Source organism: Miscanthus floridulus, chromosome 18 (genome assembly GCF_019320115.1).
Source record: "Miscanthus floridulus cultivar M001 chromosome 18, ASM1932011v1, whole genome shotgun sequence".
NCBI classification, from domain to species: domain Eukaryota; kingdom Viridiplantae; phylum Streptophyta; class Magnoliopsida; order Poales; family Poaceae; genus Miscanthus; species Miscanthus floridulus.
In genome coordinates this window covers 131,980,776-132,050,880 of record NC_089597.1, presented here as the reverse complement: position 1 = coordinate 132,050,880, position 70,105 = coordinate 131,980,776, and the positions used below count along the sequence as shown (strand labels likewise).

General features: G+C 46.3%; 5 protein-coding genes across 7 annotated transcripts; 4 read left to right on the top strand and 1 right to left on the bottom strand.

Annotated features, from left to right (window-relative positions):
• The first annotated feature begins 14,423 nt into the window (after positions 1–14,423).
• LOC136524704 (uncharacterized) lies at positions 14,424–16,726 on the top strand. The gene is made up of 4 exons (XM_066517968.1): positions 14,424–14,813; positions 14,934–15,266; positions 16,395–16,604; positions 16,718–16,726. The coding sequence occupies exons 1-4, from the start codon at positions 14,424–14,426 to the stop codon at positions 16,724–16,726; spliced, it is 942 nt and encodes a 313-aa protein (XP_066374065.1).
• A 10,366-nt stretch (positions 16,727–27,092) lies between these two features.
• On the top strand, positions 27,093–28,314 carry LOC136521040 (auxin-responsive protein SAUR32-like). The gene has a single exon (XM_066514756.1). The coding sequence runs from the start codon at positions 27,457–27,459 to the stop codon at positions 27,886–27,888; it is 432 nt and encodes a 143-aa protein (XP_066370853.1). The 5' UTR covers positions 27,093–27,456; the 3' UTR covers positions 27,889–28,314.
• Positions 28,315–39,204: 10,890 nt separating this feature from the next.
• Positions 39,205–45,197, bottom strand: LOC136520629 (CDPK-related kinase 3-like). 2 transcript variants are annotated; one of them, XM_066514203.1, is made up of 11 exons: positions 44,268–45,197; positions 43,168–43,298; positions 42,837–42,878; positions 42,634–42,742; positions 42,362–42,440; positions 41,304–41,600; positions 41,026–41,135; positions 40,441–40,545; positions 40,252–40,314; positions 39,810–39,977; positions 39,205–39,672 (listed from the first exon to the last, which is right to left on the bottom strand). In XM_066514203.1, exons 1-11 carry the CDS (start codon positions 44,877–44,879, stop codon positions 39,535–39,537), a joined length of 1,854 nt encoding a protein of 617 aa, XP_066370300.1. In that variant the 5' UTR covers positions 44,880–45,197; the 3' UTR covers positions 39,205–39,534. The 2 variants fall into 2 exon arrangements, with proteins under 2 accessions (XP_066370300.1, XP_066370301.1); XM_066514204.1 differs by lacking the exon at positions 40,252–40,314.
• Positions 45,198–62,345: 17,148 nt separating this feature from the next.
• LOC136522083 (NADH dehydrogenase [ubiquinone] 1 beta subcomplex subunit 9-like) lies at positions 62,346–64,733 on the top strand. Its single transcript, XM_066515870.1, has 5 exons — positions 62,346–62,552; positions 62,663–62,704; positions 62,836–62,917; positions 63,598–63,653; positions 64,488–64,733. Exons 1-5 carry the CDS (start codon positions 62,427–62,429, stop codon positions 64,524–64,526), a joined length of 345 nt encoding a protein of 114 aa, XP_066371967.1. The 5' UTR covers positions 62,346–62,426; the 3' UTR covers positions 64,527–64,733.
• A 520-nt stretch (positions 64,734–65,253) lies between these two features.
• On the top strand, positions 65,254–69,634 carry LOC136520930 (PHAF1 protein At3g51130-like). 2 transcript variants are annotated; one of them, XM_066514617.1, is made up of 14 exons: positions 65,254–65,693; positions 65,875–65,957; positions 66,047–66,121; positions 66,514–66,581; positions 66,742–66,847; positions 66,952–67,012; positions 67,106–67,275; positions 67,702–67,764; positions 67,844–67,891; positions 68,215–68,328; positions 68,432–68,531; positions 68,616–68,689; positions 69,192–69,293; positions 69,376–69,634. In XM_066514617.1, the coding sequence occupies exons 1-14, from the start codon at positions 65,507–65,509 to the stop codon at positions 69,421–69,423; spliced, it is 1,299 nt and encodes a 432-aa protein (XP_066370714.1). In that variant the 5' UTR covers positions 65,254–65,506; the 3' UTR covers positions 69,424–69,634. The 2 variants fall into 2 exon arrangements, with proteins under 2 accessions (XP_066370714.1, XP_066370713.1); XM_066514616.1 differs by having other exon boundaries at positions 65,255–65,693; positions 69,189–69,293.
• Positions 69,635–70,105: the final 471 nt, after the last annotated feature.

Genomic DNA, 70,105 nt, shown 5'->3' with positions numbered 1-70,105 from the left:
CTCAACCGCTTCATCACTGCGTCCCTCCTCTGCAACGGTGGCAGTGGCACGGCCCCCATGTCTATCGGTGCCAGCCGGCCCTCGCCGGACTCCGACGCCCCCTCGACCCTCTACGGAGGCACTTGCGTCGCCCTCGCAGCCGCCTGCTCCAACTCTGCCGTCGAGCCCAGCGGGCCGACGGCGCGTTTCCCCAATGCCCGCGCCTTGGGCGTGTCCGCCTCGGCCCCGGGGCAGGCACTCACCTGCCCCAAGGCGCTCCCTCCTCCTCTTCCCAGAGATGCCGGGCTGCCCACCGATGCCCCAGGCGCCATCTCCCCGACGTTAGGAAGGTGGTGCAGGGGACCCCGCCCTGCCTCACCGACATCGTCGTCACTCGAACCCTCCATCGACGATGATGACGGAGACGCCTCCACCGGGAGACCCTCATGCCTCTGCTTCTGGTGATGCTTTTCCAGCTCGTCGCGCTTGAGGTTCTTCCTCTTGCGCTTTGCCCCCTCGGCATCCTTTTTCTTCTTCTGCGCCTCAACGTGCGCCCGGTTCACCACCCGCCACTGTGCATCCTCGGGGACGGGCGGTGGGGAGGCTCGTACATCCCTCATCCCCTGTAAAAAACGGCGAACACGAATAAGAAAGTAGGCAACGGTGAGGAACGAGGAGGCCTCGGGGGCTGCAGCCGCACGCGACTTACTAGAGAAAGATACCCCGGTGATGGATGCATCAGGAATGGGGACAGGCCGCTGATCTTCAGCCGCCCCTCAACCGCCTCTCTCACCCGGCATAGGACCTCCTCATCGGAGAGGGCTGCGGCGGACATCCGAACGCCGTCGATCGGCTCGTCAGGTGACATCTCGAATAGATGTCGCCGCCGTGCCATCAGCGGCAGCACCCTCCGGCGATGGAAGGCCACCATCACCACAGCCACCGTAAGGCCACGGCCGCGTAGCCTCTCCAGCGCCTCCAGAAGCGGCTGCAGCCTGGGCTGCTCTTCTCTCGCGACGCCATACCGCCACTGCTCCGGCTGGCTCTCCACGACCCTCCCAGTGTAGGGGGAAAGTCCGCCGTTGTCGTTGCAGAGGTAGAACCAGCTAGAGAACCAGCGGCGATTGGATGACGCGAGCTGGGCTGGGATGTAAAGGTGCAGCTGATCTTGACGCACTTGTAGAGTGCAGCCGCCGGCCCTCGTCGCCTTCCTCGTGCTCGTCGTGCCCGTCGACTTGGTAGTGTGCGCCGCCCGAAAGAGGTGAAGCCACAGCTCCCAATGGGGAGCGATTCCTAGGTACCCCTCATAGACGGCGACGAAGATGGCCACCTGCGTGACGGAGTTGGGGTTGAAGTTGTGAAGCTCCACGCCGTAGTAGTGCGGGAGCGCCCGCATGAACTGGTCCGCCGGTAGGCCAAAACTGCGCTCATGAAAGGACACGAAGCTCACGACATAGCTGTCGCGTGGCCTCGGCTCCGGCTCGCCTCCCGGAGCAATCCACTCCGGCCTGCTGGGGTCAGTAATCGAGCGAAGGAGACCCCCGTCGATGAGCGACTGCAGCGTCTCCATGGTCACGTCGGACCGATCCCAAGGATCCGCTGGGAGGAGAACTACGCTAGCCATGAGTGCGGCGGAGGATGCGACTGCGGCGGTAAGGCTCACTCTCTGCCTCTCTCACTCCTCCTTCTCCCTTCTCCCCGACGCTCTCTGTTCTTAGCAACGGCTCGATGGCAGTGAAGGTGGATGCAAGCAAGATAAGGGGAGGAGGGGTGAGGCTCGCTACGTATTTATACAGGGAGGGGAGGAAATGGTGGGCGACGAAATCAGGGAAGTTTCCCTTAAAATCTGATATCCAGATCCGATCTTACCACCCACGCGCCCACCTCTTCCTCATTAATCACATGCACAGTTATGTCCCATCCGCTGACACCATGTCACGTCCGACCACTGCAGCAGCAGGCGCCGTTCCGCCTCCCCGAAAAAATCGCCTCAAAAGGTGCGCCTGCCGTTGTCAGTCGTCGGGAGGGAAATATCCCCCATCCGATTCCTTGTAGACAAAGGAACTAGACACCGAGCCCACTATGGTCCAGGCGTTCGAAGGCTGGGCCCCTAAGGGTTTCGACAGCCGCCCCAGGGCAACAGAGTTAGGGATGACTATGGGCAAGCCCGTACATGGCCGAGGCCCAAGCAAGCGAAACGCTTGGGGCGCCCTAAGTCGTGTCCGAGACCGGCCGGGAGGTCTCCGAATGGGATCCCACCGTAGGGAGGCACCAAGCCACCGGGGCCTAGCGAACGGCCCCGGCACCCACTAGAGAAACCCTCTGGTACTCTTGGAGTGCGTCTCTAGACCGCTAGCTGACCCCTAGCGAATGGGGCATGGGCCTCCACTCGGACTTACCCGATAACAGCTCACCGGAAGTGTCACCACTCGCGCCCACCGAGGGTAGCCTGGCATATTCCACCCCTCCTTCTGAGCGAAAAGGAAGCGCGAGGGTCATACAAAAAGCCAGGAGAACCCCTGATGGCCCTCTTGCTCCGTGCAGAGGCTAAGGGGCTCTTCCTGCAACCTTGCCGAGACTCAGCGACCTAGGCTCGCACTCAAGGGGGCTCGGAAAAACAACCCCTCCTTCCGAGCAAAAAGGATGCGCGAGGGTCGTACAAAAAGCTAGAGGAACTCTTGATGGCCCTCTTGCTCCATGCAAAGGCTAGGGGGCTCTTCCTGCAGATATGCCGAGACCCCGCGACCTAGGCTCGCACCCGAGGGGGGCTCGGCAAACAAACCCTCACGCGCGAGGGGCGTACAAAAAGCCAGGCCAACTCCTGATCGCTCTCTCGCTCCATGCAGAGACTCGGGGGCTCTTCCTACAACTTTGCCAAGACCCAGCGACCCAGGCTTGCACACGAGTGGGCTCGGTAAACAACCCCTCCGTCTGAATGAAAAGGATGTGCGAGGGTCGAACAAAAAAGTCAGGGGGGACCCCCGACCGCCCTCTCACTCTGTGCGGAGGCTCGAGGGCTCCCCCTGCACCCAAAACAAAGACAAGCGACCCAAGCCCGCACTTGAAGACTCAAAAAAACATGATAAAGGGCATCGAGCCCGTTACGGTCCAGGGGTTCGAAGGCTGGGCCCCTAAGGGTTTCGACAGCCGCCCCAGGATAGTAGAGTCAGGGAAGACTATGGGTGAGCCCACACAGGGCCGAGCCCCAAGCAAGCAAAATGCTTGGGACGCCCTAAGTCATGTCCAGGACCGGCAGGGAGGTCTCCAAATGGGATCCCACCGTAGGGAGGCACCGAGCCATCGGGGCCCAGCGAACGGCCCCGGCACCCACTAGAGAAACCCTCTGGTACTCTTGGAGTGCATCTCTGGACTGCTAGCCAACCCCTAGCGAATGGGGAACGGGCCTCCACTCGGACTTACCTGATAACAGCTCACCGGAGATGTCACTGCTTGCGCCCACCGAGGGTAGCATGGCGTACTCCACCCCTCCTTTCAAACGAAAAGGATGCGCGAGGGCCACACAAAAAAGCCAGGGGAACCCCTGACCGCCGTCTAGCTCCGTGCAGAGGCTTGGGGACTCCTCCTGCAACCAAGCCAAGACCCAGCGATCCGAACTCACACTTAGGGGCTCGGCGAACGCAACAAAAACCCCTCACTCAAAGGGGGAAAAATGCCCCTGAAGGAATGAAACCACTCCTTTAGGGCCTCGGGGGCTACACTCGGCGGGTGCACTCGCGCGCACTCACCGAAGCCTCGAGTACCATAAGAACTACCGCCAGCCAAGTCTCATCAAAAACCTCAGGGAGAGTGCTCACACTCCCCCCGAGGCTCGGGGGCTACTGTCGGATACCACAAAAAGGGGTACCCTAAGCACAAACTGAAAAAACTGCTTAGACCTTATAAATATCGAAGCCAAGTAACAACCGCGGGCCTCGGCCGATTCTCCGATTCGCTCAAGGCCCCCTCGCCGCAAGGCCTCGGATGAGGTTTCACCTCCCCCACCTCAGCTGAGGCCCCCTCAGCCGAGGCCCCAAAAACGCAAGGCCTCGGATGAGATGTTGACTCTCCGCCTCACGCGAGGCCAGCTCGGCAGCAACCTTGTCGCCCCCATCCTGACCGACATCTCTGACAAAACGTCACGTCAAATTAATGCGACCAACCACTACCACAAAATATCAGCCGCACGCCATCACAGTACCACGGAGCGGCCGGCGGGAAGCAAGACGTGACTAAATAGGGGTTACCAGCCACTGTGCTCTGCACCCTACCCACAACTGACGCCCATACCACACTATGCCACCAACTCCTGCTCCAAGAACCACGCAGCGTGGGAAGTCAGGTCTGGGTCGCTGTAACCTCAAAATCAGTGTGCGGGAACAACTGCTCCCTCCAAGCCTCGGTAATCCACTTCAGGGTCTCAGCAGCCTCGGGACTCACGCCCACCGAGCCCCCATGATGGCTTGGCCTCGGCACCAACTGAGTCTCGGCAGCCTCAGGATTCGCGCCCGCCAAGCCCCCCACGATGGCTCGGCCTCAGCACCAGCTGAGCCTCGGCTCTTCACATCATCAACGCACAGCGACCGGCACATCACCCACCATGCCCTGCGTCAATCTGTCACTGGAGCTCCCACACCACATAGGATCGGACGTGACCGGCACGTCGCTCCAGCACATCAAGGACAGGGCCACTCCATCGACCATACCGCCACAGCAGCAAGCTACAGGGCTCGGATGCGCCATCTTCGCCTACAGGACGTAGCGTAGGAAACACATGTATCACCACGGTCCCCCTTCGACCATAAAAGGGAGTGATCGGGGCCGTTTCTAGGGGAGAGGCAGACAGAGACAGACGAACTCACTCATAGGCTCACATAGATTTAGACACACGTTCCTCCGCTGCCTGAGAGCAACGTCTCAAGCAGCCCACACCGTTCCACGCAGAGACTTGGGACCAACTCCCTCTCTCGCCCAGCTTGTAAACCCCTACTACAAGCACCTCGGTGCAAGGAATACAAGAGCGATCTCTCTGACTGGATGTAGGGTGCCCATTGCCCGAACCAGTATAAACCTTGTGTCTCTTTGCATCACCATCCGGAATTAGGGGCACGCGGTACAAATTCACTCGTTGGTTGAGGACCCCCCGGTCCAAAACACCGACAGTTGGCGCGCCAGGTAGGGGACACACTGCGTTTGTTATTTGGTTTGGGGTCTACTTCGGTAATGATGGATGATGTTGAGGATGAGGATGCGATAGATTTTATTTTTGGGCGTGGTTGTTTAACTTTGGATGAGAGTGGTACACTAAAAGTGCCAAAGCCTGAGCCGCTAGAACTTGAAGAGCGTGACCAGCATTGCATGTACCGTGCGAGGGTCTTGGAGGGTGACTTATCATTGGTCCATGCGGGGCCTGTTCTTTGGTGGGCGATAGTTGAGAGTGTGGATTCGGAGGAGGGCGGGGGTTTGCAGGTGGTTGTGGATGGTGTGGAGGAGTTTGTGGAGGGTGTGGCAGGTGAACTAGTGGATAGCGTGCTTGGAGACATGGTTATGGATATGGGGAAGGAAATTGCTTGTGAGGTGTGCTTTGAGGAGGATGCTCCTGATGTTTGGGAGCTCCGACGCCGAAGGTCGGCCTAATGTTGTTTTTGCGGAGGAAGAGTTGGTGTTGTTGAGTGCCCCTTTGAGGGTTCTTATTGTTGTAATTGTTACTTTGTTGTTGATACTAGTTATGATAAAAGGAGAATGATTTATGCTTCGGTTTGCGGTGCTTTTTATTCTTTAGCGTGCGGGTGGCCGTGACGCCCACTTTTCCTTTTTGACGATGCCCCATTTTCCGTTTGGGCAAGGCTCGCTTATTTGGCATTGAGGTTTAACGCGCATTGAACCCCCCCTTTTCTTTTAGGCGAGGCTAGCTTGTTTGGCGGTTTGAAACTTGACGCGTAGCGACGCCATTTTTTCTTTTAGGCGAGGCTTGATTGTTTGGCACTTTGACACTTGACGCGTAGCGACGCCCCTTTTTCTTTTAGGTGAGGCTCGCTTGTTTGGCGCTTTGAAACTTGACGCGCAGCGACGCCCCCTTTTTATTTTAAGTAAGGTATTGTTTATATTGATAGAGGTTACAGAGCTCCATTGGCGGAGGTTACATGTATATGCTATCTCTAACTACGTCGAGTTATCGCTGCTGAAGCTTGACCTTCGTAGGTGTCAGTAGAATATGATGTGCGCTGCTTGGCTCCGTTTGTCGATCGATGATGAACCTTGGTGCGCTCTGGGGAGTTTCTTTCTAGGCTGGCAAAGGAGGTCCCCATTGAAGCTATCTTGGTAGGTCGCTGAGGTCACAAGTTTCCTTCTTGTGGAGCTTGGGCCTGGTGAGGATTCACCCTTACTTGAGCTTGATCTCCTCCTAGAGCACCTTCATGCTATGGTTCCTATCGAAGATTCGTTGGTGTGTAGCTGATTGACCACTTGTAGTAGCTGGGGATTGAAACCCCTCCTCATGATCTCTGCATGGCTGGCGTCGAAGCTCTTGTCAACGTTTCCTTCGACTGACCCTCGCCAGGATGTTGTTAGAAATGTGTGAGCACCGAGGCTCGGACCGCTCGACGAAGATATCGACTGGCGCTGACCAGCTTCTAGTAGGAGGTGTTGATGCTCCCTTTGCATTAGGGCTCGAGATCAGCGGCGAGGGAGCACTCGGGGGGATGTTACATTTTTTCTTGTAGTATCCCCCGAGTGCTCTTGGTTTTGGGACTGCTTTGAGAAGATCTGTGGATGAGATTGGTTCAGTTGTCCCTATCTTTACGTTTGTTCTTGGGGTACCCTAGTTGACTTGGTCAGGGGTTGGGTCTAGTGGGATTTTTGGCGAGGCTTTTCTTTTGCGGGGGTTTGTTGTTTTGAGGCATTTGGCCAGTACGTGGGTTGATGGTGTTGGCTGTTGCTAATGGTTCCTGATTGTCGTTTGGGGTGGGTTGGGGTTGTTATTTATTAGGTGGTTCGGTGGTGGTAGGGGGTGCCTTAAATGCTTGGCTGAGTGGCTGGTTTGTTGGTGGGGTTTTTAAATATTGGCGATTCGTTTTGCGCTTTGTTAAATGGTGGCATCTGAGTGTTAAAGGGACATTGCTTCTATGGTTTTTGGTTTGGTGTGCACATTGATTATGATTCTTAAATGGGAGGACTTGTAGGACCCTATTGTTTTCGCGGAGGTGGTGTTTTGTTTGAGCTTGTAGTAGCTGGGGATTGAAACCCCTCCTCATGATCTCTGCATGGCAGGCGTCGAAGCTCTTGTCAACGTTTCCTTCGACTGACCCTCGCCAGGATGTTGTTAGAAATGTGTGAGCACCGAGGCTCGGACCGCTCGACGAAGATATCGGCTGGCGCTGACCAGCTTCCAGTAGGAGGTGTTGATGCTCCCTTTGCATTAGGGCTCAAGATCAGTGGTGAGGGAGCACTTGGGGGGATGCTACATTTTTTCTTGTAGTATCCCCCGAGTGCTCTTGGTTTTGGGACTGCTTTGAGAAGATCTGTGGATGAGATTGGTTCAGTTGTCCCTATCTTTACGTTTGTTCTTGGGGTACCCTAGTTGACTTGGTCGGCGGTTGGGTCTGGTGGGATTTTTGGCGAGGCTTTTCTTTTGCGGGGGTTTGTTGTTTTGAGGCATTTGTCCAGTACGTGGGTTGATGGTGTTGGCTGTTGCTAATGGTTCCTGATTGTCGTTTGGGGTGGGTTGGGGTTGTTATTTATTAGGTGGTTCGGTGGTGGTAGGGGGTGCCTTAAATGCTTGGCTGAGTGGCTGCTTTGTTGGTGGGGTTTTTAAATATTGGCGATTCGTTTTGTGCTTTGTTAAATGGTGGCATCTGAGTGTTAAAGGGACATTGCTTCTATGGTTTTTGGTTTGGTGTGCACATTGATTATGATTCTTAAATGGGAGGACTTGTAGGACCCTGTTGTTTTCGTGGAGGTGGTGTTTTGTTTGAGCTTCGTTGTTTGCTTGTTGTATTGGGGATTTGGCTGTTTTGCGCATCGAGACCCTGATATCGTCGCAAGTTCCTGTTTCTTTGTTTTCTTTGTAGCGGGTGGGGTTTGTTTTTGAGAGCCTTTGGCATATTTGTGAGGTTACTTATATTTTTGGCCTTCGCTCCCGTTTTTTGTCTTAAGGACGGGTTGAGTTTGTGTTGTGAGCCCCTGGCTTATTTGTGAGGGTGCTTATGTTTTTGACCTCCTCTCCCATCCTTTGCCTTAAGGACGGGTGGGGTTTACGCTATGAGCCCCTAGAGTATTTGCGAGGGTGCTTATATTTTTGACCTCCTCTCCTGTCCTTTGTCTTAAGGATGGGTTGGGTTTGCGTTGTGAGCCCCTGGTGTATTTGCAAGGGTGCTCATGTTTTTGGCCTCCACTCCCATCCTTTGCCTTAAGGACGGGTGGGGTTTACGCTGTGAGCCCCTGGCGTATTTGCGAGAGTGCTCATGGTTTTGGCCTCCGCTCCCATCCTTTGCCTTAAGGACGGGTGGGGTTTGCATTGTGAGCCCCTGGCGTATTTGTGAGGGTGCTCATGTTTTTGACCTCCGCTCCCATCCTTTGCCTTAAGGACAGGTGGGGTTTGCATTGTGGGTCGCTTGGAGAATGTTTTGTTCCAAGCGAGGGTCTACCCAAGGAACCCTACTTGGATCAAATCTTTGCCCGGTTGTTGCGGCAATGAGGGTGGGTTAGTCTTGGGCCACCCGTTTCAGCGAGTTTGGGGTTTTGGGGAAAAGATGCTATATTATAGGGAAAAGCTACTAGCTTGTTGAAAAACCTTGCGCCCCTTCGCAAGGAAAAAGAGTGTAGTGCCAAGTCTTTACATCATTGAAAGAAACAAGGCAAATCAAAGGAAAATTACAAGGTGCGAGCGCTTGCTAAGGCACCGCTAAGGGTAGTATTTGCGGAGGTCGTCGATATTCTAGGTGTGCGGAAGTTTGTTGCCCTCACTGTCTTGAAGGGTGAATGATGCTGGCCTAGTTGTTTGGGTGGCGAGGTATGGCCCAAGCCATTTTGATTGAAGCTTGCCTGCCATTTTGGTGTTTTGCTTTCTGATGAGGACCAAGTCGCCTGAGTTGATTTGACTAGGGTTCACCTTTTTGTTTCTCCATCGAGCGTTCTCGTCTTGGTATATGTGAAGGTTTTTGACTGCTTGGCATCTAAGCTCTTTCGTGAGGTTTTTTGTTTGTTGTTCTTCATCTTGAGAGTGTGCCCTATCTTCTGCGAGGGTAACTCTTGGTGATTTGTAGGTTATTTCTTCTGGCAAGACTGCTTCTTCGCCAAAGAGGAGTTTGAATGGAGTGAATTTTGTTGCCCTTGATTCGGAGGTATTATGTGACCAAATGACTGAGGTGAGCTCCTCAGCCCATTTGCCCTTGGGTCTGCCATGTAGCCTTTTAGAGATGCCTTGGAGGATTATGCCATTTGCTCTTTCGACGAGGCCATTGGATTGAGGGTGTCTTTCTGAGGCAAAGCACACCTTCGTTCCTATCTGCATACAGAATTCCTTGAACACCTCACTGTCAAATTGGGTTCCATTGTCCACTATGAGCTCTCTTAGCACTCCGAAGCAGCATATGATTTGTTGCTAGAAGAATTTTTTGACAGCTGGCGAGGTTATTGTGGCGAGTGGCTTGGCTTCTATCCATTTGGTGAAGTACTCGATGGCAACCACTGTGTAGCGGAAGTTGCCTAGAGCGGTTGGCAGTGGTCCGACTAGATCCATTGCCCATCGCTAGAGGGGCTAGGATGGGCAAATTAGGGTTGTCGGGGCTCCTGGTCTGTTTGAGTGTGATGCTGAGAGCTAGCAACCTTCGTAGTGTAGGACTAGCGAGGTTGCGTCACTTACTGCTATTGGCCAGTAGAACCCTTATCTGAATGCTTTTCCCACTAGGGCCCTAGGTCCATTGTGAGAACCACTAAAGCCCTCGTGGATCTCCTTTAATAGCTGTTTAACCTCATTGATACTGATACACTTGAGGAGTGGTGCTATTACGCTGGCTTTGTACAGCTCGCCGTTGATGATTCTGTACCCTCACGCCCTCTATTGCATTCTCTTTTCTTCTTCTTTGGTCTCTGGTTTGTGGTAACCTTTAAGGTAAGCCATGATTGGTGCTCTCCAATCTTCACTGTGTATTGCCTTGATCAACTTGGGTGCTTTGAAGTTTACTTCTACCGAGGGTTGGTTTATGATCTCATAGAAGACATCCAAGGGTAGGGTGGTGCCCTGTGCTGCTACCTTAGCTAGGTCATCTGCTGTAACACCCTCGGTGTTACGCTCTAAATAAATTACTAAACCATATCATGAGCATCATGTTTATGTGATAATGCATGTGATGGAATGCATGGATAAAAGTTTTGCAATCTAAAATGACCACTAAAAATGATAAACTAGAAATCATTCAATAACTCATGTATATCAAGTAGGGCTAAACACCAATTTTTATTGAACAAAAATACTATAGAATACATATGTGGCACTTAAATAGAGTTTAGAATATGAACTTTCTAGATGACAATGAAATCCTTGCTGTAGAAAAATAACATTGCTAGCTAATAGCAATGTGGCACTTAAATCCTCGCCACCGCCTGCCCTATCGCACTGCTGACCCACCTCATGCTGTGACGTAGCCGCTGTCGCTACCGTCGCCTCGCCTTCTCATTCGCGCGCTATCCGTGGTACCCTTACCCCGCCGCTAGCCTGGTTAGATGCCACACGCACGTGGTCGAGCTCCCGTCGCCTTGCCATTTATTGAGCTGCGCCGCGCGGGCCATGTCAGTCGTGGATGCGCGCGCTTGTCCATAGTGTTTGCACGCGTGCCTCCATGATCACGCCGACCGCATCTCGCCAAGGCGAGCCTGAGCTAAGCCCACCTGTCCTACCCCGTCTCTCTCTCTCTGCTGCCGTCGTCGAGCCGCGCCATCAAATTAAGCATCGAGCGATCACCACCAATCAATTCAGTGCATCCGTGGCTTCATCATCAAGTCCTCTCATGGCCTGACCCCACCCAGCCTTGAACCATGCACATCCAAGCTCCAATTTGGAACTTTCCCCATCGCCATGCCGATAAGGCCGTGCTTGGCCATGGCCGAGGGCAGCCCTCCATTATTTCACCCTGAGCCAATTCCTATGCACCACTAGATTTGCCTTCATCCCCTCTTCACCCTACGTGATAGCCAAACCTCTACCATCTTCGCGTCGTCGCTGACGCGACCGTACCACCATAGTGTGCCGTCGTACGGCTTGGCCGCATGTGGCCAGCCCTTCGCCATCATCCTCCACTCCAACCGTCACCTCAGCTCAGTTCACGGTAGTTTACTGATGCTCTCTCGCTGGCCAGTTAGGTTCTTAGGTGCTCTAGTTCACCGGGGAAGCCATGCCACCATCGTGGATGGCCGCGCACCACCGCAGCTGCCTCCAGCGAGTCTCGCCACGCCATGTTGCCGCTTAGCATAGCCGCTCGGGTTGGAGATCGTGACCGACCCGTTAGGAGGGTCGGCACAGGTCCTAGGTGGTCAGCACGGCCACGCTGTGTCAGCACCCGTTGTGCCGCCATGCGCTGAGTCACCGAGGGTGCGCGCAGGGGAATTCCTAGAAAGCCAGGGGGTTAAGTGAGAGGGTTGAGAGAGGGGGAAATAACATTTGGACTTAGTTGTAATTTGGAAGAAGTGCGATGTCTATTTTGCAAAAGCGCCAGCGCGCGCGGGATTCCCCCGCCATGGGCCGTCTCGTGTGCGGGCCGCTGTCGCATGGGCCGCTACGCACACGCTGCGTCGCGTGGGCCGCGCGTAGGTGGGTCGCGCAGTTGAATCCGCTTTTTCTTTTTCTTAGGAATTAGTAATAGTTTTTCCATTTCAATTTCTGAGCTAGATTTGTATAATTGATATAAATTCATGTAGGTGTCTAAAAATTGCGAAACAAATTTTGTTATGTTCCTAAAACTGTGATCTATTTGGTAGTATAGATAGATCATGCATAAATGTGTTGATACTAAGGGCTATTAAATCGTTTGAAAGTGCTTAATATTATTAGGGTAATTATTGTATGAATTTTTGTGGTAAATTGGTGATAGCTTAGATCCTAAATTTTTTACAGTAGCTTCATTGTATTATTATGTGCTTAGTGTAATTTTTGTAGCCCTAATATAGCTTGTTTATTAGGGTAGCTACATATCCATTAAACATTTAATATGAATAAGAGCATAACATTGATTTAGGAAATTAAGCACTTGTTACGGTGAGCTTGACACTTGATTCGATAGAGCTGATAGTTAGCTTAGTATCTTAGCCATTAGAGCTGGCTTAGTTGCTTAACATGTGTATTCTTATTTTAAGAGTTGCTATTGCCTAAATACTGAATTGTTGCATCATCATCATCGCATGCATATAGAGAACGAGATGGCGGAGATCATGACCACCGTCGATCATGAGTTCGAGGAGATCGTTGAGGAGTACGAGGAGGAGATTCTCATGTAGGAGATCCTAGAGCCACCACCGACTGACTCAGCTGACACCACACCTGCCCAAGGCAAGCCCCGGTGCATAAACCTTATTTTTGATAATCACTGAATATATATATATATATATGTGATGTGCATTTACGTTACAGGAATTTTATGGAAACCACATGCATAGATATATATGTCCTATGAGTCCTACTAGTACAGGTTCAAGTAGCTACTATGCTTAGGTTTTCGGTAGCGTGAGTAACCTATCGTTACTCACAATAGGTGATTATTATAATTACTCATGAAAAATGATGAAAGAAAAAATAGAGACCGAGAAGGGATATGGTATGGGTTATGGTGGGTGTGACAAGTTGTGCCCTGTGGCCAACGGGGCTTAACTTGGTTACACTATTTTCCCTGTTTGTGTCGATTGAGGACCGTCCGTTGCTGTGGATGGTAGTCAGGTCACAGACTTATTATCCTGAGCACATACTTGCTTATGGGAGCGGGAAGGCTCATTACGCTCTTGTCGTGGGTTCTGGCTCTTTCTGGACCAACTAATTGGAGGTGAGGAAAGGTGAAGGTCTAAGCACCATATTGAGACCGGGTCTCAAATGTGGGGGCTTGGAGTCCAAGTTTGGACGGAGACCTAGACCCCATGACAGGAGTGGAATGGGTTGGTCTTGTTTGTGCCTGGGGTACAAATGGGGCGTGTGTTTTGGGGACCCAGCTAGGATATATTGGTTCATGAATCATCATTTCTATGAGATGGTACAACTTTGCTATTGTCTAGCACCGCAGTAAAAACTGGAATATGAAAGATGGTAAATTGGTTCTGATTGCTCAACCCTTGCTTGAAAGTAGAACAAGTGCTTACCTTGAATGGTTAGCTAATGAAGTAATCATGACTGCTAATTAAACTTGATCTTAAGGATGTACATCTAGTAATGCTTTTCGCAAACAAAAAGAAAATTGCAAACCCATATTGCCTATCATACCCTTGGAGTCGGGAAACTATTCCCACTAATCGCGTAAGTCTTGCGAGTACATTGTGTCCTCAGGGTTTATTTTATCCTATTGCAGGTGTAGCTTAAGGAGTGGCTCTTGTGTGGAGGATTCTTCTGGTGGGCACAGACGAATCCTTGTATCGTTTTTGCTAGATGTTTATTTTCATTCTGTTGTTTAATTATCACACTCTGAACCCTGGTATTATAATAAATGATTTCCAAGAACTCTTATTGTATAAAATAGACTAAGTATTGTAAGCTTGTACTCATTATTGGATTCTGGAGGTAAAACGTGGATTGATTCGAGTTCTTCCGTGGGGTGTGCTCGATGGAACTGTCCGATGTAGCTAACTTTCAGGATGCTTAGTGTCTAGTGGAAGACGAGCGCCTCCGAAAGCGTGTTATTTTGGGTGGTTCTACCACAGATGGTATCAAAGCCAATAATGAGTCTATGAGTTTAAAAACTCTTCTTAAAACCTAAAATTTGACCAACAAAAGCTTTGCGAAAAAGTAGGATGCGATAAATTACATAAATAAGTATAAGCCCAAGTAATATGGTCTATCTAGGATAGTGGCACTGGTTTTATCTAATCAATCTTCTACAGGTGCACTACCTTACGTTGTGTAAGAATCGTTTAGCATACAGGAAGTGAGTGTGCGTTGTGCCAAAAATTATATGTGAATGCTGCTATATTCTGGCTTGAGCGAACGAATAGGTCGATCCATGCATCATGAAAAGAGAATCTTGTTTACGCTAAACTCCCCTTCACATATAATTTTTGGGTAGTTAATATGATAGGTGAATAAATAAGAGAAATGGTTTACCCTTTAAGGAAAAGTTCTCGCTTGTAACCATTTATTAGGCCTTGTCATCTCTCTAGCCGTTTATTTCTAAGTATGGAGGCCTGGTCCCCAACGGTGGGTTCCTATCTATTGACAGATGAACCTAAGGTCTGGTCATAGAAGCATGAGTGCTGGGATGGGCCATGGTCTTGTTGAAGACCAAGGCGAAAATGGTCATGGCAATACCAACGAGGAGAGCCACAAGGCCCCACTCCTTGGTCCTCCTCCTCCGCCACCACCACCGCCTTCGATGACCCATGCTGAGATGTTGGCTGCTCGCTATGAGTCAGCCCGTGCCCTAGAGATGCTGGCACAGGCTATTGGTGGCTTCGTCCGTGGAGGCCCCGGTGACAACGGCGAGAACCGAGGTCATGCCCATGGTCCTGAGAGGCCCTATTCCTATCAAGACTTCTTGGGGATGCACCCACCCACATTCACACCAACTTCTGAGCCTCTGGACGCGGAGCATTGGCTTCGTATTCTAGAGCAGAAGTTTCAGATACCCAATGTGACGGATGAGCAGAAGGTGTGCTTTGCCGCATAGTAGCTTCTAGGATCTGCTAGTGCTTGGTGGGACACTTTCAACACCATGCAACCTATGGACCACCATGTGACTTGGTGGGAGTTTACCACTGCTTTCTATCAGTACTATATTCCTACCGGTTTGCTAAACAGGAAGCTGTCCGAGTTTCTAGAGCTAAAGCAAGGAAACATGACTGTGATGGAGTATGTGAACAAGTTCAACCACCTTGCACAAAATGTTGGGACTCATGTGGATACTGATGAGAAGAAGATGGACCGTTTCAATCGTGGTCTCTCTTGTATATTGCAAGAGAAGTTGTATACATGGGGCTATCAGACTTTTGGTGCTTTGATGAATGCTGCCATTGCTATGGAGGGACTTCAGCGTGACTCTCAGGCTGAGTGGAAGCGCAAGAGGGTGATCACTGGGTCTTCTAGTCACCCACAGTCACAGAAGGTATATGTTATGAGGAGGGTGTTTATCACTCTCTGGGTGGATAGTTGTCTCGTTAGACTCAGCAGACTTACTAGGCATCTCCCACTCAGTATCGTGCACCTACTCAGCAGGTGCAGCAGCCTCAGGGCCAGCAGGTTCTGCCTCGTTAGGGATAGGAGAACAAGCCGGGTGCTTATTTCAAGTGTGGCAAGAAAGGCCACTATGCTCGTGAGTGCCCCCAGAACCAGCTTACTTAGTCTTCTCAGCCTTCAGCCAACTCTCATTTGGTCAAGAGGACTATCATCAGGAAGAAGGTGTTTGTGAGCCGCTCGAGATAGGTTAACTTCACTGAGGCTGAGGAGATATCATAGGGAGAGCCTGTGATGGCTGGTATGTTCACCATTGATTCACACCCAGCATATGTATTATTTGATTCTGGTGCATCACATTCATTCTTGAGTATGGGGTTTACACAAAGGCACAATATATCTACTATGGCTATTTCTATTGCCTATAGAATCAGAACCCAGGTGCACAGTTGTGTATTAAAACTCAAATGAACACAGTGAGACTAGTGCTCACCACTCACTCTTATCATCTCTAGTTCATAGTGTTGCCTAGGCAAGGCATAGATGTAATTCTGGGAATGAACTAGTTAAGAAACTATGGGGTAGTCTTGAACCGTAGGCAAAGAATTGTTGAGTTGAAGCTTCCTTCTTCTGATGATAGAATGTCTCTCCTTATGTCTTCAGTCCCTACCCTGCTAGTTGTTATTCATGCTGAAGCTTCTCCGGACCTTTCTTCTATTCCTGTGGTCTATGAGTTTCCGGATGTCTTCCCCGAGGACCTACCGGGGTTACCACTAGACCGGGATGTGGAGTTTGCCATTGAGTTAGAACCTGGTATTGCTCCTATTTCACGGTGTCCTTATCACATGGCTCCAAAGGAATTGGCTAAGATAAACAAATAGTTAGAGGAATTGTTAGAGAAGGGATTCATCTGTTCAAGTTCTTCACCATGGGGTTGTCTAGCTATTTTGTGAAGAAGAAGGATGACACTCTTTAGATGTGTGTGGATTATCGCCCTCTCAACACGGTAACCATTAAGAACAAGTATCCTTTACCTCGTATTAATACTTTGTTCGATCAGTTGGCTGATGCCAAGGTGTTTTTAAAGATTGATCTTCGTTCTGGGTATCACCAAATTAAGATCCGGACACAAGATATACCAAAGACGGCTTTCTCAACTAGGTATGGCCTCTATGAATACCTAGTCATGTCTTTTGGTCTCACCAATGTTCCTGCATTCCTCATGTATCTCATGAATTCAGTCTTCATGCCAGAGTTAGACAAGTTTGTGGTACTGTTCATTGATGACATATTGATATATTCTAAGAACAACGAAGAACATGCACAACATCTTTGTATAGTATTGACTCGACTGCGTGAACACAAATTGTATGCCAAATTCAGCAAGTGTGAGTTTTGGTTGGATCGAGTGCAGTTTTTGGGACATGTCCTGACACCTAGAGGCTTCTCTGTGGATCCTAGCAAGGTGCAGGATGTGTTAAATTGGAAATCTCCAAAGTCAGTGTATCAGATTCGTTAGTTCCTTGGTCTTGCTGGTTATTACCGATGCTTTATCCCTAAGTTCTCTAAAATAGCTCAACCGATGAGCAAGTTGCTGCAGAAGGATGTCAAGTTTGTATGGAGTTCGTCTTATGAAAAAGCTTTCCAAGCCCTAAAGAAGATTGTTACCTCTACTCCTGTTCTTGCCCAACCAGATATTGATAATCCATTTGATGTGTATTGTGATGCCTCTAGGACTAGATTGGGTTGCGTGCTTATGCAAGATGGACGTGTAATAGATTATGCTTCACAATAGCTAAAAAAGCAAGAGTTGAATTATCCCACCCATGATTTAGAGCTGGCTGCGGTTGTGAACGCTCTAAAAATTTGGAGGCATTACCTGTTGGGAAATAAAGTGCATATCTACATGGATCACAAGAGTCTCAAATATATTTTCACTCAATCCGAGCTAAACATGAGACAACGGAGGTGGCTTGAGTTAATCAAAGATTATAACTTAGAAGTTCATTATCACCCTGGAAAAGCTAATGTGGTAGCTGATGCCTTAAGTCGGAAGTCATATCAAGTTGAAGAAGAATCTTTGTCTCACAACCATTTTGAGGTGTTAGCCCATATTGCTCTAGTCTCGGATCTACTTGAGCAAATTAGTATAGAGCAAAGGCAAGATGCTTCGGAATTCCGCATATCAAGAAGCGAATCGCCGAAGGGCATGGTCCTCATTTCAGTATTGATGATCGAGGTGTGGTGAAGTTCAAGAACCGATTGGTGGTTCCCACAAGTGATGAGCTTAGGAGAAAAATTATGGATGAAGCTCACAACTCCAAATTGTCCATTCATCTGGGAAGTAACAAGATGTATCATGATTTGTGTCACTTGTATTGGTGGCCAAATATGAAACAGGACATTGCTAAATAATCTCAGAATGTGACATTTGTGGAAGTGGGTGACCATGGTTACATTGGACATGATTTTATCAAAGAAGCAAGAGAACAGGTCAATGTTATTCAAAATCATTTGAAAGCGGCTCAGAACCATCATAAAGCTTATGCAGACAAGAGGAGAAGACATTTGTAGTTTGAAGTTGGTGACCATGTGTACCTAAAGGTATCCCCGATGAGAGGTGTGCATCGGTTTGGAGTTTGTGGAAAGTTATCTCCTCGTTATGTTGGACCTTATAAGATTTTGGAGCGGTGTGGTTCCGTTGCTTATTGTCTTCAACTTTTGGATATTTTGTCAGTACTACATAATGTCTTCCATGTTTCTCAGTTAAAGAAGTGTCTACGGGTTCCCGATGAAGTGGTGGAAATTGAAGGACTCCCTCTCCAGCCTGATCTTTCTTATATTGAGCATCCTGTCAAAATCTTGGATGAAAAAGTGAGTCACTAGGAACAAAGTGGTAAAATTCTATAAAGTCCAGTGGCAAAATCATTCGGAGGATGAAGCCACTTGGGAACAGGAGAGTTGTATTCTGGAGCATTATCCCCATCTTCTCCCTGAAGTATCAAGGTAATGGTTTAAGATAAAAGTATACTTCTCATCCCTTTTCCTACACTAGGCACTCACACGAAATCTCGGGACGAGATTATGTTTAAGGGGGGAGAGCTGTAACACCCTCGGTGTTACGCCCTAAACAAATTACTAAATCATGTCATGAGCATCATGTTTATGTGATAATGCATGTGATGGAATGTGTAGATAAAATTTTTGCAATCTAAAATGACCACTAAAAATGTTAAACGAGAAATCATTCAATAACTCATGTATATCAAGTAGGGTTAAAAACTAATTTTTATTGAACAAAAATACTATAGAACACATATGTGGCACTTAAATAGAGTTTCGAATATGAACTATGTAGATGACAATGAAATCCTTGCTGTAGAAAAATAACATTGCTAGCTAATATTTCAGCTAGCCTAGAAATGGAACTTGGAATCAAAATTCAAGACAGCAAGACAATGCCATGTTTGGGAATTTATTTTGTGAAATTGAGTTAAGGAGTGGTGTCGTGCTTTAGCTCGGGTTGGTAGCCCTATATGCTCTCTTGAGCATGGTGAAGATGGTTTAGGCTCAAGAGCAACCGTTTAGTTGTTATAGGCGCTTTAAATTTCGTGCACGACACATTCTTGCGTTGGTTGGCCGAGTGGGTGCGGTCACCACGTCCTGGGAGCGCGACATCGCCTCACTGGCTCACCCCATGTGTGCACGCACGCTGTCGCATGAGGTTGTTGTCACCGTGGCACCGTGCTGCGCTGCTGCTGCTCGCACGGCTGAGCGGTGCTGTCGCCTGCCCTACCGCACTGCCGACCCACCTTGTGCCGCAACGCAGCCGCTGCCACTGCTATCGCATCGCCGTCTTGTCTACACCTATCCATTGTACCCTTACCCCACTGCTAGCCCAGTTAGATGCCACGCACATGTGGTCAAGCTCACCGTCGCCCTACCATTTATGGCGTTGCGCCGCGCCGGCCATGCCGGTCATGCACGTGCACGCTTATTCGTAGTGTCTACATGCGTGCCTCCACGATCACGCCGACCGTGTCCCGCCAAGGCGAGCCTGAGCTAAGCCCACCTGTCACGCCCCATCTCTCTCAATCTGTCTGCTGCCGCCATCGAGTCGCGCCATCAAATTAAGCACTGAGCGATCACCTCCATTCAATTCAGCGCATCCGCGGCTTCATCATCAAGTCCTCTAGCTGCCTAACCCCACCTAGCCTTGAACCATGTACGGCCAAGATCCAAATTGGAACTTTCCCCACCGCCGTGCCAATAAGGCCATGCTCGGCCATGGCCGAGGACAACCCTCCATCACTTCACCCTGAGCCAATTCCTTTGCACCACTAGATTCGTCTTCATCCCCTCTTTGCCCTATGCGCCATAGCCAAACCTCTACCACATCCCCATCATCGCTGACACGACCGTGCCACCGTAGTGCTCTGCTGCACGGCTCGGCCGCACGTGGCCAGCCCTTCTCTGTCATCCTCCGCTCCAACCGTCACCTCGGCTAGGTCCACGGTAGTCTACTAATGCTCTATCGCTGGCCAGTTAGGTTCTTACATTCTCTGGTTCACCGGGCCAGCCGTGCCACCATTGCAGATGGCCGCACGTCGCCGCAGGTAGCTCCAACGTGTCTCGCCGCCCTATGTTGCCGCTTAGCGTAGCCACTCGGGTCAGAGATGGTGACCGACCCGTTAGGAGGTGCGCGCAGGGGAATTCCAGGAAAGCCAGGGGGTTAAGTGAGAAGGTTTGAGATAGGGGGAAATAGCATTAGGACTTAGTTGTAATGTGGGAGAAGTGCGAGGTCTATTTTGCAAAAGCGCTAGCGCGCGAGGGATTCAGCGCTTGTTAATAAGAGCATGATATTGACTTAGGAAATTAAGCACTTGTTAGGGTGAGCTTGACACTTGATTTGATAGAGGTGATAGTTAGCTTAGTATCTTAGCCATTAGAGCTAGCTTAGTAGCTTAACATGTGTATTCTTATTTTAAGAGTTGTTGTTGCCTAAATACTGAATTGTTGCATCATCATCATCGCATGCATATAGAGAATGAGTCGGCAGAGATCATGACCACCAGTGATCACGAGTTCAAGGAGATCACCGAGGAGTATGAGGAGGAGATTCTCGTGCAGGAGGAGGTCCCGGAGCCACCACCGACTAACTCGGCTGACACCGCGCCTACCCAAGGCAAGCCCCGATGCATAACCCTTACTTTTGATAATCACTGAATATATATGTGATGTGCATTTACGTTACAGGAATTTTATGGAAACCACATGCATAGATATATTTGTCCTATGAGTCCTACTATAGGTTGGAGTAGCTGCTATGCTTAGGTTTTCAGTCACATGAGTAACCTACCGTTACTCACAATAGGTGATTATTATAATTACTCTCATGATAAAATGATGAAAGGAAAAATGGAGACCGAGTAGGGATATGGTATGAGTCATGGTGGGTGTGACGAGTTGTGTCCCACGGCCAACGGGGCTTAACTTGGTTACACTGTTTTTCCAGTCTATGTCGATTGAGGACCGTCCATTGTTGTGGATGATAGTCTAGTCACAGACTTATTATCCTAAGCACATACTTACTTATGGGAGCGGGAAGGCTCATTACGCTCTTGTCGTGGGTTCCAGCTCTTTTCGGACCGACTGATTGGAGACGGGGAAAGGTGGAGGTCTAAGCACCATATTGAGACTGGGTCTCAAGTGTGGGGGCTTGGAGTCCAAGTTTGGACGGGGACCTGGACCCCGTGACAAGAGTGGAATGGGTTGGTATTGTTTGTGCCTGGGGTACAAACGGGGCATGTGTTTCGGGGTACCCAGCTGGGATACATTGTTTCATGAATCACCATTTTCATGAGACTGTATGACTTGGCTATGGTCTAGCACCGTAGTAAGAACTAGAATATGAAAGATGGTAAATTGGTTCTGATTGCTCAACCCTTGCTTGAAAGTAGAACAGGTGCTTACCTAGAATGGTTAGCTAATGAAGTAATCATGACTGCTAATTAAACTTGATCTTAAGGACGTACATCTAGTAATGCTTTTTGCAAACAAAAAAAACAACAAACCCATATTGCCTATCATACCCCTTGGAGTCGGGAAACTATTCCCACTAGTCGGGTAAGTCTTGCGAGTACATTCTATACTCAGGGTTTATTTTACCCTGTTGTAGGTGCAGCTTGAGGAGTAGCTCTTGTGTGGGGGATTCTTTTGGTGGGCACAGACAGATCCTTGTATCATTTATGCTAGATGTTTATTTTTATTCCGTTGTTTAATTATCGCACTCTAAACTCTGGTATTATAATAAATAATTTCTAAGAATTCTTGTTGTATGAAATGGACTAAGTATTGTAAGCTCATATTCATTATTGGATTCTAGAGGTAAAACATGGATTGATTCGAGTTCTCCCGTGGGGTGTGCTCGACGGAACTGTCCGATGTAGCTAACTTTCGGTGTGCTTAATGTCTAGTGGAAGACGAGCGCCTCTGCAAGCGTGTTATTTCGGGCGGTTCTGCCACAACTGCCCCACTGTTCTCTGACCTCAGGATTGGTTTGGTTGTGATTCCTAGGAAGAAACCTTCGATTTTATAGACTATGTGTAGGTACTTCTGTAGCTCTGGTTCCCTGGCATTGAAGCTTTTTTCGATATGGCCGGAGATGACCTAGGAGTCTGTTTTGATGACAGCCCTCCTTGCTGAGAGGGCGCAAAGCTTTGATAGGGCCAGTATGATTGCTTCATATTCTGCGCAGTTGTTTGTACATTGGAATTCGAGCCTCGCTGCATATCTGAGCTTGATGTTGGACAGCGAGGTTAAGATTGCCGCTATTCCGGCTCGTACTAATCCCCATGCTTCGTCTGTGTGCACAGTCTAGTCTGGGGTCCAATCGGCCACAAAATCTGCAAGGGCTTGTGATTTGATTGTGTTTCTCCCGACAAACTCTATTGTGAAGTCGTTGATTTCGGTCGCCCATTTTTCAATTTGTCCTATGGCTTCTGGATTTTTGAGGATGTTGTCGAGCAGGAAGTTTGAGGGTACGATTATCTTATACGCTTGGAATTATTGCTTCAGTTTTCTGGAGGCCATGACGATTGCGTATGCTACCTTCTCCATTTCTGTATAGAACTTTTTTGGACCATCGAGGGTTTCGTATACATAGTACACTGCTAGTTGTTTCTTTTGGTGCTCTTCTTGCTTTTCTCTTAATAATACTGTGCTAACAGCGTGCGGCGAGGCTGCGACGTATAGCAGTAATGGTTCTCTGGACTGGGGGCTAGCGAGGGTTGTCAGGTTATGTAGGTAGGCTTTTAGGTCATCGAAGGCCTTTTGTTGAATGGGTCCCCAGCTGAACGAATCTGTGTTCTTTAGTACTTTAAAGAAAGGTAGCCCTCGCTCGACTGACCTTGAAATGAATCTGTTCAGTGCTGCAAGTCTTCCTGTGAGCCTTTCTGCTAGCTTCCATGAAGTCAGAGGGTCTATATTGAGGATTGCATCAATTTTTCTAGATTGGCTTTGATTCCTCTTGCTGAGACGAGGCAACCGAGCAGTTTACCCTTGCTTACACCAAATATGCACTTTTCGGGGTTTAATTTGAGCCATGTGTTGTGGAGGTTGGTGAATGCAATTTTGAGGTCTTTGATGTGATTTTGTTTGAGCTTGCTCTGCACGACAATGTCATCCACATATGCGGAGATTGCTTGAACACTTTGGCGGTCATGCGGGCAAAGGTTGACCCTATGTTCCAAAGCCCCTCTACCATTCTTCTGAAGCAGTATGTTCCGAAGGGTGTGATGAAACTTGTCTTTTCCTCGTCTTCTGGGTTCATCCAGATCTGGTGATAGCCCGAGAAACAATCAAGAAGTGACAGGAGCTCGCAGCCGGCTACTAAGTCGACGAGGGTACTCATTCTTGACAGAGCAAAATCATCTTTTGGGCATGCTTTGTTCAGGCTCGTGAAATCGACGCACATTCTCTAGTTGCTATTTTTCTTTTGTACTAACATGACGTTTGATAACCAAGTTGGGTATTTGACTGGTCGGATGACCCCCACATCGAGTAGGCGCTGGACCTCCGCCTTGGCTGCTTGCTTTCTTTCTTCAGACATTTTGCGGAGTTTTTGTTTGACCGAGGGGTGGTTTTTGTTCACGTCCAAGATGTGTTCAATAATTGATCTGCCGACCCCTCGTAGGTCTTTAGCGGACCGGGCGAAGATGTCGTTGTTGTCGCGCAGGAACTGAATGAGTTCGCTCTCAATTTTGCTATCCAGTTTATCAAAGATGATGACCCGCTTGCTGGTGTTACCCTCGAACAGTGTAACTTTCTTGGTTTCTTCTGCTGGCTTCGCTCGGGCTTGTTGTTCTAGTTCATCTGACAAGGGTTCCTTCTCTTTTGGCTTTTCTTTGTCGAGGATGTGCACATTTTTCTATCCTAGTCTAGCTATTTCTTCTGCTATTCTGGCGAGGTCTTGATCGCCGTATACGGCGATGATGCCTTTGGCGGAGGGTAGCTTCATACAGAGATAACCTGGGTGAAGGACTGCGCTGAATACGTTTGTGACCCCTTGACCAAATATTGCGGCGTAGTTGTAGAGCATGTCAACCACATCGAAGGTTATGTGTTCTGTTCTGTTGTTGTATTGATCGCCGAAGGTTACCGGGAGTGTGATTTTGCCTATGGCCTTCACTTGCTTGCCTCTGAACTCGTATAATGGGCGTCCTGCCGGTTGTAGGAGATTTATGTCGAGCTTCATGTTGTCGAAGGTTGATGCGAATAGGATGTCGGCGGAGCTGCCTCTATCGACTAGGATTCTTGTTACTGCCCAACCAGCTAGGTTTGCCTCGATGACCATTGCGTTAGTGTGAGGGTAATCTTTCAGTTTGGCGCCGTCGAAGGTTATTGGGATTTGAGAACACTACAAATTCTTGTGGGGTCCTTCGGCAGCGAGGTGGTGCACCCGCCTCATATGCTCTTTGCGTTGCCTCTTGTTGTCGTGGTCCTCATTGGATCCTCCGGTGATTGTGAGTATCACGCCGAAGGTTGCGGTTGGATTGTTTATTGTGGTTTGGTTGGTCTGGTTCGTGGGCTCTGTTTTTACTTGCTGTTGCTGCGGCTGGGTTGGAGGTGGTGGGGTTGGTGGTGGTAAGGCTGGATGCTAGGCATGCATTTGTGGCAGAGTGGGAGGGTGGGGTACTGTGTATGGATGGTTGTTAGTACGATTGTTGTAGCTGTAAGATGGTTGGGGTTGTCGTAGGTGCTGTAGTGGTGTTAAGGAGGGTTGTAGCTTGTGAAGGTTTGGTATTGTTGGGGGTGTTGTTGCGAGGGTATGCCGTAGTTTATAGGTGTGTAATGGTATGTGCTGGATACGGGGGTTGGCTGTCTTCTTGTGTAGTTGACGGGCTTCGGCGGGCCTGAGGCTGTAGCTTGATGGGCCTCTTGGTATTCTTTCCCTCCGTAAAACAAATGCACTATTTGGTCGTGTGTCCCTTTCCTGGCCCGCAAAAGTGGCAATAAACCTTCGCCAGGTCTCTTTGGTTGGGTATGTTCTGCACGTTGGTTCTGTTATCATTTTGACTAGCAGTGGGGGTTGATTGAGGTCTTTGATCTGTTGTTGTTTTGCTGTTGCGAAGGTGCGGATTCTATTGCATTCAGTTTTGATTGCCTCATTGCGAGGGTATTGATTGTGCTGTGGCGGACTCGGGGGTGGGCGCACCTGAGGTCGGAGAGCGTCAATTTTTGTGCAATGTATTGTGTCTGATCTGATGTACTTCTCCTTGACTTCGTGTAGTTTTGCGATGATTTTCGGTGGCTTTCTAGCGAGCCTAGAGGAGCACGGCCTTAGCCTTACCCCATTGACTGCTGCGAGGATCACTGTATCATTTGTTATATCTGGGGTTCTGGCTCTGAGTTGAACAAATCTCTGCTAGAAATCTCATAGAGGTTCTCGCTCAGCTTGAGTGCAAGTGAACAGTTCCATTGGGTTGTTTGCTGAGGAGCTAACACCTTTGAAGTGGTTGCACAGTTTTTCATGCCGACTGCCCCAGGAGTCTATCGAACTTGGGGAAAGATTGTTGTACCAGCTTTGGGCGATGTCTCGCACTATGATGACGAAGGATTTTGCCATGGTGTATTCGTCCCCCCTGCCGCTGCTACTGCCGCTTCGTAACAAATTACGAACTGGCGAGGGCCCACACTCCCATCGTACCTTGGTAATTTTTGTGGTTTGTATTCGAGTGGCCAGCTTTTGGTTTACAAAATTTGGGTTAACGGGGATTTTGGATCGTGAGACATTGGCGGGGGTTGATTTCTGCGGTGTGGTTGTAGGACTGGGGGAATATATTCTGGGTAGATTTGGTGGAGGCGAGGGGGTGGTGATGGAGGTGGTGGGGGTGGCGGGGGTGGCGGATTGGGATGAAGCGGGGGTGGGTTTGGCTGAAGCAGGGGTGGCAAGTTGTGCTGCTCAGGTAGTTAGTTTGGGTCAACTTCGATCGTGTCCAGGTACTCATCCATTCGTCTGAGTTGTTCCCTGGCTTCGTCTGCCTTTTGCATGATCACTTGTAGGCGTGCTTGCCTCTAGTGAGCTTCGACCCTGTGCCTTTTCTCTTGGAGTTCTTCGTGCATCTGGTTAAGGACCTCGAGGCCCCTCGCCTCCGCGTCCTCGTAGTCTTCCTGTGGTACATAGCCGGCTCCGTCCATCCTGGATGGGCTGGGTTGATAGCCGACCCAGGCCCTGGCCGGCGGAGTTTCATCTGGACCGTGTTGGTCCCCCGCTAGTTGGGCGGTAGGTTGGAGTACCGGGGCTGCACTTCCTCCAGCTGCGGAGGTCCCCACGGCCGTTTCGGACCCTCGCGGCGGTTGCGGATCCCGGTGAGTGTTTCTTCTTGTTGTCGCCATGGTTTTGGAAAGTGGCAGACTGGGTCCCCATGGACGGCGCCAACTGTAGGGTCACTCCTGGTCTCTCACCCTCGCTTGAGCACGCGGGGAGAGACCAAGGGTTTCCTGCAGTGATGAGAGTGGGATAACTTGCGACGGGTAGCGAAGGTAGGCGAGCAATGAAAATGCGGATTAAATGCCCCTTAATTCATCCAAAAAGATCCCCCTGTCTTACATGAGCCACCCGGGTATTTATAGGTCACACTCGGGTGCACGGTGAAATTACAGTAGGGTAAGGCCCCAAAAGAAAAAACATAACGTAGTGAGGAAGGGTACGGTCATAATCTTCATCCTCTGGCCACCAACTCCCCGGGCCCGCCTCTCTGGTCGGGGCGTCTCCTCTACCGGCGTGGTCCCCCTCCCCGGCGGGCGCCAGACCTCCGCGTACTCACGGCGAGGGTCTGCTCGTCGTCGTCGTCGTCGAGGCTCCCCTCTCCCCCGCTCCACGGGTACGGTGGACCTCGAGGTACCTGCCCAAGCATGAAGACACAGCTGGACGGTTGGAACATACCCTCGCCGGCGAGGGTCAACGCCCGTCGCGAGGTAGTTAGTTGAGACAGCATTGAGCCGAAGGCAAGGAAGGAGCTGGACCGGGGGAGACTCCCCCCAACAGATTGCTTTATTTACACCAACAAAATTGAATTAATTAGCAGGGGAAATTAATAACAAATAATCTCAGCGCAGGCACAAGGAAACAAAATGCGGCAGGTCGTCCTTGGTTGCCTGTCCCACAGCCCACAGCCCACAGGTAGTAGGCGGCTAGGCGCAGGCACGGCCGCACGGGCGGTGCTGCTGCTGCCTCATATACACGGGCACCTCGCCTCCTCCTCTCCCTCCCTCCCTCCCTCCCCACAGGAGTACACGACGCCTCCGGCCAGCGCGACTCCAGCCACGCCGCGCACACTGCACGCCTCGCCTGCTCGCCCCCAGACACCATAACCAACCACCACTTGCCGGTCGCCATGCACCACCCAGCGTCGTCCTCCCCGGCCGCCGCCGCCGCCGCGTCGCTCTGACGTTGTGGGGGGCTGGGGGCTAGAGCTATACAGGTAGACCGTCGTCTCGTCTCTCCCGGCCTGTGCCACTCAGTGCGACAGCGAACAGCCGGTACATCGGCGGGCGCACGCCGTCGATAGCAGCCGACGACCGCAGCAGGGATCGGTCATCGGTCGATCCGATTCCGACCCATGGGGGTTCACCGGCTGAAGAAGCAGCACTCGGCGCCGTCGCTGGGCGGCAGCGGGTCCGGGTCCGGGTCGGCGTCGATGCCGCCCAAGGGGTGCATGGCGGTGCGCGTGGTGGGGCCCGCGGGCGGCGGCGGCGGCAAAGGCGGCCGGCAAGAGGAGGAGGAGGAGCGGTTCGTGGTGCCTGTGGGGTACCTGAAGCACCCGCTGTTCGTGGCGCTGCTCAAGGCGGCGGAGGAGGAGTACGGCTTCGAGCAGAAGGGCGCCATCACCATCCCCTGCGGCGTCGACCACTTCCGCCGCGTCCAGGGCATCATCCACCACCAGCGGCACAACCACCACCACCACGGCTCCAGCGGCGGCGGAGGAGGAGGAGGACACCATGGCCACCACAGCAGCAACCACTTCCACATCGCCGGCTGCTTCCGCGCCTGATCGATCGGTCGGTCCACTCCGATCCATCCACCACATGGATGGAAAGGGAGACCGATCGATCGATCGATTGATCGATCCATCCTCGCTCGTCTCTAGTGGACGGGACGGGACGACGGATCGAAGAACAATAATAATATTTACAGAGCTTAATTATTATCTAGGGTTTTCTTCTTGGTTAGGATTTAGATGCAGGCCGCCGGGGATTGATCCATGATCGAAGGATCATGGTCGCCTCCTGCCTGCGATCGAGTCAGTGGTGGATCTATCTGCAGGATTGGTCGTTTGGACATACGGATCGATCGGTCGATGATGATATGTTTTTGGAGTTTTAAATCTCTCTCTCTCCCTCTTTATTATATCTTAGGTTTCTGATGATGATTATTATGATGATGAAGAAAACAAAAGAAGAGGAGGAAAATTAAAGTATGATGCATGCGTGTTTCAGTGCTAGTTAGACTTTATATGCTCTGTCCTCCTCGCTTCTCTCTTTCCCTGTTCTTTCACTTTCTTGCTTCTCTTTTGTGAATGCTCTTTCTTCTCTTTTGTGAATGCTAGCTAGTACCAGTTGTTGCTAGCTACTAGGCATATGTTATCATGTACTATATCTTTCTGGTATAATTTCTCGGATTCTTCCTGCTGCCACTATTCTCTTACGATTGTCCGAAAGAGATGTGTGTCTCTCCTCATCATCTTCAAAGGTTGTTATTATTGGGTTCTAAAAAAATTCCGCAGTCCTCCTGCAAACAATCTAGTTTCTACAAAGCTTAGTTTGTTTCCATGCATGAGGGTTTGCTCCTCTGTAGTTGTACCAAGCAATTTAAGCAGAAGATTAGTATCCACGAAAAAAAGAAACGTAAGAGACGGTGCCACAGCATATATGGTAGAAGAAAGCTCCTTTTCATTCCCTCCTTTTGTCACATCTCTGTTCTCCCCCAATCAAGCATGGGTTTAGTGATGCATTAGTGCCGCCTAATCATTATTCTCTTGGACTTTCCGGACCGCTAGGCTACTACCACTACTTTTTTTTTTTTTTTTTGATAATGGCTACTACCACTACAAGTACTAGTACTATGTGGTGCTAAGTGTAATCAGTGAGTAGCATGCATGCTTTGCTTTGCCGTCCAAGAGACAGCTACTAGTGGCATGCAATGCAACACGACAATATTCTTGTGAAGATTATGGCGTCATATATACATTTTCTTATTATGCTATGGAAGAACATGTGTGCACAGAGACCTGGTACTGCTACTCACCTGCTGGCTGCTGCATGCCTGCCTTGGCCAGAGCTCAGAGCTCAGAGAAAGAGAGAGAGAGAGAGAGAGCTCTACTACTCCTAGGACATTCTAGTGTCAGAGAGACCTGCAGGGGCTCTGTCTGTCACGGTCAGGTATGTACTAGGGCGGCGCCGCATCAGAGATGAGAAACCAGAGAGGCAATGGGCACACGCATGTGGATTATCCGATCGATGAGCTGTTTTTTTTATTTAAATCTCCTCCTCGTCCTCGGTAAACAAAACAGCTGTGCCTCCTTGTCCCTAGTGTCCAGTGGAGCAGTTTTCCCGGTGAATCGCTCTCGTTACCATCTTCTCTCAGCGGATGAAAACAAATCTTCTCTCGGCGGGTGAAAACGATGCCCCTCCCTGTTGATGAACATGACAAAAAGGAAGGCGAATGATGTGGACTGGCTTCTTCATGTTTTCGTCTCCCAACCCGTGTATATAGAATATTGTAAAACAAGTTTTCACGTGTGGGGAAGAATAAAGGTGCTAGTTCTAGTCCGTCCAAAAAGTACAATTCTATCTATCTGTGATTACAAGTCAAATAAATTATCTACAGTTTGACCAAAATTTGTAATAAAAATATAGTGATACTTATGATATCAGATAACATTTGTTAGATTTTTCGTGGAATATATTTTATAGTATACATATTTAGAATCGTAGTTGTTGCATATGGTACCATTTTCTATAAACTTAGATTAATTTAAAATAGTTTGAGGTTGATCTCATTTAGTGTTTCACTCCTTTGAGATGGAAGGAGTATTATGTTTGGACTCAGGATGTACTTTTCATCCCTCCATCAGGATATCGATAATGTACACTTTTTTTACCAGTATTATAATATAATAAAAATATATTATATGATAATAGCACTTTTCATAATAAATTCATTAGTGATTATGTACAGTCATATTCTATAAAATTTCAGATATCTTTGGTTAAAGTTATAATTGTTTGACTTAAAACAGATTTTAGTGGACTAACATTTCTGGTAACGAGATATAGCACTCCTTTATTCTCCCTACATCCATGCTAAAAGATTCAGGATTCAATATAGGAAGAACCTTCTAGCTAGCACGGTGATAGCTCTCTCCAATTATTCAATGTACGTAGACGTAGATTATATTGATCGGTCCCTCCATGACTTTCCATCACTCTTGGTCGTCGAGTTTATCCTGCAGGGTGTGTGATCGAATTCATAGCAGGTAGCAGGAGCAGGTGTTTGCGACGTGTAAGGGCCTTTCATGTTTTCCATGTTCCTATGTATGTAGGAGTATATGAAATACTCCTATAAAAGCATATATACACGGAATGTTTCTTTTTGAAAGTATGCAACTTGGTAGAAGCAGAACAGAGCAAGGGGTTGGTCGTCACCGAGACACACGGGCATCGAGCACCATGTCTTTTATATATCAAGAATTTTTTTTTTTTGAGTTTGTTGTAGCATGGAATTTATCACAGTTGGCACCTACGTATCATTTAACGAATTATCAAGTAAAACGGCCGCTTTAATTAGGATAAACTGTCATTTTCAAGGGGATGGCCGGCCATTGTGTAGATTGAAACGACGTTTAAGCAGGCTAAACACCCTTTCAGGTGAACAAATTAGGATAAACTTGTTTATACTATTTTCAACACATTGGAGTCTCAGAAACTGAGACACCAAACCCCCACTAAGACTGACCCAATGAATATACCATACCACACCTATTTGAAGTTGTAGCTACACACATAATGTCTTGTTTGGCTACACATGTATCTACCTCATTCACATGTGTTAGGATAGATTGAAGTAGAAATTAATTTGATTTTCACCTAAATTTACTTCAACTCATGTGGGTTGAGAATTGAGATGCATACGAGTGTAGCCAAACACCCTTTCAGGTGAACAAATTCGACAGAAAGAATCTTCTGGGACCAGTGATAGCTCTCTCCAAATATTCACTCTGTATTGATTGATCCCTTCAGATGACTTTCCAACATTCTTGGCGTCAAAGACTTTATCCTGGTCTGATAGAAAAGAAAAATGTATTCCAGAGAGGTGTTTCCGACGTGTCTTGCATGATTTTTTCCATGTTGAAGTTACATTTGTTTATAAAGTCAAAGATTCATTTATCAATTCACTATCATTACAACGAGTTAATATAATAATAATCGTGAACTTACTTCTGACCTCTACATAAAACACATAGTGTTTTTTTTTTGCGAGTAATAAAAACACATAGAGTGTAAAAGAAGAGCCTATAGTACTCTAACAAATATACCAGACCACACCTATTCTGTTACAAGTTGTAACTACCATATACAAATACCACCCACATAAGGCTTTATTTGGCTATACTCATATCTACCTAACTCCACATATGCTGGAGATGGATTGAAGTGAAAATTAGTCTAATTTTCAACTCAATTCCCTCCAACACATGTGTGTTGAAGTGGATACAAATGCAGCCAAACAAGGCCTAATGGGAATCATATATCGGAGATACATTTTTTTTCGATCAATGTCAGTGATACATGTAGTCAAAATATTTTTCGACACAAATCTCTGTACCACTTGTAAACATTCAGAACTGAAAATGTAGATAGTATACCGTAGTCGAAATTTATAGCCATTGGTTTAAAAAAGAACCTGGAAACGTCATTTACTATTCGTGACATGAGAAGGAGCAATACACTACTAGGCTTAATTTGGAGAACACACATTGTTTACATTGGCATATATCTGTCAGATAATAAACAAATAAAGAGATGAGGAATGAACAAGAACAAGAAGCATTATTAGACTTGGCGTCCTTTTTTCGTACGGACAGATCGTGCAAGATGGACATGCATGCGATTGCAGCCGATGGAGACCACCATTTTTTTGGCGGTGACAGCTGCTGAGCCGTTCGCTGTTGCTCCATATATTCCTCCATCCCTGCAACAAGACAAAGGCACACCATCAGTGATCAGACTCACATATTTCTTGTGACATTGCTAAGCTAACTGCTACGGATTCTGCTCTGGACTCTTCTTCTACTACTCTCTCTCTCTAGCTCTAGCAGCCTGGCATGCATGGCCTTCTTCCTCTCCTCTCTCCTTCCCTCGCTTCTCCAGCCAGCAATGTCTCTCAGCCTGTCAGTCATATTCAGAATTGTATGGAGAGAGAGGAGTCTGAATGTCTGATGCATGCAATGGCCAGTGTGAAGGCGCTGTCGTTGCTCAGCTCAGCTCAGCTCATCAGGACATGCATGGACAATGGAGCCTTGCAGGAATGAATTAATGATGAAGAGTGAAAGGTACCCAATCAACACTGTTGGATGCCTAAGTAAGCAACATGCATGCCATGATCAATTGGGAAATGGGAATGGGATGTCAACTGTCATGATGGCATCGCAATGGCATTAGGAGGACAGGGGAAAGGAACAGACTAACTAAACCCCGGCTCCAGTGTCAGCGTTGCCACGTGGGCGTGACTAGGACGGGCTATCGTCGATGACCTCTCCATGATCCTGTCACCTTCTCAATTTCTCATCAAACAATCCGGTTCACTCGATCCACGTCATGGCTTTTCTTTTTTCCTGATACAATACAATACAAGTTTCTGCATCTGCATCCGTCAGAGGTAGCAACCATAAGACTGAATGGATCTTTTTAACGCACGCATGTCAGCCAGGAGCCACTTGAAGTTGAAGGACCAATCCAATAATGAAATGCACGGATTATATATTGTTATCCTACATGTAAACTTGCTTTTGTCTTGTGGTAGTATTATATATTTCGGTTGCAGACTTGCAATTGCAGATCGAAGCTGCTGATAGAACAGGGGTTTCCATTTCTTTATTTTGGGATAAATATAATAAGGTAGAGTTGACAAGCAGGAGCGAAACTGGATTATTCCAGAGTTGAAATCGCAACAGATGTCTTCGTCATGGACATGGACTGAATGACCACATCCATAACCCATAGGATCAGTGTTCATACAGACATACATTGATACAGACATCTTGGATGTGCTAGGCAGGCTGCTTTCTAATTCTAGGGTCGCCGTTTGGCATGTATGGCGTATGGAAGTTGAAGCATGATTCTTTCTTATTGGCAAGAACAACTTGGTCTCTCATATTAGAACAATTCAGAACCGCATGCATGCGAGCCGATAAATTTTCGCTTTCGAATTTGACATTCAGAATTCAGATGCTTTGCATTTGCACGCATGCTGTTCTGTTCTGCTGCTGACTCTAGCAAGAGAGATATAAAGACCAGACAACTGAACTTTCATACCATTGCCTTCCACTGGTTTCTTTTGGTCCTCGAGCTAGCCGTTTCCGTTTCAGACTTTCAGACTTTGCAATTAGCGCATCGATGCCAGGCTTAGCCGCTTTATTTGGGATGGATGGATATCCGGATATGCCTTGGCTTGGCAAGCGTATATATGCGTCTATATATATGCATCTCTACTTGCCTTGCTTCTGCTTCTGGGATTCTGGAAGAACATTCTGGCCTGAAATATAATGTGTTGACCTTCAAAAAAAAGAAATATAATGTGTCTGTAACACGGCGGCGTTTGCTTGTGTGTATTTGGAAACTGGAAACATGCCAAGACATTCAGAGATTCTTTGCATTTGCATGCTGTTCTGTTCTGTTCTGCTGCTGACTTTGGTGCTCGCTCTAGGAGATAAAGACCAGACGACTGAACTTTCATACAATTGCCATCTCCATTTCAGACTTTGCAATTAGCATCGATGCCAGGCTTAGCCGCTTTGGAATGTGGATGGATATCTGGATATGCCTTGGCATGGCAAAGCGTATGCGTATATGGCATATATATGCATCTCTACTTGCATTGCTTCTGCTCCTGGGATTCTGGAACATTTCTGGCCCGAAATATAATGCGTCTGTGCCACGGCGGTGTTTCTTTGTGTGTTGGGAAACTGGAAACATGTATATGTATATATTTGGTTTCCGTGAACGACGGTGTTGCACGTACGGTACTCCGTCGTCCGTGCTGTTCTTGTCCAGGACCAGCTCTGCTCACATGCAGATCTTGCTTCCATGATGGCTCAAAGATAACAACAGAGACAGACACCACTCCTATCGGTGTGTCAGAGCGAGATGCAGACATACTGCATTCTAGCTACAAACCGATAGCATGGCTTTATCCATGGAGATCGGCCGGGACCAGGAAGGCTAATCTGTTGGACTGCTACGTGTGTGCCTCAAGTCAAATGGACAGAGAAGCATCTCCATTATATTGGGTCTCTTATTCTTCTTTCTTTTTCGGACCGAGAGTTTTGTGTTATGACTTATAAGAGAGTGTTGCTGCAGCAGATCGAGAATAGCTCACCCCTTTATTAAGTGGAACCCATCTGTTAATTTAATCAGAAGAAATCTGTTTTTCATTAAGAGAAAGAAATAAAATTTACAGCCCCTCGGATGTCCACCGGCGAGTTGCCAGCGTGCACCGATTAGGGCGAGCCAAAAAATATCTCAAGTGACTTCGTCTCATCTATGTCTATGTGTTATGAATGATTGAGAGGATCGAGGTTTCCCGGTTGAGTTCATAAAATTCCGGTCGGTCCCCAATAACATGGGCAAGGCTACACGCAGAAGAAATAGTCGTCCGGAAGAAGAGACAAAGAGGTTCAACACCACTACCACAAGACCAAAGCAACTCAGCTTCCAGAAATAAGTCCTATTCCCTCCACAAAAGGCAAAGACTCAGCACAACTAGCAAAGTGATCAAATTTAGTCTTGAATGCACCGCCCCTTAACAAATGCACTCTTCTAAATGAATGCATACTCACCACATATGCGGTATGCCAACTCTTTAGGTACGTAAACACTGGGACGACGGGTAGAAGAAGCGATGAAGCGAGGGGTAGATGACAGCAATGGCTGCCCAACGGCCGGCTCGCACAGTCGTCCCAGGCCCAGCTAGCTACTGGCCGGACGATGGAGAGCAACTTGCATGTGTGTCTCTCGAAAGGCACCATTCCAAATGCCATGTTTTCCTTTAATTTCCGCGACAGCCGACAGCGAAAGGCCGGGAGGACCGAGCCGGCCACCCACCGGAAAACAAGCCGCAGTTCGTGCATGCATGCATGCATGGCGCCGCCTCTTGGAGCCACAGCTGACGCCTGAGGAGAACTAGCTGACAGACAGTCTGACAGCGCCAGGCACGCTGCTGGATGCCATTACTGGAACGAACGGCCGAACGGGAGGGGGAAGACGGATTCGTTTGGCTTAGCGTCAGCCGTCACAGCACTGTACATGTTGGCTGCCGCCCAACTACAAGTCCACCGCGCCGGCAAGCCGGCCGGCCGGTCTTGTTTGTGGCTCACCGGCGACGACGACGGGGAACAGATTCAGACATCAGATCGAACGAGCTGAAAGCCTGAAAGGGACCAAGGGTTTCAGAGGACGGGCTTGCTGTTTAATGCTACAGGCGACGGATGGGAATGGGATTCCGGTGGGTTTCTGGAGCCCGTGAAAATGCCATGGCGCGGTGACCGTGATCAGGACGCCCGACCGGCCCACCCTGTTCAGTTCGTTTTTCGCGCGCTCGGCCAGGAACTGCATGCGGCAGCCAGCGGGTGTGACACTGACAGCAAGAGAGCTACTGCCTACTGGATGTGGAAGGAAACCCTCTCCACTGTGCATTGGTCAGTGGATGTGGATGGAAACGTACTCCTAGCTGGGCCTGGAATTGCTAGCCTGATGCATGCAGCTAGCGATCATGCATGGCGTCTGAGCCAGGGCAGCAAGGGGAGTGGCGGCAGCGCTTGCAGCAATGGCGTCAGTCCCTGTCTGCCTGGTTGGGCGATAGCCCGATAGCAGTTTATTAAGCGTGAATACAAGTGGGATGATCATCGAAGATGGTGTGATATTGGTGTCTGCCAGCAACTGAAGCAGCAACAGCAGCACAAGGGAGTTAGGCGTCCATCACCAAGGGTTTGGATCAACAGAGCCAGAGAAGGATGGATGGCAAGATGGCAACGGACGTGGCTGACAACTGAGCGGCAACGATGCGTGCTGCAAGTGGAGGTGTCAAGCAGAAATATCACATGATTTTAGCTGGGTACTCTACTTGGCTGTTGCCATTCTATAGTACTTATATAACCTATCCTCTTTTTTTTTTATGAAACTATAGTAGGAGTACTTAGTACTTTTTTTTAGAAACTCCTCCATTTACTCATTGTTCATAGAGAAAGAGCTACAGACACCAACAGGCGGGTTTAGAACACAACTTCTTGCCAACGTGTGAGCATCACCATTGGAACTGCGCCCCTTGTGAACAATCTCTGTCGAGGTAAAATTCTCCAAAGTCATCTTGATGTCGATGATCACCTGCTATCCATAAGGCCCCATCCCAGCTCCACGTATATTTCTAACAAGATTGGCACAGTCGCTTGCCAGTGTGAAACTCTGGATGCCCAAATCAGAGGCCAGCGACAGGCCTTCCCGACTTGCAGCTGCTTTGGGTCTGTTATGCCTGACAACACCACAGCAGACGCTCCCAAAAACACGCCACCATCATCCCTCACCGCAGCAACCGACCCCTTTGACAGGCTATCTGATAACTTCTGTGAGAAATTGGGCCCAGTTCGGCCCGTGAACCGAAGCAAGTAAAATGCAGGCTAGCACGCGCGTGGCCTGCTGGGCTATTTCCTGCTTCCAAGTAAGCCCATTCAGCCAGCCAGACCAAAAATGAATCGGGATTTTGTGTCATGCAGCGGCACCAGAGAGATATGAATGCAGCCGGGGATGAAAACGAACCAAACGGGCGAAAAAACACCCCTCCCTTGTTTCCGTTCGTATATTGTTTTAAGATCCAGTTTAGAAAAAACAGGATCGGAAATGAAATCAGGATATACGGAACCGAACTAATATGGACGGAGAGCTAGAAAATTAAATTGGGACACACGATCTAATATTAAGTATACATGTATGAAGTCACGTAACAATATACACATAGGAAGATTGGTTTAATATTAACATGCATATCATGATTAGTAGATTTTTTTTTTGGAACTTGATTAGTAGATTTATTGACATAACACAATGACATATATCTGTTAGGCATATTCCACGTAAATTAAAAACGGGATAAATACAGGTCCCTATGAAAACGGAATTGTGCAAAAACAAACAACACCTATATACGAAGGATACCCTGTTCGGCTGCCTGGAAAAACGGCTGATGCTGATTTGTTGTGAGAGAAAAACACTGTTATTTCGCTGAAAACGGTACGGCTGATAAGTTCAAACGAACAGGGCCAAAAGTAACGGAAGGGGTAGCCTCCAGACATCCGGCCGCAGCACTCGTCTAGATGCTGCTCCAGCACCTGTGCGCCCGCATCGCATCCCATCCCACACCCCCCCCCCCCCCCCCCCCCCCCCCCCCCCCCGCGCCTCACATCCCATCCCACGGCAGCGCCTGCCTTCGAACGCAGCAAACTCGACGACCCCCACTCCAACGCCAACGCCGAGGCGAGATGGAGGGAAGGAAAGGAAGGGGAGGAAGAGGAGAGGAGAGGACGAGGCGAGGCGTGCGGGGTAGGAACTGAAGCCTTGCGGCAGGCCACTGTCCGCAGGTACCGGCGCTATTGCAACATGTGCAACACCCAATCTACTTCTAAAGCATCCAGATGCAACATTTGAAACATGCGTCTGAAGAAGATGAAACATTTAAAACATGCGTCTGAAACACTTGCAAAAACACCCGAAAACACATGAAAAGTCATTGTAAAACATACGCAACATCCAGCTAAAACAGTTGCAACATACGTGTGAAATATATGCAACATCCAAATAAACACACTTGCAACGTACGTCTGGAAAAACGGATGAAACATTAGGAACAGAAACTTGCAATATACGTGCACAACCATTGCAACATATGCAACATCCCGATCTACTTTTGTAATATTCATATAAAACATTTGCAAAATACCTATGAAACATCTGAAATGTTTGAAACATAAGACTTGCAACATACGTTTTCACCCTTCTTCCGCACGACACAGTGCAGAGCGGGGGAGCGGACGGTTCCGGCCAGCTGGCAACCGATGGCAGCGGCCAGCTGCGCCTGCGCTTGACCTGGGCCTGGCCAGTGACGCCCCCTCTCTTGGCCGCCTAGCCTGGGCGCGGCGGGGGACGGAGTGCGCCGTGGGGGATGGTGGCGGTGGCGCGCCGGAGTGGGCCATGGCGCGAGATGGAGGCGCCGTAGGGGATGGTGGTGGCGGCGCAACGAGGCGGGACTGGTGGATGACTGTACAACAGACGAGCGTAGAGTGGGGAGGTTTTTTTTATTTTTTTTAGGTCCGGACGGACGAATGCCCGAGCTTGAGCATTATCGTAAAAGTAAAAACCTGACATGACTTTTTTACATCCCATTCTTTCTCCCCCATTCTTCACCGAGAAGACAGCAAAAGAAGAGATTTCTTTCTACCCATTCTTCATCGAGAAAGACAACGAAAGAAGATATTTATAGTTCTAACTCTGCCAAAAAAAATAAAGGATTTGGATTGAATCAAAATTTCTTAAATCTAACTAATTTTATAAAAAAATACTATGAACATTTATAACTTTAAATAAAGATACTATAAAATTAAATACATTTTATGATTAACCGAATGATATTTATTCGGTATTATAAATGTTAGTAGTATATTTTTTTAAAAGACGCCCCAAGGCATTATTGTACAAGAATTATAGGCATCTTATACGTTATACTTAAATCATATTAAGAAAAACAGGAACTAGTATACGAAAGGCCATGTGCCAAAAAAAAATACAATCGAATTCAACGAGATATTTGTTCATTCTGGGTTTACTCTTGATATAGCTAATAAAGCAAGATCCTCGTTCCGAACCGTCTACTTGTCACATGTGACCTGAATTCTGAAGTGAATTCTGAAGTGGAAACATATCTGACACTGAATTCTGAAGTGGAAACATATCTGACATTTCTCTATAACCCAGTTATAAGCTGATAATGTACACCTAATTTACGCCAATAATGTATGTGCATACAAAACAAGTACAGTGGGGAGTTACAGCCTTACAGGTGCCTGAAATGTTATTTAGCTAAGCAACGGTATCAACTTCAGCGCCACGTCGACAAAAGACTCTGTCCACGGATAATGGTTCAAAATTGGTGAGCCAAAAAAGAAATGACACTATATTTCTTGAGCAAACCATATGATTTCGCCATTACAAGGATCTTTACATGTACTCTACAAAAGCTATGACGACAACAACCGGCGACATCACAAACAAGAATGGTCATTGACCAGACGAAGGGGCAGGGGCAGAGGTAACAGCAATCAGGGCCATATAATTGACGAGGCTTTAAATTAGAAGCGAATACAATTTGCATCCGTTTAGTGTCGTCTTGTATTTGAGCCCCGTATTGTGACGCCATGCAAAAATTTGGTAAACCCAAGAAAGTTAAGCTTGCCGTCCGACTTTCTGATCCAGTCTTGCACGATGGAGTAATGGGTCGGCGCGAGATTTAGTTCCTACACACAATAAAAGATGTCAGGGTACTCAATTATGCCCTAAACATAGGATGGAGACAGTAAGGTGATGATCTACATGGATCCAAGTCCACATGCTGAAAATGTTGACCCAAAGGATAAGCACATCCGCTGAATACCTGTGCTAATTCCTCAACCGATATAACTCGGTTGCCCTCTTGTTCAAAGTGCTGAAAAGCTGTTCCAGCAATTTCTTCCCACCTTTCCAAAGCCTCAAGCTGGTACGGGCTGATTGCTGCAGCACAGAATTCTTCAAAGTCCATCTTTCTGTATGCAAGTGGTTCCAACTGAAATAGAAACAGAAGGTCAGTAACTTCAACCATCAATATAATAAACATTGGTAAATAAAAATCACAAGATGCAAAAGGAGTTCTAAAAGAAAGGATTTAAGCAACAGGTCTGAAACATCATGGCATCAGCTCAAAATTGGGCATAGGGCATTGTTTCAACATTACAACTAAAGATAATCATATGAAAATTTCCCATCGATATCATAGACACATATGATAAGCATCATCACTGTATAATCCTTTGATTAGGGTCATAGTGATGAATCCTCACCGCATGCAAAAACTCAAGAACCCTTGATTCTCTCATAGCATCAGTTAAGTATCTTGTCAGAGCCTGGTTACACCATGCGAGTTTAGAAGTTAGAACGTCAACATAGTGCGCATAGGAAGAAAGAGCAAGTGTTCTGCTTTTGACATGTCTTCATAATGATGAGGCAATCAGCAACAACAAATAACGCACCGTTCGAAAGTTGTCGAGTGATACGAACCCATCCCTGGGTTCAAGCAGCTTAAACTGCAATCTAAGATACAAAAGTTCATCCTCCCTTAAAGCCTTAGATAGTGCCTGTGACAGAGAAAGATATTAAGTGTTACTACAATAACTACATTAATGAGTGATACTTTGCAGGTTGTCAGTTACACCACAATTTGCCACTATGAACAGATTTGTACCTACGACTTCTGTAGGGAGTCCATAATAGTTTTGGAGCACTATTATGACCAGTAAAAATAACATCCAACATCAGTCCCTCATAATAAATTGAAAAGGTACAGGATCACAAAGTAAAATAAAATAAATAAAAACACCTAAAAAAACACTGCAAAGGCACATACTATCAATCTAGCACAACTAGAAACATACACCGCTCATGAACCTATCTTCTATAACTTCTACTGTTGGGAGGGTTAAACAGCCATCATGTGGCCTTTTTAGCACATCCAGCACATGTACATTTATCAGTTTCATATTGCTGCATCAACAAAGATCGATGAAGAATAGAAAGAATGTTTACAAATACAGAAAAGGGCATGAAGTCTACTGTACCTTTAATGCCAAACGTTTAAGAGGAGTAGCACGAAGATATTGCTTAACTAATCTGAAAATGAGTATGTCCAATGGAATTTGCCTTTGTTCATCTCGTAACCAAGGGTGAGCTGCAAAGAGACAAGGGAAAAGTAAATTCAACTGTTTTTCATTATCATATCATATAATGTGTTTAACTAGCAGTTCCTAAAATCTGCTTAAAGTACAAAAGGCCGAAGTGAGATATTGTGATATCACAATCACGGGGCAACACAAAATACAAATATGGAGTGACTTACTCAGTGCTTGGACAGCAGTCATTCTTTTGCGGTAATCCTTGTTCAGAAATCTCTTCACAAAATCCTTAGCTTCAGCAGATACTGAAGGCCATGGTGAATCGTCAAAGTTGGGATCAGCCCTCAATACGGACCGGAAGATCCCAGACTCTGTCCTTGCCCAAAATGGCCGACTGCCACAGAGCAGAATGTATGTTATGACACCTATACTCCAAATGTCTGCTTCCATACTGTATGATCTGTGTAGAACCTCCGGAGCGACATAATACGCGCTTCCAACAATATCATTGAGCCTTTCATCTGCATTACATAGCACAGAACACACAAAATTAAGTATAAGATTGAGTTAATGAGTGAGCAGAAAAAATGATTTACTGTAAATATTGATAGTGTATTCCAAATTTCCAACTTCCAAACGTAAAGAAACATGCAAAAACAGAAGTCATATACGAATGTATGCACTATTTATCTGGAATGTAGACACAGAATGATCCTAGCATGTATGCACAAGCTAAACAATTAAAATGCAAGACTAACAAGCAGATGCTTTCTGCATAAATAAAACAAGATGCAATTTCCCTGGTTAGATGTGTTCAGATCTTTCAAACTTTTTCATATTACTTTGCGCCTGCCAATCATCAAAATGCAGCATATGACAAGCATCTGTTTGTTCAGCATAAGAGCTAACTGGGACACACTATAAAGTGCACAAAGGTATGGAAAAGCAAAACCATAACATAATGTACATCCGATCCAAACTTGCGTGATGAAATCCTTGACCCTGAGCACACAACAAAAAATCCTGAAACTAACACTGTGTTGCCCAATTTCTATTGTAAGAAGTTCACCTAAACTTAGGTTTTATTAACAATCAATGTTCAGACTGACAACTTTCCAAATGTTATTATTTAAGCTGTTTTCTGAGAAATGTATGCTGCTTATCTAATTCCATATCAGAAACCTAGAATGAACCTTTGAACAAAGCAATGACTTTTAATTACAAGAGCAGAAATAATTGTAAACTCCTTGGCCATGTAAAGAGATAAATATTAGTACATTACCTGGTCTAATAAAATCAGACAGACCAAAGTCAATCAACTTCATAGGAGCGCTTTCACCTCTTGTTGTGAAAAGAAAATTCTGTGCCAATGAAATATAGCAGTTAGCAACCGTGTCACAAAAGGCAGCCTAGCTTTCAAAACAAGCATTGCTGCTGCCACTTAAATACAAAAAACAGCAAGTGCAGTTAAATAAGATGGCAGAAGTAACCCCAGTCTAACACCTACTGGACTGCTCATATATACAAGCTATACACAAAGTGGTTCAAGCATACCTCAGGCTTCAAATCACGATGCACTACTCCCTGAAGATGACAGAAGGCCACTACGCTCAAAATCTGTACAACGATCGCTTTGGCATCTTCTTCTGTATATCTCCCACCTCTTCAATAGTTCAAGTTTGCATCCTTGGTAAGCATTAACAAGAGATAATGCTACTCAGATACTAGAGATGAATATACTATGTTGTAAAAAGTACCTGGCTAAAATTCTATCTAGCAACTCTCCACCTTCACATAATCTGTCCAAAAGAAACAATTTGAAGAAATTACCACCCAATAGGTCATAGGTATTACTATTACATTAGTTGCGTTGAAGAGCATTTATGCACTATGCTAGATACTACTATACTGTGTACACATAAAAGTATATGGTTAGCAGTAGTGATCTAAGGAAATGCACAAGCATGGAAGATCAGTTTTTAAAGTGTGCCAGCAGAAGCCAGAGATCAAATGTTGTATCTAAAGAAGCCTAATCTAGTATTTCTGAATTATAATAAAGTCACATACAAAAGGCCACAAAAAACATACTCCATGACAACGTAGACATTGAGGGCGTCCTCACATGCATCATAGAATTTGACGAGATTATTGTGCCCTGATAGAGCTTTCAAAATCTTGACTTCCCTACGAACATCTTCAATGGAAATGGCCGTTGTCATCTACCAAAACCAAAAGATGATATTTCATTTCAGTCACAAGTAGAGGCAATATTTACATTATCCATAGAAAGAAGAAATATAAGTATTCTACATTCAGATGGAAAGAACTTTAAGAGAAGAAAGCATCACAAAACATATCCAAATAATAATCAAGGCAACAGATATTTACAGAGTAAATTGCTTATATCAGCGAATTGTTGACAAGAATGAATGATTTCCTTTTTCCATGCAGATCTGGATGAGACTAAAAATAAATGGGGAGATATCGCGCTAGAGAACATATCGCTAAAATACAACTACAACTAGTCAGGTACCATGCAAAATCCTGAAATTAACTATCTTACTTCCTACAACAAGCCGCCAATGCCAAACAACTTAAGAGCAAAATTCCAAAATTGAAATAGGAAATCCCTAAAGTATCCTTCAATCGCTGTACTGACATCCTAAAGTTCCTACCTGCATCCCTTCCCATTGCCCCCCACGAAAAATAAGATTAGCATGATTTCCAGCATCAGCTGAACCTTCATGTTAACGGGATTGAACAATGGGACAGTAAATGCTAAGCTTTCATGGCACAACCCTATTGTCTCAAAAGAAATAAAAAATCCTAAAACCACAAAAAAAATGGGAAGATATCGCGCTAAAGAACATACCGCTAAAATACAACTAGTCAAGTACCATGCTAAATCATGAAATTCCCTATGTTACTTCTTACAACAAGCCGCCAATGCCAAACAACTTAAGAGCAAAATTCCAAAATTGAAATAGGAAATCCCTAAAGTATCCTTCAGTACGTAAAATTCGGACCACTTAACCACCTAAGTTTCGGTTACTAGCACAGAATTGGCGCGAACACATACCGGTTACCTGACAGAACAGCAAGAGCTAATATTTGAAATTTTAAAATTTTCCAAAAGTGGAATTTGACATGAGCATAGCCCGAGAGCTATGATCCCCTAACGGCCTCACCTTAGCTTTGGAGATGATCTTGACGGCAACGGTATGGCCCTTGAACTCGCCCTTCTTGACGACGGCGGAGCAGGTGTGGCCAAAGTGGCCCCTCCCGACCTCCTTCCCGAGGTCGTACTTGGCCCCAAAGTTCTTGGCGAAGCCAAACGTCTTGTCCAACGGGCGCTCGGCCTCGGCGGAATCGGCGTCGCCGACAGCCGCACCGGCGCCGGCGCCAACGCCGCCCTCCTCCGGTATGGTGCCCTCCTTGGGCTTGCCCCCGCCGAGCCGCTTGGCGAGCGTGGCCTTGATGTGCTTGGCGGGGGAGGGCGGCGGGAAGGGCCGCTTGAAGAACCTCCGGGGCGTGGACCGGGCGGGCGACGGCGACACGCCCGCGGGGAGCGGGCTGGGCCAGGCGCCGCCCCCGCCCCCGCCGGGCGTGGCCGCCTGGTGTTGCACCGGCGTGGTCGATCCGGACTTGCGGCGCCTGGGCGTGGCGAGCGGCGGCGGCGCCTGCGGCGCGCCGTTGGCCGGGAGGGGGGACGGCGGCGCGACCGCCCCCGCCCCCGCGAGGTCGGCGTCGTGGTCCGCCCGCGACGACCCGCCGCCCGCCTTCCCGTAGCACTGCCCCATCGCGGCGGGGCCGGGCGGGGCGGGGCGGGACCGGAGGCGGCGCCCGGGCCGCTAGGGTTAGGGTTAGGGGTCCGGCCCTCCGCGCCGCCGCGGGTGCGAGGGTGAGGCGGGGCAGGCTGGCGAGTCGTTGCCTCGTTGGGAATGGAAGGGGAAGAAGAAGCAGGGGGGAGAGAGGACAGAGGAGGAAGCGAGCGAGGGGGAGGAGGTGGCGTCCGTTATTTCTCTCTCCTCCCCTCCCCTCCCCTCCCTCGGTTACAGCGCAGGCGCAGCAGCTGGGAGGGGAGAGAGAGAGAGAGGGAGGCAGGGAGGCGACCGTGAATTCACCCACTCCCCGAGGGTCTGGACGCCAAAGAACCCGCGGGAGGAAGAAAGAAAGCGAGATCTCTCGCTTCGCTTCTCAGCGCGTACGGCGAAATCCCCTTTCTCTTTTTCCTTTTTCACCCGAAAACGCCTTTCTGATCGGGGGTCCCCGCGCGGCGCAGGCCCACCTGCTCGCGCCACACGGCAGGGCAGGCCAGCCGTGCGTGCGCGGGGAACCGGCGCGGGTGACGTCAGCGCGGAGGTTAGGGCAGGTTTAGTTCGCGAAATTTTTTGCGAAATGCTACGGTAGCATTTTCGTTGTTATTTGGCAAACAGTGTCCAATCATAGTCTAATTAGGCTTAAAAGATTCGTCTCGTGGATTTCGTCTAAACTGTGTAATTAATTTTATTTTTTATTTATATTTAATGCTTCATGCATGCGTCCAAAGATTCGATGTGACGAGGAATCTTGAAAAATTTGGCGTTTTGGGGTGGAACTAAACAGGGCGTTAGTAATAGATGCACGAGGAGCAGGCGGGGGTGCTGGCTGACAAGCGGGGCCACCGCGCGTGGCGAGGCGGGTGGCGGCGCGGTCGGCGGTTTGGCTGTGCCGCTCTGGGGCTTGGGGCTTGGGGCGGGGGGGGGGGGGGGGGGGGGGGGGGGGGTTGGCTGGCCGGTCGGGGAGGTCCTGGCTCCCTCCTCCAGAAACCCGAATTTATTTGTTTTTTAGCCCTTTGTTTTAAAGATTTTCACAAATACGTCCCTGACAATATCCTCTCAAAAAATAGATCCTGACCTCGGCGCCGTGACAATTGTCGCCGAGCTTACACGTCTCGGCGCCAATGCTGCGTGACGTTGACGTGGCTACCTGCGTAGCGCGGACATGGCATGAGCTCGCCGCCGTGGATCTTAGCGCCGAGCTCGGCGTCGTAGTAATTGGCGTTGAGCTCGGCGCTAAGATCCACGGCGGCGAACTATGGAAAATTGACAAATTTTAATCTTTACCATAACTTGGATATTGAGAAATATGGCTAATTCTAAAGTTTTTATAGTAACTTGTTGTTTGATCATTTAAAACAATCTAGAAATAATTAAGATAAAATATTTGCTTGACCAAATGGAACTACAACACGTCTGGGCGACACAGTACAAAGCTCGGCTCCTACAGCACGGCGGGGCGATGCAGGACTCGGCTCTATACGTCTATTGCATTGCTAACCGGAGATGCATACGTGCATGTATAGGCATGCAAGCACGGACGCAACACACCTCACCTGTAAGCACATGAAAATATGGCTAAGTCTAGAATTTATGATCGTGGCTAAGTCTGATTTTTTAACGTGGCTAAATCCAAACTTGATGAGACTTGTTTTTGTTGTCATCTCCTTAGAGAGTATTCAAACTCGTAGTACGGTATCAAATTGAGTTGCTATACAAATTTGAAAGATAAAATATCGCAAACATGTCAATTCACTCCCAGCGATAAGGGAATTAGAAAGATTTAGAGGGGTCAAAACAGCATTCTATTCAAACTTGTGATCACAATTCGGTCATGTTAAAGATTGCTTTAGGTTTAGGTCTAAAAGCATAGTTTATTGTACTCAACTCAAATTACAACTTATATTAAAGGTCAAACTTCATATATAAAAAAGAAACTATAGTTTTACCCTGATCAAAACAGCATCATGAAAAAAGAAGTTAACTATTGATCCAACACTTAGAAGCATTTTTAGACTAGTTCATGAACATAAACCCTAGATTATTTTTTATCTTAAGTATTTTTATACTGTTTTAAGTGATCATACAATAAGTCACTGTAAAAAATCTAGAGTTAGCCATATTTCTCAATATCTAAGCCATGATAAAAAATTAAAATTTGTCAATTTTCATAGCTCGGCGCCAAGATCTACGGCGCCGAACTCAGCGTCGAGCTCATGCCACGTCCGCGACACGCAAGCAGTCAGGTCAACGACACGTAGAAAATGACCCTAGACCTCGACGCCAAACATGTAAGCTCAGCACCAATTGTCACGACGCTGAGGTCAGGGTCTATTTTTTAAAGATACTACCATAAACGTATATGTGAAAATCTTTTAAAAAAACTGAAAAACAAAAAAAAAATCAGTCCAGAAACACGGCGGCGGCGGGTGGGCGGGGGCAGGTGGCGCCTCCGTTGTCCGCTTGTACGCTTCACGGCCGCGTTGCAGGCCGCGCGCCCGCGCGACGCGAGCCTTAATCCCGCTTGCCTTTTTCAGTACGTACTAGGAGTAGTTGGAGTTTGCTAATCTGGCTCTTGATTGGGTCATTAACACATTTCCTAGTTTTAGGGGGCGTGATGTGCTCCCATTTCTGTTTCGGATCATTGAATGAATTGAATTGAATTCTATTTTGGCCCCGTTCGCTGGTCTGAAACTTGGCTGAAACTGGCTGAAAAACACTGTTCCAGCTGAATTGATGTGAGAGAAAAACATTGTTCCGACTAAAAAAAGAAGCCGAACAAATCGAATATGGGGTAAGCCGAACAGAGCCTTTATCGAAATCGTATTTTGTTGCTGTTCATCGAATGATTTCTTTTCTTTTTTTTTATCTGTCCACATGGTTGGGTTTTTCCTTTCCTTTTTGAAGGCCATGATCTGTACTGGTCCCCTTCGTTTTAGTAATATATACTCCAGCTTGGAATTCGGGAGCAATTTGCTCTCGGGGTTTGACTGTTCATACGGTTGTTCATCTTTTGACGACGCGGAACAGTACAGGGTCAAACCCCATCCTCGATGGATGTTCATTGGACACTACTTTTCTCGTGATTGGAACTATTCCGAGCCGACGCTCTGCACCACTCATCATCATCTTTCTTCTTCACAACTTGGAATCGCTCCAAGTTCTTGACCCCAGCCCAAGCGCGATTAATTGCTCGTCTTTTGACGCTGAATAGTTGGTCACCGCTGGTATCGGTGTTTGTCTGTCTGTTCATGGGACACTACTGTTGCTACTTGCAGTGTCGTGCCTTTGATGCAACCGTGTTGACATTTTCCGGCTGCTGCCATTACTGGCAGAACTGATATAAACTGGAGTGTGTATTAGCCAAAAAGTCATCTCTTGACTCGTTCGCTTCAAAGAGAGCTGCAGCATTTGATAGCTAAAGCAGGCGAGACCTGAACCGTGCATGATGTTAACAGTTACTGTCGTCTGAATTCTGAAAGATCAGGCGCGGAGAAATAGTATAGGACTTTTCATCTACCATCTGACTGACTTTTTTCTTCGTTGTGCAATTTGACGACTACATAAAGAAGAGAATACAGTCATGGTTTTTTCTTTTATTTTTTGTTTAAAAAATGAAGCTTTGTGGTATCCCAATCAAATGTCAGTGTGAAAAAAAGGCAAAAAGCCCAGGCAACTTGTCATAAAAACAAAACAAACCTTTTTGTATTTCATTAAGAGCAAACATTAAAAAACAAAGTTGAAACAAATAGTGAATACTTGGTAAAAAAAAGAAAAGAATACTGAAGGCTGAAGCCCAGGCACCCCTGCATGGCAGCATGGGCAGTTGTCACTACCATTGCGATTTGCGAAAAGAGAAAAGAGCACGGCTTTTAGCAGTAGATAAGCACGTAGGCATGCAGAGATGAGCTCATGAGCAGTACTGTACTTGCACAAGGCGAATGGCATATCTGAATTCTGACGTGATGGCTTTGGACGGCTGGATGGCATTGCCCGGCACCTTCGCTGTCTGTCGCTGCGATTTAAGGGTGTCCATCCACAGCAGCCAGCAGGCAGGCCATGCGTCAAGCTTCCAAGAACAGGTCGCGGTTTGGGGATGGAATTGATGGTAGCTCCCGTACGTTGATGGACAGCGGCAGGCAGCTTGACTAGCTGCAGCTGCGGCCGGTTCTTCTGACTCTGTTCTGAAAGAATGCAATTGTGCATTTTTTTAAAAAAAAATCACTTTCAATTAAATATATAAACAAATAAATATAGTATGAAAAAATACATCTCTAATTATACTTATTTAATATCATAAATATCGATACTTTTATATGTAGATAATCAAATTTAAGATACTTTAACTTAGGCCCTGTTTGGTTACCCCTCCTAAAAATTTTAGGAGCTAAAATCTGGATAGAATTTGCCTAAAGAACCAAACACCTCCTCCTAAAAGCTTCTAAAAATTTTAAGAGGGGCCAAAAACTTTAGGAGCTCCACCCCTACTAAAAGCTCATAAAGTCTATCCTAGACCCCCACTATCCCTCCTTTATTGCAAAACTTTAGGAGCAAAGGTAAAGAGGAGGGCTGCATGGTCTATTTGCTAGTGCATTTATTGTTTTTAGTCAGTTTTAGGAGATGGAACCAAACACTCTTTTAGAAGGTTTTGACAGTCTCATAAAAACTCTTAAAACTTTTAGCTCCTAAAAATTTTAGGAGCTTGAAACAACAGGGCCTTAGTTTTGGAGTAGAATCCTAATCTTTTTAGGATAGGAGTTCTACTATCCTCTTACTGTCAACTACTACAGTGAAAGCTTGAAAGGGATACTGACGTGCCTTTTCCATAGGACTTTTACGTCTTTTCTTCTAGATAATATATGCAAAAGTAGGATATGCTTTCTGCCTTGCAAATCCCTTTCAGGGGGAAATTTTGTCTTGGCTCTGGATATGTGTATCAGTGTACGCAAGCAAGGGATTTTTGGAAAGTGATCTCAAATCCTGTGTACTGGGGTTGCATTGGACATGTGTAGCTTTTCTGTCAGACGTACATGATCCTTTTTTTTGCTTGACCGAACGGGTAAATTCAACACAATCTAGAGACAGCATTTCTTTTCTATCTAGCTAGAGGAGGAAATTTTCTCTTGCCATTCCTCAATCAATTTACAGAGTGCACTACATTTCCCATCTCATCTGAACATAGTGTCATTTTCAGATCAAGCTTTCTTTTTTCTTCTTCAAGAACACAGCTTATATATGTCCCACCAGAGAACGCAAACAGTCATAAACAATTCCAACATGCATTATAGTGTGAGTGTTCTAGGCAAACTCGAGTACTTTTCAGATAGTCCCCAGCTCGGAGCACGTGTGAATTCAGTGGATCCGTTGATGTCGGACGGCGACGCTTCAACACTTGTATAACCTCATTACATGTATAATGTCATCCGTGATGCAATTCACACGATCTATGCACGCGTATTTGGTACTAACACCCACCCTTAATAATCCAATTCCATCACAAGATCTTTGCTTTTATTTATATCGTGGTTGGCCTGTGTGCTGCGTCCCTAAACCCTGATTATATATATACAACTTTTGACCTGCTCTTGGTTGCAATTTGCAGAACAAGCTTCATCAGGCTTCTAAATTCTTCAGATGATTTCACTCACAAGTAATGCCCACCTCACCATGAATTCGTGTCATCAGCAAATTTGTCGATAACCGCCGCATTTTCAATTCGAGGCCTGTCAAGAGAGTTATTATCATGTAATGCAATGTAATGTCAGGGGATCCGATCCGACATGCGTGCACGATTAAGCTTCATCGCAGCATTAATTAAGCATTTAATCTAGGTTATATACGTGTTGTTAGGTAAAACCTACCAGTGCCTGTTCACAAAGCAGAGGTCAATTTCATCGGCAGTTCTTGTTTCATGGAGCAAATCGCGTGGCCTAATCCTCAGGAATTATGTGGCACAGTTGTGCCATCTAACAGCCACAGCTTTTTTCTCTGAGTAGCAGTTGTGTTGCCGGCACAAGAAGAAACTAGTTGTGACTTTTTTCCATGGCAGGAAAAGACGCCAGGTTTCTCAATCAATGCCCGGTTAATTGGCTCCCTTTTTATGTTTTTTTTTGTCTCATGCCTTTTTGAAAAAAGTATAATAATGCCTGCTTACTTCATGCACCGAAAGAGCTTTCTGATGACCGTGCCATCATTCTTTAACAGGCCCGTCACTAACTGTAAATTACGGTGATGACCCACGGCAACCATTAGATCATTTTTAAACCTATATTTAGTTAAGGCTTGTTTTTTTTTTGGAAAGAAAAGCGCTTGATGTTTCTGTTTCTTCTAAAACCTATGTTAAAAAAGGACCAGTGCTCTGTCTAGATGTTGTAGTCTTATAAAATCTAAAGACGTGCAAAATTATGGTTTACAGAAAACAGGTCTAGAGTGGATTTTATAAAACCCTCAAAATTCTATAATTTTAACAATGCTATGGTTGTTAAAACCATATAGTTTGTTGCATCCAAACACTTCACGGCACTTTTAAACCAAAGTATTTTAGAAAACCATATTATTGTTTTGCTAAATCTCAAAAACACTTTAGATCCAAACGTGGCATAATTTTGCTTACCTATTGTTTCTAAACCATGGTTTTACATATCTATAGTTCTATAATAAAACTATAGTGTTTTAATACTACGGCTTCTTAACACTATAACATCCAAGAATCTTTAGACCATTTTCAACCTATATTTAATTAGGTCTTAATGGTTTCTTTTCTTTTTAAGGGCCCCCCTTTTGGAATGCATGAATTTCACAATAATTATATAGTAATTTTACATGAATCAAATTAAGTTCATAGAAAATGCAAGAAACAGAAAAAAAAAATTCTCGCAAACCATAGAGAGCCTAAACCTCCGTTCAATGGCATACTAGTTGCATCCCTACGAGTAAGAGGAGCCCAAAAGAACAGGTCATCAGGGATGAACCACTTCAAATCATACTCCATTTGCCGTACAAGCAGCACTAATCTGTCCTAAACTGCCAGCCAGCTACCTACTAGGAGTCTTGCTAGTTGCTATCACCCCACAATTGCCAACTAGTCCAGCTATCGCATCCTCAACCAACTGCCATTTTCACCGGCACGCGGCACACAATTAAGCTGAGAATCATGCAGCAGCATTTGGAAAGTTTTGGTGGAGCTAGCTGATCCAGCACTCCCAGCACTATCTATGATGAGCTGGACACACGGAGACGAGTTTATCAGGAGCAAAGAACTCGGATCCGTGGAAGCAAGTACGCTGTACGCACGCATGCAACAGTGCGGGCAAGATCCAGCAGGAAACGGCGTACCACTAGCTGCCGCGCTTCACTGGAGTAAAGAAACCGGCCGGAGCCCGTGGCTGGCACTGGCATCCAACACTGCACCTCATCACGATGTGCTATAAAAACAAGACGCTGTTGGATGCCGTAAAATAATCGAAGTATTACTCGTGGTTAGCGTCTGATTAGCGGCAGCATCTGGATTGACTCGTCGCTCACTGGCTCACTGGCTGACTGACAGATGAAGGTTCCAAGTCATTAAACAACGCCCCAACTGCAGGTGGCAAGTTTCAGAAGAGGCGCCTGTGTTCCTGTGTAATTTTTCTTCAGAGTTCTTCAGTGTCCAGTACTGTACGTACTCCAGTACCCTCTCTCTTCAGGCTTCCGTCCTCGGACGGAGCTCAGAGCTGAGAGAGAAAGAGAGAGGACAGAGGAGTGAGGTCGAGGTCAGTGACGCTGACGCGAGCGCCATTAACCCTGCTCGCCTCACCTCATCCAACTCGCTGTCGGTGCCTTCGTCTTTCTCGTGCAGGGAGTAAATGCAAACGGGACAAGTTTTCGTTTTCCCAATGGCTGCCGGCGCTGGTGCTGGGACCTGTCGTCCGCCTGTGAGCTGAAATAGCAACGGCCTCCACAGTCCAGTCCCCACTCCCCCCATCGCCTGCCTCTCGTTCTCCATCTTCACTCTTCAGCTTCGATCAGCTTGCATTGGGCAGGCTCATGGTCCTGGCTCCTGGGCAAGGCGACGCCTGAAACTCTGAAACTTAACCTTGATCTCCTTGGATACCATGCCAATGGCATGGCTCATCAGCACCCTGCTTAGATCTCACGTCACATTGTGGTACTGTACTAGCTGTGGCTGTAAATGATGCTACAAGTTTCTTTGTACCAATAGAAACTTTGATGATCAGGGAAGGTGCCTTTTCTTTTTGTTTTTCTTGGCACCAATGAGAAGAGGAATGATAAGTTGCACTGTCTATAGTACTATGTACCCTGTACCTCACTGGCTGTGTCTTGCTAGTACAGCAGTACCGGTATGTATGTACACATATCCTATGTACAAGCAGTGGTGCATAACTGTATTTATTCCGAGATATCATACTAGTTACTGTTCCAACTACCCAGTGGCCAGTGTGTATGTACCTGCAGGTTAATGTCAACCCCTAACAACTTCTGGTGTAGCCGTACATCCATCTTGCTAGGCGATTTGGAATTTTGGATGACCAAGATTCTTTCTGATCTGCCTGGAATCATCAATGTCAACTCACAGCTCACAAGGGATAGGATCATGGGAGGGGATGTATATTCTTTTCATCAGTGGAAATGTAGCTTTAAATTTAAAAAAAAATTAGTTGTATTTTTGTTAGATAATTAGGTATTTTCATGGTCAATTTAATCCAGAAATAAAACATCGGCAGGTTCGTGACGATATATATGTGTATGTGTATGTGTATATCACTAACAAACACTACAGCATGCAAGTATGACATACCAATCGATACAGTAAGTACGCAAAGTACGATAATAAGAGAGTTAAGAGTGTACCCAGCGGAGAGTCCCATGCCGAGGACATCGGAGGCTCCATTCGCACCAGACATAGTGCGCTGCTCGAAGTCGTGGACCACAGTTGATGCAGGAAGGTGTTCGCAGTGCAGTCCCATGAACGATCACTAGGAAGAAGACACATTGCTGTTCCACGAGCGATCACCAGGAAGAAGACGTCTGCGACGTGGACGAGTAGTCGCGGAATCGCTCCCAAAAAACCTAATCGTCGCACACCCCGTGCAAGGTTCGCAGGCGGACGAGGGTTCCAGAGGCAACTGCTCTCCCGTTGCTCCGTGCGCGCGGAGGTACGGGACGGGAAAACCAAAGGACATCTGAGATGTGGTCTCTCAGAAGCGAATGGAAGATTGGACTGACGGAGGACTTCTACTTTTATGCCTGCGGCGGGGAGGGAGAAAGCCAGCCGAGAAACTCAGGAGACGGAGACATGAAGAGGCGGTAACTGACGCAAGCCACGCCAGCCCGTCCACTCGCTCGCCGCCTGCCTACCACGCCCACGCCCACGGCTTCGGCCCCGCCCGGGCGGCGGTGACGGCGCGCGCACGCGTGTGGCACTCCCGTGTTCTTTTCTCAGCTTCTTAATTAAGATGGATAATTTCCAACTAAATAAGCTGAGCCAACGTTCAGTCAAAATCTCGTACGATATTAAACCATACAACGCTTAATATTATGGACCATAGAGTTTTATTTGATTTATTAAATATTATATGAGCCAAGCCCATAATATATCCAACAATCCCCACCAAACTCTAGGGTTTGTAACAAAGTAGTCTCAGAACCACATTTCTTTTATATACCAGTGTTTCGATGGAGACTGCTAAGTTGAACATCCATCTAGAGCAATAGTTTCACTCAGTCACAACTGAACAATAGACTAAACCTTGAATTGACAGTTTTATGTGAGGTGAATGTCATTAAAGTCCTTAGTTGATACTAGGCTGCAAAAGGCATCCCCTCTATTTGAAGCATATAAGTCATACTCCAGTGCCTTTCATGAGCATTTAGAGATCACTCAAATCTCATAGACCGTGACAAGCAGTCTGACTCATATAGATGTGTTCTTCAAAAGATGTTCTGTAGGACAACATCTTTGCTTTAGCAAGCCACTTGGAACACATTAAGGTAAAAATCAACCTGTCTTACAGAAAGGAAAGATATGCATAAGAAATGAGTCTTACTAAGGATCTTTTCTCACAATTTACTACTAGCTTGTTTCACCATCCTATTTCACGGGATCTCCGATCACATAGAATAGGTTACCACTATAGTAAATTTCATGTGGGTCTCAAACCCATCTCTCTCGATGCATTTTCTATCACATTACGTGATAGACCCTTAGTGAATTGATCTGTCAGATTGTTAGACGCGTGAACATAGTCCAACACTATTACTCCGGAGTTTCTCAATTTTCTGACAGATTTTAGTCGTCTCTTAATATGCCTTGTGGACTTCATATTATCCTTAGAACTATTAACCTTCGTAATCACAGTCTCGTTATCGCAATTCATAGAAATAGCTGGTATGGGGTTTTCAACAACCGGTAAATCCATAAGGAGATTACGAAGCCACTCGGCCTCAGAGCCAGCGGTGTCTAATGCTGTGAGTTCTGCTTCCATTATAGACTTCGTTAAGATAGTCTGCTTGCAAGACTTTCAGGAAACAACACCTCCAAGTAAAAACACATATCCACTTGTGGCATAAAGCTCATCGGCATCAGAGGTCCAGTTGGCATCACAATAGTCTTCCAGCACCTTCGGGTGTCCGGTATAACGAATACCATAGCTCATAGTGCCTTTTAGATAGCACATCACTCTCTCAAGAACACACCAGTGATCATCTCCTGAGTTTGACACAAACCGGCTCAGCTTGCACACAACAAATGAGATGTTAGGCCTTGTTGCACTAGCAAGATACATGAGCGAACCAATGATCTGAGAATATCTCAATTAATCTCTTGCTATTCTCCAATTTTTTCTCAATAGCACACTAGGGTTATAAGGTGTAGGAGCAGATTCACAGTCACTAAATCCAAAGCGACTCAGCACCTTTTCCACATAGTGGGATTGTAACATAGTTACCCACCATCATCTTCTCTTAGAAGCTTGATATTAAGAATAACATCAGCATCTCCCAAATCTTTCATTTCAAAATTATTAGATAAAAATTCCTTCACCTCCTCAATCACTTTGAGTCTGGATCCAAAGATCAGTATGTCATCAACATATAACCACAAAATAACTCATTTACCCCTACCATACCGATAGTACACACATTTGTTAGCTTCATTCACAATAAAGCCAACAGATGTTAGAGTTCTGTCGAACTTCTTCATGCCACTGCTTAGGAGCTTGTTTTAAGCCATATAACGATTTTAATAATTTACACACCTTACCTTCTTGATCATTTGCTACAAAGCCATTCGGCTGATCCATATAGATCTCCTCCTCTAACTCTCCGTTTAGAAAAGCTGTCTTAACGTCTATTTGATGAACGATAAGACCATAAGAGGCTGCTAGGAAAAGCAAAACTTGAATTGTAATCAATCGGGCAACCGGTGAATAAGTATCAAAGAAATCATCACCTTCTTTTTGAGTATAACCCTTGGCCACAAATCTTGCCTTGTACCCCATTTGCACCCTATAGGCTTGCACCCATAAGGACGATTAACTATTTCCCAAGTTTCATTAGACATAATAGAATCCATCTCACTCCGTACTGCTTCCTTCCATAAGTCAGCATCAGGAGAGAAATATGGCTCTTCAATGGTCGTTGGTGTGTCATCCACAAGGTACTCAATATAGTCATCACCAAAAGACTTTGCAGTCCTCTGTCTCTTACTTTTTCTAGTGACTATAGTGTCATCCTCCTCAGGATTTTGCATATATGGTTCCTTAATTTGTTCTATTGGAGTAAAATTTTCATGCTCATGAGAAATTATAAATTCAAAACCAATCGTGCTAGGTGCATTTTTCATGGGAAATTCATTCTAAAAAAATATAGCGTCTTTAGATTTCATGATTGTATCAACAGCCATCTCAGAAACACTAGAATTTATAATTAAAAATCTATAACCCACGCTGTGAATAGCATAGCCAAAGAGAAACACAATCAACAGTCTTTGGTCTAAGCTTTCGCTTTTTATTTATTGGCACATTCATCTTTGCCAAACAACCCCAAGTTCGCAGGTAAGAGAGATTTAATCTCTTCTTCTCCCATTCCTCGAATGGTGTAATTTCTTTGTTCTTTGTGGGCACCCTATTCAGGACATGACACGCTGTCAATACAGCCTCACCCCACCATTCCTTAGATAGTCCCGCAGTCTCTAACATGGCATTAACCAAATCAGTTAGAGTACGGTTCTTTCTCTCTATAATTCTATTGGACTGTGGTGAGTATGGTGGCATCCTCTCATGAATAATTTCATGCACCGCACAAAATTCAGAACATTCATTTGAGAAATATTCTCCCCCGTGATCGGACCGCAAACGTTTGATTTTCTTCTCAAGTTGATTTTCTACCTCAGCTTTATAGACTTTAAAATAATGCAACGCTTCATCTTTAGTTTTCAATAAATACACGTAGCAAAATATAGTACAATCATCTATAAATGTCATGAAGTATCGTTTACCGCCTTTAGTTAATTCGCCATTCATTTCGCATAAATCAGAATGAACGAGTTCTAATGGTGCCAAGTTCCTCGCCTCAGCAGCCTTGTGAGGCTTGCGCCTTCGATTGCACACATACCTGGCACTTAGAATCTTTAACTAAGTTAAATTTTGGGATTAAATTCAGATTTGCAAGCCGCGTGAGACAGCCAAAATTAATGTGACAAAGTCATGAATGTCATATATTCAACTCATCTGAAACATTAACATTGTTTACTACTTTATTACACACATCATCAAACAAAGATAAGCGGAACAAGCCTCCGTAATCATAATCTTTTCCAATAAATGTTCCATGTCTCGAGACAAACATACTTATTGGACTCAAGTACAATTTTAAAGCCATCGCGACACATTTGAGAACCGCTAACAAGATTCTTCTTGATGAAGGGGACATGCTGCACGTTCTTTAATAGCACCGTCTTTCCCGAAGTGAACTTCAGAACAATCGTACCAACACCAAGAACACGCGCATACGAACCGTTTTTCATCAACAAGGCTCTAGTCTGAAAGGTCCTTGTTGGTTTTGGTAATTGAGTGACAACTTAGGTGGACTAATTGTGTTTATGTGAGATACACAGGTGATTAGTCCACAGGTACATATGTGTGAGCAACATATGCCATGAAGGTGAAAATGGCTTGGAGATGTTGCAAAGCTCACACATGTGATGATGAAGGAGCTTAAATGCACATGAGACATGACATTGAGTCATGTGATCAAGGTGGAGAAGATCAAGACAAGACTTGGCTTGATGGACCGGTTGTAAGCGTGAAGGGCAAGTCGAAGGCTTTGGAGTGATGGACCGCGTGGCGGTGAAGCTTGAGCAAGACTTGGCACCGATGGACGATGGCAACGGTGAAGAGCAAGTAGAGTCAAGATCGATGAACCAATATGATCATGTGATGATATGAAGTGGATCATATCATTGTTGATCGTGTTGGTGCATGTGTTGCATCGACATTGAAGGAGATGGAATGGAATGCGCAAGGCAAAGGTATAACCTAGGGCATTTCATTCCACCGGTCATAGGTGTGTAGAGAAGTTTATGACCGGATTTAGGATAGATGGCCGTACTATCAAGAGGGGCAAACTTGTTTGCATATCGGTCATCTAGTGCCACTCGAGTGATCTAACTTTGCATTATCGCTAGGATCGAGTGGCGTGGCAAGTTGAGTGGCTAACATCCTTTGGGAAATGATTGTGAAAATGCTAACACACATACACATGATGGTGTACACTTGGTGGTGTTGGCACATTTACAAAGGAGGTGGTGTTTGCAGGGGTGAGATGGGTTTTGGGTCCCTCTCTCCCTCCCGCCGAGCTTGCGAGGCGGGATTCGGCGCTTTCAGGAAAATGGAATGTCTATTTTCTATTGCGCCGGATGCAAATTCTTGTGGTTAGCACACTTGAGCAAGGGTGAAGAGAATGGAGGAGATGCCAGCGTCGGTCAAGTGACCGGACGCTGGATCCAAAAGCACTGGACGCTGCCTGCCTGCGTCCGGTCGCTCTGACGTGGAGTGACGCTGGCGTCGGTCAACTGACCGGACGCTGGGTCTAAAAGCACCGGACGCTGGCTGGCTGCGTCCGGTCAGGCTGACGTACGGTGACGCAGAAGCTGGAGTGTGACCGGACGCTGGCTGCGTCCGATCACGTTCGACCGGACGCGTTCGGTCATGCTCGGGAGCTTACTGGAAACGACCGGACGCTGAGGGTCCAGCGTCCGGTCAGTTGAAGTGCTGCGTCCGGTCGGCAGATGACCGTTGGGATCGGAAGATGACCGTTGAACGCAGGGGACACGTGGCGAGTATCGCGTGACCGGACGCTGAGGTCCAGCGTCCGATCGATCGGACCGGAGCGTCCGGTCGGCCCGAGTTTTGCCCAGTGAAGGGGTAACGGCTAGTTTAACCCTTGGGGCTATAAATAGAAGTGGCCCTCGGCCATGGCTGGTGCTGAGCACCTCAAAGGACTTAGTGTCCATGCTTGTGAGTGCTTGGGAGCCCTCCATCACACATATACTTGATAGTGATCATTCGATTGTGTGAGTGAGCGATTCTAGTGCGATTGCATCGTGAGGTTGCATCGAGTGGCACTAGGTGATCGAGTTGCAAGCCGGTGGTGCTTGTTGCTCTTGGAGGTTGCCACCTCCTAGACGGCTTGGTGGTGGTCTCCGTCGAAGCGCGCAAGAAGCTTGTGCGGCGCTCCGGAGAAGAGCTTTGTGAGGGGCATTGTGCTCGCCCCGCGGGAGCCGCGAAGAGCAACTCTAGTAAAGCGAGACGCGAAGGGCGACAAGTGGTCCGGCCGGGTCAAGTGCTAGAGCTTGTGGTAAGCACTCCACGTGGGAGAGTGTGACTTGCGAGTCACCACTAGCAAGAGGACCGGCGGCAACCTTGGAGCTTGTCTCAACGGGGACTAGCGTGTTGGCAAACACGTGAACCTCGGGAGAAAAATCATCGTGTCAACTTTGTTCTTCCCGTTGGTTTGCAACCCCCTTACACAAGCTTGTAATTACTTTCACATACATTGTGCTTGTGTAGTTGCTCTTGTAATTAGTTAGCTTGTGTAGCTCACTAGTTACCTTCTAGCTTGTGTAGCATAGAAGTAGCTCCCTTGAGTGGCTAATTTGGTTTTAGTAACCTTGTTAGTCACATTGCTTAGTTTGTGTAGCTAAGTATTTGCGCTCTCTAATTAGGCATTGGTTGCCTTGTTATTGAGCTTTGCTAGTGAGCTTAGTTGGCTTTGTGCTTTTGCTTACTAGCATGTGTAGGAGCTCCCTTGTTGCTTAAAGTACTAGTGGCATAGGTTTGTGTGACCTTGCTCCTAGAATTGTTTAGGAGAGCTCTAGCTAGCCCGGCACCTTAGTTGCATAATTGTTATCTTTGCAAGGTGCTAGTGAACATATATAGTGGGGTGTAGTCCTGGCTAGACCGATAGTTTTAATTCCGCACTTGTTTCGGTTAGCCAACGTGATTAAGTTTTAAAAAGGACTATTCACCCCCCCTCTAGTCGCCATCTCGACCCTTCATAGTCCCGTCGGCCTGATAGAAAGTAAACAAAGAAACATCAGCACACACATGAATATTAGCACCGCTATCCATCCACCACTCAGGTGAAAGACAAACTGAAAGAACAAAAGGTAAAGAATTACCATACCCATATGTTCCTTCTCCAGTCTCACTAATCACCACGTTTGCTGATTTCTTTTCTTGCTTATATTTGCGGTATGGGCACGCACTTGCCCAATGCTCATCACTCCCGCAAACAAAGCAACCTCTACCTTTTTTGTTGTTTTTCTTCTTAAACTCAGCAGTTTGCTTATGCTTTGTATTGTTGTTTTCTTGCATATTCTTCTTCTTTTTATTACGGGATGCAAATGAGTTTTTCTTCTGCACCATATTGGCAGTGGAAGACTCAACTCCTTTTCCACGGTTGTCTTTTGCTGTCGCCCTCTCCTCAACATCAAGAGATCCAATAAGCCCAGCCACGCTAAACTTTGTCTCCTGTGTTTTAGAAAAGTAGCAAAATCCCTCCAAGAATGTGGCAGTTTAGCGATTATACCGCGCGGCCATAAACTTGTCAGGCAACAAACATGGAAAATGTTCTAGTTCCTTTGCTAGCACCTGTATCTCATGAGCATGTTCCACTACAGAACGATTTTCAATCATTTTGTAGTCATACAATTGCTCCATAAGGTACAACTCTCTACCAGCATCAGAAACTCTAAACTTTGCCTCAAGAGCATCCTATAATTCTTTGCCTGATGTGCAAGATATGTAGTTTTTCTTATACTTACTATAAAGTGCACTAATCACGGTGCCTCGAAACAGGTTATCGGCAGCCAAAAACTTTTGCTCCTCCTTAGGAGTAAATCGTTTCGGCTGGATTGGCTTATAAGCCATGGCTGAAAGTACTGCTGGCTGGTTTAGTGTGAGAGAAAAATACTGTTCGTTGGCTGATAAGCCAAGGCTTATAAACCGAATATAGGCTACCGAACAAGCTGCATAGAATTTTATTTAATTTATTAAATATTATATAGGCCAAGCTATCAACAATTTTGACTTGGTCAATGCATACGAATACAGTCCGCGGTTTTCTTTGAAAGCAGGTAACATGAAAATAGTAATGGAAGGATACTCCAGATGGGCTTATGGTTTTTGTCTAGTTTTATTACATGACATATGCAGAGTTTTCAGTCAACTGTAGCTAGTAGTGCGCCTCTTGTTTATCATATGTTGCAAAGAAGTGCACTACATATGCCATTGACTATGGCTCCGTTCGCGTGCCCTTAAATCCGGTTTGATCCGCTTCTTTTTTCATCCGGAACAGTGTTTTCCTCTCACAAATTCATCCAGATTCATCTAGATTCCTCCAAGCGAACGGGGCCTATGAGTTGAGAAATCTGAACTTTCAATCCTCATAATATCCTATCTTCAGAGCTTCATATATGCACCTACACACCAAAGCTAAGTACTGTGTGTGGCGCGCTGGCTGGCTGTGAGAACACCACCACAATTTGGCAAATAAAGAAGCAATTGATGTTACAGGGTCAGCTTGACTAGAGGTGAAATATTTGGATTTTTTAATACTCCGTTTTCCTCCCTATTTGGTCATTTGGTGCCAATGTTCAACCACTGTTAGTTATACAATATTTTTGCCATATTCCACACGCTACATGGATATAAATAAAAATATTTTTAAAAGCACGTTGAAATAGTCCAAAAAAGAGGTGTGCACACTGCACAGAGCCACAGAGGGAAGAAAGGAAAGTATGTAAGTTTTTTGAGTGGACCAAAAAGAAAAGGCATGGGAAACAAAATGGGCCCAAGTGGGCTTGCAGCCCAATGTCCGAGCAGTGGCCGATCCAGTCCAAACAGCCCATACACACCTGCGAGGCCGTGACCCCGTCCGAATCCGATCCCCAATCCCCCAACCCGACTAGGCGACTACTGCAGCGAGAGGAGAGAGAAGGAAAGGAGCAGAGCGGCGGCGGCGAGGTCTATGGCGTCGACGGCAGGGTACCTGGCGCGGCGGGCGGCGCAGAAGGAACGGGTGCGCCTGCTCTACCGCAGGGCGCTCAAGGACACGCTCAACTGGGCCGTCCACCGCCACCTCTTCTACCAGGACGTCAGTCCCCCCCATTTCCCCCCTCCGCCTCCCTCTCCCTCCCCCTCTCGATTTCGATCTCCCTCCCCGCTCGCGGACGGATCTGACCTCGTGCTCCCTCTCCCGCGCAGGCGTCGGATCTCCGGGACAAGTTCGAGGCCAACCGACACGTGGTAAGGCCTCCTCCTGCTGACCCTTTTTGCACACCTCGATCGAAACTCGCAAGTTACGTTTGGTGATGATTTCTGTGTGGTGCTGTGACTGTGAGCCATGATGTTGGATTTTGTGTGGGGTGGTGGTGCAGGATAACCTGGACGTGATCGATAGGCTCATCGATGATGCGGAGGCTCAGTACAGGAACTTCCAGCACCCCGATCCCTACATTGGTAAGCTTTCTCTTGTCATCCTGGTCTTTTTTGTGCACTGAATGTTTGGCATCAAATCATGTAGGCTGGCACTAGCATTTTGTTTGGATAGAACATTTCATATTGAGTAATCAACGTCATAGTGAAGTTTTCAGAATTCTTGCAGTGATAACCACACTTTTCGTTTTGGTCAAGACCTTTCAATGCCTAGAGTTTAGTTAACTGGGATGCAATCCTTCTTCTCTTTCCCAGCTACATTTGCTTACACTTGATGTACCAACAGTTTGAAAAAAGAACAACTTTGTTCAGCCCTAGTAACACCTATGGTTATGGATTAATTAGTAAATATGCAAGCTGCTACCTGCTGTATTTTTTGTGGGTATTCGGTATTGTAATTCTGTTGTAAGGCTTCAGCCTAAGTGTCTGACTTACCAATTTTCTTCTGTTCCTGATGCCGATGCCTCTGTTTATCAATGAGTGGCCACAACAAATACGCTGGAAGATACTAGCATTTTTTTTCTGAGATACTAGCATTTTTTTCTGAGATACAGTTGAAAAGTTAGTTGTAATTGATTGACGTCAACGTTTTAATCTTAGATACAATGATTGTGCTAATGTGTATGAATTACCAATTTTTTGAGGTGAAGTCTCTACGGGAATGCTAAAGCCTAATAATCTCTATATGCCTCTTATCTCTGCAGTTCCATGGGCACCAGGTGGCACTAAATTCACAAGAAACCCCCCTCCTCCTCAAGGGGTAAGATCATAGATTACATTGCTCTTTATGCTATGTAATGTATTTGCATTATGCTAATTTGATTCACCACAATGCTTATCATTCATAATATTATACTTGATTTTTTTTCCTCCTGTGATTGCCTAAACAAGGTACACTGTTCATAGTTTAAGCTAACCTAATTTGAACGCAAAAAATGCAGCAGTACTTAAGGTTTCATCTGTAATTTCTCAATGGATAAGAGAGCTAGAATTATTATTTATCGTTAATGGATTATTATTTGTAGTGCTTTGGCCAAAACTGTAAATTCATGTTAGGAACTTCAACTGATTTGCTTACAAAGGTAGTTAGTTTTACAATTACTCCCTCCGTTCCAAGTTATAAGACATTTTGGCTTTTCTAGATACATTGCTTTTACTACGTATCTTGACATAGTGTATATCTAAGTGCATAGCAAAAACTATGCATCTAGAAAAGTACATTGCTTATATTTTGGAATGGAAGGAGTATTTCATAACTGAGTATTCTCCACTTGGACATGATGGGGTGAACCCTGCCAAACATCTGCTGCATATTATCATATTACTGGGCTACTGGCTTAGATTTTACAAAACGACTTCATCTTCTATGGCCACATTAACCCTCCCATACTGATTTGCTCGCAAAGGTAGTTTTTCATAACAGGATTTCCTCTACTTGGATGCTACGTAGTATCGCATAGAGTTTACAAAATGACTTCATTTTCAATGGCGACATTATCTTATTCTGGCTCTAGCATTTAGCATTGCTAAACTGTCTTTGGGTAGTAGATTCTGTACACCAAAATGTTGTACTAATGGCAATTGTGTCTTGTAGATCGAGGTCATCTACAATTATGGCAAGGAGGACCAGTAAACAAGAGTCCTGCGAGCGGGGGCAGAACTTCCAGAGTTCCAAATCACTTCCTGTTTAATTGAGTTGTACGAGAAATAAGAATGAAAATTACTGGACTCCATCCATGCTTCTCATTTGCTTTTTCTGATAACCCAGTGCTCTTCATCTACTGCATATTCAAGTGATGTTTGCTGTCATAAAATGGAACTATGCTATCTTTGTCATGCAGTTTAAACTGACGAGCCGCACCTCCCCTGTTTTTCGTTGGCTTTTCTGCTGCATTTTTAAGTTTTCTCTAGTTACCCCCCCACCCCCCCCTGGAATCTGGAATCCGGATGTTCAGGTTGAAAATTGACGAATTGAGCTGGCACCATCAAAGCTGCCATCCAATTTTGATGGGTGGGTTGATCCAAGTATGTATAATCGACACGGATTACATATTCAGTGTGAAATTTGAAACCGATCTCAGCCGTTCAATGTTAGTCGGATGTCTGAATCCCTTTCGGTGTTAAGCTAAAAATTCAGAGTTCTTAGCGTCCTCAACTCGGAGCCGATCCTGTCGTGTAAACGTGAACTCCGAACAAGAAGCAACCATAGAAGCAGAAGCAAACCTACGCGACTCACCGCTCGCAGCAAACAGCAGTGCCCTCCGCTCCGAATCCGCCACGTGTCCCGCCGGCCACCTATTTGCCGCGCGACGGGCTCCTCCGTCGCACGTAATCCGGCGCAAAAGGGCCCGAGGCGACGACGCAGGTGCACACGGCGATCCTCCCGCCGACATCCGGGCCCCACTTGTAGGCTACCGCCACTGACGGCTCCGGACCCGCGTGTCATACGAAGCCAACTCCCGCGTTGGTTTCTCGTTAAGCTAAGCCCGCACCGCGCGAGATGGTGGTGGAGTAGACGCAATCCCACGCGAATCCCATCGGATCGAACCCAGCAGCACGCCGAGGAATAAACCGTCGAGGAGGAAGGAGGGGGGCCGCGAGGTGGGCACCAGGATGCAGGCACAGAGGTCCCCGGCGATGACGGGGGTTGGCGGCGCCGCCGCGGCGGCGGCGGCGGGGACGGCGGTTGGGATGCCGTCCCAGGGGACGGTGCCGGTGCGGCGACGGTGCGAGGGTACAGCAATGGGAGCCATCACGCTCGACCTCCGCCCCGGCCTCGGCGTCGGCCCCTTCACCCTCGGTGAGAACCCTAAGCACCCACCGCCCGCCGCCCCGTCAGGCATCGGCGGTCGTTGGTTGCTTCCTTTGCTTTCCTCTCGGTTTGGACGGGAGGGAAAAAGGACTTGTTTTTTTAAGCAAGAGGTTAGCTAAATTTTCAAACTTTGAGCCAATTCTGACTTGGGAGGTCGCAATCGGTGCAGGGATGGCGATCTCCGATGCCTTTGCACAGATAGAGCGCCAGCCGAATATCTACGACGTTGTGCACGTGAAGTACTTCGACGAGGTTTGTGAGACGAGGTGCACGAGTTTGTTGGATGCCAGGGTTACCAAAATATTCTTAACTGATCGGTGTTGTTGGTTCTGTGTCTTCAGGAGCCCCTCAAGCTGGACTTTGTCATTAGCTTTCCGGACCATGGATTTCACCTACGCTTTGATCCTTGGTCGCAGGTATGCTCGGGGTTAATTTGTTACATTCTAGGCATTTTTTTTTAATTTTGAAACAGCCAGCATTGAATGCATGAGAAATCAGTTGCTCGTGGAGATTAATTAAGACTATATAGCGGACCACTTTTGCAAAATCAAACTGGAATGTGTTCTGCATTAGGATACCCCAACTCTTGTGGCTAAAAGGGTTAGCTGCTGTTGTTTTTGAGTGTGTTATGCTTGAAATATAGGAAATATAACGTGGGTAATTGAGAAAAGGAACTCATCATGGTTAATAATTCTAATTTATGTATATGGGGAAAAGAATCTTTGAGAATGTGTGCTGTGTGGAAATGAAACTTGTTTTCAGGCTTCAGAATTACTAAACTTATATGCTTTGTATATTATCCTTGCAGAGGCTCCGTCTTGTAGAAATTTATGATGTTAAGAGATTGCAATTGCGATATGCGACAGCTTTAATTGGGTAAGGATCTTCGCGATCATGATTTTTCATTGTTAAATCTGTGTGAAACAGTGGAAGTACTCAAATAAATCCTGTTCAGATATGTTGTTGCGCTCATTTACATTAACCCTTCAGCGCAAGGTTGTGTGGTGTTACTGATCATTCTGTTTTTCACTTTCAGTGGCCCGTCAACATTAGCCACTTTTGCCGCTGTGTATGCACTCTTTGGACCAACTTTCCCTGGTATATACGACAAAGAGAGGGGAATTTATACGTTGTTCTACCCAGTATGTCATGAAAAATAGCTCTGTTTTTCCCCTCTTTCGCAGTTCATCTTGTTTTCTTTCCCTTGGTCTGTTGGTGGGTTTGTCTTACTGGTAAGCTTTTGTAGGGTTTATCCTTCGCATTCCCTATTCCCAGCCAATATACAAATCTATTCGCCAATGGGGAAGGTATTCTACCTCAGAGGCAATTCAGTTGTGAATGTTCTATTAGTACCCATATTTACGTAACGTCTTACCTCACTTCTATAATTGCTATGGCAGTGGCAGATTTGCCCCTGGAATTCCCAGACGGAACAACCCCTGTTACTTGCCGGATTTGTATATATGATAGCTCGACAGATAGCAAGGTTGGGGTTGGATCTTTGATGGACAAAGCAGTTGTACCTGCACTGCCTGCAGGCAGCCTGTATATGGAGGAGGTGCACGCGAAGGTATGCTATGTTTTTAGTTTATTGATAATGTTTCCAGCTTACTGGTTTTGTTGAAGCTGTAAACATATTTTGATGTTTCATAATCCAAGTGATCCAGACTATCTAGTTTTACCTCTTAGCTCTCCAGTCCTGTCCCCACCCACCCAGGCACCTCTTTTCTTAGACAATGTATGAAACCAACAAGCGAAAGAAAATAAACGAAAAGCTGGTCGTGGGATTTGCCTTTCAATTACACGTTTGTTTTAGACTCTTTTTTAATGTTGAATATTTTTTTTGATCTGTTGTTTGTTGCACGAGTGAGAATCATACAACGACTGGTATCTTCTTCGTGTATATGAATGAGTTGTGATTTCTGTATGTTGTTTGTCTTACGACTCTTACCAAGTCTTACCAGTGGAGTAAATATTTTCTTATACTTGTTTTCAGCTTGGTGAAGAACTTTGGTTCACAATAGGGGGGCAACATATTCCTTTTGGTGCATCACCACAGGTACATCACATATCTGCTGAAGTAAAAATATAACTTTACATTGGCCCAGATTTGTCTTCTACTTGAATTTCTTTTGCAGGATGTCTGGACTGACTTGGGTCGTCCTTGTGGTATCCATCAGAAGCAGGTCAGTTTTAATTGAGGCATCAGAGTAAAGATTTCACATAATATATGTATTTCTTTGAATTGCCAACATTATTTAACATATGACATAAGCTAAGCTGAACTGGTTTCCTTGTGAATTTACTTTTTTTGCTTACTCATGGAAGCATTTAGATAACATTTTAGTCTATACAGAGCTATTGAGAGCATGAGATTAATCCGTATTTCTGCGACATATGGTTAAGTTTTGTTTGGTAAAGATCAATATAAAGGAATGACATTCTCCCTTGAATTATTGGTGCATTCTCAACTGCAATGCTAACTATGTTTGTTCTCCCATCTTGTAAGGTGGACCAAATGGTCATACACTCTGCATCAGAACCCCGGCCTCGGACAACCCTTTGTGGAGATTATTTCTACAACTACTTCTCGCGTGGAATTGATATCTTATTTGATGGACAGGTGTGGAGTATTTCATCACACTAGGATTGTGTAACACTGTAAATAGCTTCTTTTTATTGGCTTGGATTTTAAATAGCATATTGACAGTTTATTGTCCTTGCAGACACATAGGATAAAGAAGTTTGTTTTGCATACAAACTTCCCTGGCCACTCAGATTTCAATTCATATAAGAAATGCAACTTTGTTATATATGACGCTGAAGGTCTGGACTACGTACTTGTAATAAAAAAATAGTTTTATTGTGATGGAATAATCCAATCCAATCATCCATCTGGTCTTTTTTCAGCTGAAGGTACATGTCAGCCCGGTAATGTCTCAAAAAATTGCATGACGCCTAGTACAAAATGGGAACAAGTTAAGGTATGGTGTTTTACATAACTTATTAACACCTGCTGATGGTACCACTGGTAGTCCTTGTCTCCTTGATGTCTTATTTGGCTTCAGAATGCCGTTTGATTTTTGCCTTGTAGTTCTAAAGTTATCATCTTTGCTTTGAAATGCCATTTGTTACAATTTCTGCACACCCCTTTTTGCATCTTGTTTCATTGGCTTCATGGATTACTTTCATGAGTCCTTTTCATCCTTCTTAAATAGTGAATGGTAAACTTATGACATAAAATGATCTACTAGGTTTTATTTTGCATAGTTGGGTTGTTAGCATAATCACACTAATGTTCTTGCACTAAGAATGTCAGCTTTGCTTTTGCTTTTTCTAGAGCACTTACCTTTTAAGTAGATATTGGTCTAAGCTGTATTATCAATCTAGCAACGCTTCGAGTGCCAATATGCTATCTTATTGCATGCTTATATGTTATATATTTTTCTGTCCTTTTAACAACCCTTGGTTTTACTGTATTAGGAGATTCTCGGTGATTGTGGTCGAGCTGCAATCCAGACACAAGGCTCCATGAACAATCCATTTGGATCGACTTTTGTATATGGATATCAGAATATTGCTTTCGAGGTGGGTGTTATTCGATCGCACTCCAAATCTCTTTTCCCTGTGTATATCAGATGTGACATCGTGTTATTTTATTGGTTAATAGGTGATGAAAAATGGATATATTGCAACTGTTACTCTCTTCCAATCATGATGTATGTAATGTAGCTGTTGCCCATAATGCACATCGCCGAAGCACGGCTATGCTATGTTTGATCATTGGGGAGCATGGACTTCAGTTAACTGTCGAAGTTTTCCATTTTGACAGGGTGCTACATGTATCTCAAGTAGTACACGCTGTACGCTGTACATGGTCAGGTAATGGAACGTTGTACCTCTCATATGAGTACTGATGTCATTCGCAAGACTCCAGTAGTTTGATAGTGATTCCAGTTTCTCTATCGTTAGCAGAATCAGTGAATTGTGCAGTATCTCAACTAAACTACACGCTGGGGGACCTCGGCTACGAGAGGTCAGCCAGTTCCTTTCGTCTTGCGTGAGGCCTAATACTGACTAATACTGATTTGATGATTTTTTTTCCTTGAACATGTAGAAGAGCTACGTATCCTATATTAAAAAAAAGGGTTTTAGAACACACACAAATCTAACACACAGTTTTACAAAGGGGCGCGCACCTTTCCTTTTAAATATACACACGACCTTGGCCCAGTGACATCAACAGCCCAGCCTAGCCTCCAATACGCGCGCTAGGAAAGCTAGGTGAGATACACCTGGAGCCCCGACCATGCTCTATTGCTGCAGCAGTGCAGCTCTTCCCGAGCAGCGTCCACTGTACGACCTCCATAATTAAAAAAATAATATAGCGAATATATAGC

Bases quoted from the DNA above. Each gene is read 5' to 3' on its own strand.
- LOC136520930 (XM_066514616.1), top strand. From the start codon at position 65,507: ATGCAGGCACAGAGGTCCCCGGCGATGACGGGGGTTGGCGGCGCCGCC. The intron at 66,848-66,951 runs GTATGTCATGAA...AAGCTTTTGTAG, and splicing joins TTTATACGTTGTTCTACCCA to GGTTTATCCTTCGCATTCCC. The intron at 67,013-67,105 runs GTATTCTACCTC...TTGCTATGGCAG, and splicing joins TCTATTCGCCAATGGGGAAG to TGGCAGATTTGCCCCTGGAA.
- LOC136524704 (XM_066517968.1), top strand. From the start codon at position 14,424: ATGGGCCATGGTCTTGTTGAAGACCAAGGCGAAAATGGTCATGGCAAT. The intron at 14,814-14,933 runs GTGTGCTTTGCC...GCTTTCTATCAG, and splicing joins ATGTGACGGATGAGCAGAAG to TACTATATTCCTACCGGTTT. The intron at 15,267-16,394 runs GTATATGTTATG...TTGTTCGATCAG, and splicing joins GTCACCCACAGTCACAGAAG to TTGGCTGATGCCAAGGTGTT.
- LOC136521040 (XM_066514756.1), top strand. From the start codon at position 27,457: ATGGGGGTTCACCGGCTGAAGAAGCAGCACTCGGCGCCGTCGCTGGGC.
- LOC136520629 (XM_066514203.1), bottom strand. From the start codon at position 44,879: ATGGGGCAGTGCTACGGGAAGGCGGGCGGCGGGTCGTCGCGGGCGGAC. The intron at 40,315-40,440 runs GTGCGTTATTTG...TGGTGTAACCAG, and splicing joins CACTCGACAACTTTCGAACG to GCTCTGACAAGATACTTAAC. The intron at 39,673-39,809 runs GTATTCAGCGGA...TATTGTGTGTAG, and splicing joins CGGTTGAGGAATTAGCACAG to GAACTAAATCTCGCGCCGAC.
- LOC136522083 (XM_066515870.1), top strand. From the start codon at position 62,427: ATGGCGTCGACGGCAGGGTACCTGGCGCGGCGGGCGGCGCAGAAGGAA. The intron at 62,705-62,835 runs GTAAGGCCTCCT...GTGGTGGTGCAG, and splicing joins TCGAGGCCAACCGACACGTG to GATAACCTGGACGTGATCGA. The intron at 62,918-63,597 runs GTAAGCTTTCTC...TTATCTCTGCAG, and splicing joins GCACCCCGATCCCTACATTG to TTCCATGGGCACCAGGTGGC.